Source organism: Urocitellus parryii, chromosome 2 (assembly GCF_045843805.1).
Source record: "Urocitellus parryii isolate mUroPar1 chromosome 2, mUroPar1.hap1, whole genome shotgun sequence".
Taxonomy (NCBI): Eukaryota; Metazoa; Chordata; class Mammalia; order Rodentia; family Sciuridae; genus Urocitellus; species Urocitellus parryii.
Window position 1 is genome coordinate 176,119,636 of NC_135532.1, and position 72,089 is coordinate 176,191,724.

The window sequence follows — 72,089 nt, forward strand, 5'->3', positions numbered from 1 at the left end:
AAACCCACGTCTCCCTGTAATTGCAAACCTTTATTTATTTGGACATTTTGATGACAGCCACATAATGGAGTGATGGCCCCAACCCTACCCACTGCCTCATACTTGCCAGTTGCCAATGTCCCCTCCTTTCCCCACTTGCCCCTCCTGATTACTCTCCTGCTGTACCCTCCATCCCCAATGCCTTTACCCATAATCCCTTCTGCCTGGCCATTCTGTACTTACAGAATACTCAGAATCAGGAGACCTGGACCCCGGACCCAGCTCTGTCCATTACTTACTCTACCACCCTTGAAGTCCCCAGTAGTTTGCTTGCATACTGTAAATACTAAACACTTGTGTATTGCTTAGTTTTCTATTCATTTCCACTCTTTAATCCTGGGGTCTCTTATTTGAAAATTGAATTATTACTCCTACTCTGTTTACCTCACTGGGTGGTTATGAGATCAGGAGAGAAACTGAAAGCATCTTTTAACCCCAGTGGGTGGAGTTGGGGCCATCACTCCATTATGTGGCTGTCATCAAAGATGCCACATAAACTGGAGTGCCAGTATCACAGGCCAGACATGACCTCACAGCATGACAGCCCCAGTGCTTGGGTGGGGACACCCCAGTCCTTGGTCTGACCTTCAGTAATTCAGGTCCTGAGGAAACACTGTGTCTCCATCCTCAAGATGTTTTAGTGGAAGCAGAAATCCCAGAAAGCCATTAACAAAGGATACAGCAGGCTTGGCTGCAATGTACAGGCCAGGGTCCTCTTCTGGAGCTTCCCCACCCTGCCCAGGTGCAACTCAAACTTGGCTTCCAGATTCCTCCAAGACCACAGTGATAAAAAGTTCTCACAACTGGTACCATGATTTTCATAAAAGTGGCTTATATTTGTAAATTCTTTTGAATGGCAAAATGTTATAAGGTAGCATAATTGTCCCTATTTGCAAATGAGGGCACCAAATCTCAGAGAATTGCACCACTTTGCACAATGCCACGTTGCAGCCTTGTTTAATGCGTCCAAGCCCCAGGGCTTCTGAGTGGGAGCCCTGAGATTCTCCTCTGGGTGAAGTCATCTTCTGAAAGAGATGCCACTGGTTCTCTTTGCTCTCATTTTTTTCTTTTTCTCCCTTTTTTTTTGATGGTGTTATATTCATTTCAATCATTTACAGATTTATCACTAAAGTTATCAAGGAATAATAATTATAATAAAGTAGTGATGCATTCCATTAATACCCTCACTAGAAAAATTTCCAGGTATCTTTGTTTGGTACCCACAATCCTTTTTAAAAATGCCATTTTAAATGAAAATATTCCTAAAATGTGTTATACAGTTCTTAGTTTATTTTTAAATTAGATTAGTTTATTTCAAATGTAACATGCTATTGAAAATCCAGCAATAACTATATAGTACAATCACGTGCTGTATAGTACAGTCACAAGCATCATGTAACAATGCTCTACTCAAAAAGCAACCACGCATCAGGGGTGGTCCCACAGGATGAGTCACCTAGTGATGTTGCAGCAGTCTTAGTTTATATAAGTGAACTCTATGATGTTCATACAATGACAAAATTGTACAATAAATCACTTGTCCAAACACGTCCCCATCATTAAGTAGCATATGGCGGTATAAAGTAAAAATCCACTTACCCTCACACACCCCATGCTAGTGTGAAGAAGATCCAACAAGTCAGTAGAGGTGCTTCTGACAGGGGACTCTGAGGCTTCTGTCAGACATCTTGTGGGGCCACAGCAGGGGTGAAATTCATTTAGGGCCTTCCTAGAGCACAAAATGACCACTCACTCTTCTGTTCAGGGCCCTATCTTGTCTAGGGGGTGGAAAAAAAAATCCTTTCCTTTTCTCAGGTGCCTGGGCTCCCTGGAGAGCCAGTTGGCGCCTCCATAGAAGAGAACACCAGTCTCCCCTCAAGGGTCTGGGTCTGATCAAAGAAGTGGAGCAGGAGGGCTGTCCTGGTGAGGCTTCTGTCTGCCCTGCACACTAAGAAGAACCAACCAGCTTGTTCTCTGATCCTTGAAGGGCTGAGGGAAGACCAGTATGACAGATCCCAGGAAGAGAAATCTCATAAGGAATTTCCAGGATGAGGGTTGCCCTTTCAGGATCTGGGCTGTTCCAGGAAGAAGTCTGCTTGCAAGGGCTGCAGGGTTTGAGGGATCCCCCTACTAGAGATAATCCACTTGGAATATTCCTTCTAGTCTTGAGCTAATTTTTCAGCATCTTTTTTCTGAGAAGTAACTTGGACTGTTTTCCTGACCTATTCAAAATTGCCTTTAGGACCAAGTGCAAACTAGGTGAGGAATGCTTTCACAAACTCTTATAAACAACTAATTTCCATGATCTTCCCAAAGTCTTAGCTCGTAGAATGCTGGACCAGTGGTCATGAAATGAAGAGAGGACTAAAGAGTGGTTATTTTTATGTTGGGCTGATTCAAGTTGTAGCTTTCGAGATCTGCATGTCCAGTGTATAAACTGGATTGGAATGACCAGGTAAGTCTCCTCCACCATGTTGCAGACCCTGTGTACCTCTTCTTCAAGCCTATTTCCCTTTCCTTCTGAGAGCCTGGCTAGACTACATTTCCCAGCTTCCCTTGCAGTGACGCGTATCTATGAACTGAGTGGCCAAGAGAATGTGGGCAGAAATTATGTGAAGCACTTCCAGACCTTGCCCAGTAAAGCCCTTGAAATGGTCGTGCATACCCTTTCTCTGTCCATAGGAGGTCATTTCTTTGGCATGATGCAGGGAGGAAATTCTGGGATCTTAGAATAGGGGTCAGGAAATGTTTTTTAAAAGGTCAGATAGTAAATATTTCAGGCTTTGGGCTGTACATTTGTGTTAGACAGCTTTCTGTCACTGTAATGAAAATTCTGAAATAACTAATTTATAAGGAGAAAAGGTAGGCTGGGGATGTGGCTCAGTGGTAGAGTGATTGCTTAGAATGTGTGAGGCTCAGGGTTCAATACTCAATACCACAAAGGGCAGGGACAGGGTTAGAGAAAAGATTTATTTTGATTCACAGTTTTGCAGGTTCTAGAACATGATCAATTAGCCCTATCACTCTGGGCCTGTGGTGAGGCAGCACATTATGTAAGAGCCATACTGGAACAAGGCAAAGAGAAGAGGAGGAGGCTGGATCCATGATCCTCTTGGAGAGCATGTTCCCAGTGACCTGAGGGCTTGTCACTAGGATCTGCATCCCAAAGGTTCACCAGCTCCCAATAGCTCCCCACTCAGGGGACCAAGGCTTTATACATAGGCCTTTGGATGACATTTATCCAAAGCATAGCAATAGTCTTTGTTGCAACTACAGTTGGCCCTCCATATCCTCAGTCTTTGCACCCAGCTGGGGATCAAAAATGTTTGGGAAAAAAATCAAGCAATAATTATAATAATGCAACAATTAAAAATACAAATAAAACAACACAGCACAACAACTATTTATATAGCATATATATTGTATTAGGTTTTATTAGTAACTAGAGATGATTTAAAGTGTTGCTGGAGGATGTGTGTAAGTTACATTGCAAAAACTACATCATTTATATAAGGGACTTGAGCATCCTCAAATTTTGGTATCTATGGGCAGGGAGGGTCCCCTGGAAACAATTTCCCTTGGATACCAAAGGACAAGGACAACTGTATTAAGCACTGCTGTTGTAGGGCATAAGCAGCTGTAGTCAATATGTAAATGAATGGGTGTGACTGTTCTAATAAAACTTCAATAAAACAGCTGGAAGGCCCAATTTGGTTGAGGACTCTTGCCCTATGAGTTGGTGGAACCACAATATAAAAGGAGACTGAGAGAACAAATTTAAAAATTTAGGAAAAAAAAAAGAGAGAGAGAGCCTGAGTCCCTGACAGAACTGAGAGTATTCACATTTAATATTGCATGGGGAAAAACAAACCCTCATTATGTCAAGCTAGTTAGAATATGGGATTTGTTAAAGCAACTATTATTCTTAACCATATTTAATTAAATACACCATACTCTATTCTTCTGGTTGCCAAGTTTTTGGATCAGGAAATGGACTGAGAAAGAAAACTTGAATGTTCTCATGAAATGGACTTGAGGAGTACAGGACTAGAGAAAAGTTAGAGGTAGGAGATTTTCAAAATGCCCTCTCTCACCCCCTGCAAAATAAATAAATAAATAAATAAATAAATACTTCTGGAGAACTATGCTTCCTCTGGAACATGGTCAGGCAGTTTTATGACTCTCCTTGGAGCCTTGTGAGAAGACCCATATTAATGGTCAAAAAGGATGACCATCTTCTTTGTGAAGAACTCTTTGACTACCCAGCCCTCTCTCCCATGGGAGAGGTGGCTGCCCTTCCTCTATGTTCCCTCAATACTTTATGCACTAACTGATTATACTTGTTTTTTTTTTTTCAATGCTGGGAATGAAACTCAGGGCCTAATACATGCTAAGCAAGCGCTCTACCATTGAGCTACACCAGCATCCCTTGATTATACCTCTTTTTATGTTGGATGGGTATTATATGTTTTGGCCTTTTTCACTGTATTATCATGTGAACAGGCTCTGCTTGTCTCCCTAGGTTCATCCTTCCCCAACATACTCTCCCATCTCCTCTGACAATCAGAACAGTGCTTGTCCCACAGCAGATACATTATAAACGTGCCTTCATTCTAAAAGAATAAAGGCTTGTACAGGCAAAGGTCAAAACTACAGGTGGACAACTATATCAGTTATCATCCACACTGGAGAACCTCAAAGTGGCTCTAATGTAATTATTTGAGGACATCAGACTTACCTACGACTGTCTTGACCAACCTGGAACCCATGATCATCCTAGCCATAGACTCTTTGAGTCAGGGTCTTCAGCATTCCCAGAGGAAAATGGTGGTTTTAATTAGTTTAAGGACCCTTTAAAATTAAAAACAAAGAAAACTCAGAGCACAATGGGAAAGAAAGAGTGATGCAATTTGAAGTTTTTCTTGGCAGAAATCTGGGAAGATCAGCATAGCTCTCTTACCACAGAGTTTTCACTGATCACTTGATGCTAATGCCAATCACAACAGCCTGAGTTTACAATACAGCTCATATTCATCCCTAGCCCTGTCCCAGGCCTACCCAAGGGACACACACACACACATTTCATCAGCACAAGAGGATCCTCAGTGAACTACACATAACATCTCCAAGAAAAGTGCACAGAACCTCCACATTTCTAGAAAAAAAATCAATCTAGAGATTTACATTAAGATCTGTTTCCTTTTCATGGACATCTATTTAACAGGTAAATGAAATCACAATTGCAAATATTTGTGGAAGGTTTTGGGGTGTGTGTGTGTGTGTGTGCAGAGCATTAATCACACAAGTAATGCTAATCTAAGCTGATAAACAAATGCTGACATAATGAATCCGTTACGTGGAACAAATAAAATTTCAGCCAGAGAGCACAAGACAGTGGCCATGCTCCTCTGCCACAGTGATGGACAAGATTGGTCTGGAGATCACCACAGAGCTCATGTGGATACCTTTTTTTTTTTTTTTTTTTTTTTGGTACCAGGGGATTGAACTCAGGGATGCTTAACCACTAAGCCACATCCCCAGCCCTTTTTAGTTTTTATTTTGAGACAGGTTCTCGTTAAGTTCCTACCAAGGGCCTCGTTAAATTGCTGAGGCTGACTTTGAACTTGTGATCTTCCTGCCTCAGCCTCCCAAGCAGCTGGGATTACAGGCGTGCACCACTGCACCCAGCAATACCTAACATTTCAGTCAGAAAGCTAGACCATAATCTTTCCACATAAAGCATGCCATTTTAAACACCCACCTATAGCTTCCTACTCTTATTTGATTATTTCCTTGTTTTTCTATGTTGGGCTCTAGAATATGTTTCATGGAAAATGTTCCTGCCCAGGGACACATTAGAGCTGCAGGGGAGCCCCACTGAACCCATTGAGCCCCCTATGTTACTTCGGTCTGGATGTTCCAGCAGCAGCCTCTCCTTTCCTATGCTGCATTTTGTACACCACTCATTCATCCAGTAGTGTTTAGATTTTGATCCTCAAAACAATAGAGAGATAGTTTAATCAGGCATTAGGGTCTCTATTTGACAGAATAAAAAAACTGACCCCAAAAAGAAACATATTCAAAAGCAAAGAGTTATTATGAGGGGAAACCAGTACAGGACTAGAAATGGGTCTCAAGTTCATTTCTCCTTCAGTTGGACCTTACACCCTTACACCCTCACCCACAGCTTCACCTTACAGCCTCACCCACTGACCCTCACCCCACATCTTTTGACTAACATTGGACATATGCCAGGACCTGGGTAAGAGGAATGGAGTAGCCAATTTAAGGCACACAACTGCCAAGTCTAGTGTCACATGCCTTTAATGGCAGAAATTAGGGAGGCTGAGGCAGGAGGATCTCAAACTCAAAGCCAGCCTCAGCAACTTATGAGACCCTATCTCAAAATAAAAAATGATAGGAAGATCTAGGGATGTAGCTCCCTGGTAAAGTGTACTTGGGTTCAATCCCTAGTACAAGAAAACAAGAGCACTATTAAGTATATGGACTGAAATCTGCTTTAATCTCATTGATACAAATGCCTCCAAAAGGATCTGAGCAACCATGAACTCTGAAAGCTTCTTTCATTACACTAGCTGCTGAAGATGTGAAAGACACACTTTCCATGATGTACATCTCTTTCAGACAGGCAGTGTGGTTTGATACAAATAACAGCACCTTTTAAAGAGAAGATCTCCTCTACTGGACACCAGTGAACATTTATCCCTGGGATGCAGGACCATGGGGACAAGTTGGCACAAAGGCTGGGACAAATTTCTCGGCAGAGGAAGCCTTGGGGGAGGACAGGCAGCAACAGCAGATAAGAAACTAATGGTGTTTTTGTAGATCTGTAGGTGTTTTTTTTTTTTTTTTTTTTTTTTTTGTGTGTGTGTGTAGTTTGCTTTTTTTATTTTTTTTTTAATTTTTATTGTTGGTTGTTCAAAACATTACATAGTTCTTGATATATCATATTTCACACTTTGATTCAAGTGGGTTATGAACTCCCATTTTTACCCCGTATACAGATTGCAGAATCATATCGGTTACACATCCATTGATTTACATATTGCCATACTAGTGTCTGTTGTATTCTGCTGCCTTTCCTATCCTCTACTATCCCCCCTCCCCTCCCCTCTTCTCTCTCTGTGCCTGGGAGTCATTCACAAACCCTGAACTGGAACTCGAAGCTGAGAGTCTGCTGATGCAAGACCTAGTGGCCTTACCCATCCTCCCTCCTGGAACTCTTTTGACTTTGAGAACATTGCTTTCTCTCCAAGCAGGAGTTCAACTGCAAGATTAGAACCTTTAGGAATGTGATTTATGGTGCTAGGAAAATATCTGTAATGTTATGAGAAGTACTCTCCAAACTAAAATGTATTTTACTGCCTATGTTAGCTTCTTCTCACCATGGTGTCTGAAATACCCTTTTTATTTGGCTTTTTTATCTCAGAGGCTTCTAATCTTCAAGAGTCCCTTATTAAAATGTCAATTCCCTGGTCATTTAGATAAGAATCTTACATATCCACTATAAACTTGGGACAAAAAGGGGATTTCACCAGTTGTGGGAGGGAGGAGAACCCTGACCTTTGTACACAATTGACTCATGTCCCATGAGGCAGTGGGACTCTCTGCATTACTGTGAAGGGAATTCTGGAAGATGTCAGCGGGCATCTTGGAAAGAGACTAGGGAGAATTAGACATAACTTTCCTATGTTCATATATGAACACACCACAGTGAATCTCACCATCAGTGCCTCCATAAGAATGGGATCATAATTAGAATAAGCTATACTCCATGTATGTATAATATGTCAAAATACACTCTACTGTCATGCATGTCTAGAAGAACAAATAAAAAACAACAACAAATAAGCAAACGAAAAGATAGGAGAGATTATTCAAAGAGAGAGACAGACAGACAGAAATTTTACACCTGAGTTCAGCCAGATATGGTGGCACATAACTGTAATCCCAGCCACTCAGAAGACTGAAGCAGGAGGATTGCAAGTTTGAGAACAAGCTAGACATCTTAGTATGACCCTGTCTCAAAATAAAATAAAAAAGAACATTATGTTGAGTGAAATAAACCAAACCTAGAAGGTCCAGGGTTACATGGCTTCTCTCATATATGGAAGCTAGAGAGGAAAAAGGAGAAGAAAGGCGGGGGTGGGGGTGGGGCAGGGGAGTGATCTCATGAAAACTGAAGGGACATCAGTAGAGTAGAGACAAGGAACCAGAGGGAGGGAGGAAGGGAAGGAAAGGCTAAATAGTGAAGAATGATATTGGCCAAATTATATTGTTATATTGAATGCATATTTGAATATGTAACAACGAATCCCAACATTGTGTACAAATACAATGTACCAATAAAAATATGGAAAAAAAGAACTAAGCATAAAAATATAATAAAATAAAATAAAAAGGGCTGGGGAGGTAGCCCAGTAGTAGAGTGCTTGCTTGCTACCTCCAAGTCCTGAGTTTCATCCCCAATTCTGAAAATTTTTTAAATGTGAGTGCTAACATGAGTTCTGCTATAAACTTCCTATGGCAATGTTCCTAAACCCTTCTCCTGGCAGTTTTCCTAAGTATAAAATAAAGGAACTGACCTGAGGAGCCCCAAGGTTCTGTCTGGTTCCCAAATTCTGAGAACACATAAGTAGAAGACCTTGGAGTAAACTAGGACCTCTTAAGCCATGATTGACTAATGATGAAACAGAGAAAGGGAAAATCCCGACCCAGAATTAAAAACAAATTGTTCTATAGGAAGGATCCAGGATGGAGATGGGTCCTGGAGAGGGTCCTGTTGCAAGGGGCTGAGGAAATGTTCCCCAAAATAGCAGCTCCTTCTTCGCCCACACTTGCCTCAGGCAGGTCTTGGTCTCTGTTGTCAAGAGACCAAAATACACCACAGCCAGATGCTCCATGGCCTTCGATCATACACTTGGTCTCTGCCAAGTTTCCTTGGACAGAGATTGGGCTACATCCCAAATAACATATATTCAACCCAAAGTATACAGGGGAAAGAGTGTGGGACCTGGAGTCAGGAGACACAAGATCTCTCTGAGTGGTCCTAGGCAAATAATTTCACTTCTCTGGACCCTAGCATGGCCCATAGGTTCAGTGATAGTCCCCATTTCAGGACACATCATGGCCTCCAAGTGAAAAAGTTATGTAACAGAGGTCTTCTGCTCTGGCTTGACCAAGGGAATATTACTTCCAAACCAGGTCTTTGTGAGGGTTCGGGTGTAATTGGTCATAAAGATAAGCTTTGTTCTCTAGAAAATCTCTAGCCCACAGTCAGAGTTTCTTCTGTTCTGTCCTACTAGAGGCTAGGGGAAGATAAACACACTTGACTTTAACTTTTGCTTCACTGAAAGTATTCACTGAAAGTCAGCCCACCCATTATACCTATGGGAGCCTAAGGCTGAAAAGGGGAAGGAACTTGACTGTCTCACATACTGAGAGAGTTCTGAACATTTTAGGGCCTAAAATCAAATCCCTTCCCCTGGCAAACTTTCTGCCATACCACATTGCTTAGGTCACTGGCACAAATGGGCTGGATTTGAGCAATAACCTAGGGGCTGAAATGAGTAGAAATTAAAATTCTGAATTCACTCAAAGCCAATTCCAAATAAACAATATGTCTCCAAACCAGGACTACTACTCCTCCCCAGGTCAGATAAATTCCAAGGAAAATGTTGGGAATTAAATCTACTTCATGTAGAGGAGTCAAATGGATCCCTATCATTCCTCCTCACCAGCCACACGTTCTTAAGACCTGCTGGTAATGACCTTGACTTGTATCATGACCTTGACATGTATCAGGCCTGTTCTCCTAGCCTGAATGGAAATCATTTCTTGACTCCTTCCATAGCATTTTCTGAGTACTTACTAAGTGTCAAACTGTGTGTTAAGTGGAGTGAATCTGCAATGCCTAAGACACATGCCTGTCCTTGAAGAAGGCAGCCAAGCAGGAAGGTTACAGATGACTAATAACCATGAGGCAATGGCAAGAGCTCCCCCACCCTCGACCTAGACCTGCTCTTCTAGGGCAGAGTCTGGCTAGACCAGATCTCAAAGGTGGAAGCAACAGGAGATCAAGTTCCTCTAGGGGCTACCACCCCACCCACCAGCAGCGTTTTCCCCTAGGAAGAAAGACACCTGACCTCTCTATCCCCAGCATCACACATCCAGTACATACTCATTTATACATGGTGAGGGAAAGGCACACTGACAGCATCATAAATACTTACCATCAAGCTTCTACTGTGTATAAAGCATGGAAATATGAAAAAATTGGGGGAAACAAAGAACAATTCAACAGCCAGTTCCTGCTATCCCAAAGTTTAAAAACTGAATTATAATTCCTAAAAATCAGAGGCATGTAAAAAAAGAAAGAAAGAAAGAAAAAGAATTAGTTTAAGAATTAGACCCCTGGATCTTGGTCCTTCCTATGTTACCTTGGGCAGGATATCACCTCTTGTCAGTTTCTTCATCTCTAGGTGGTGGGACAGGTTTAAAGCATGCATTACAGAATTGGTGCTGGCTAATGTCAATGTACTTGATTTTTTTTTTCCTTGAAAGTTTGGGCTTTCAGCCAAGCGCAGTGGTACATGTCTATAATCCCAGCTATTGGGGAGGCTGGGGCAGGAGGATCATGAGTTCAAGGTCAACCTTAGTAACTTACAGAGACCCTAAGCAACTCAGAGAGACTCTGTCTCTAAATAAAATATTAAAAAGGATAGGGATGTGGTTCAGTGGATAAGATCCTCTGGGTTCAATCCCAGGTATCAAAAATAAAAAATAAGTTTGGGCTTTCAGAGGTTAGAGGGTGTAGCTCAGTGGTAGAATACTTAACTAGCATGTGTAAGGAGGCCCTGGTTCAATCCTCAACTCCTAAAATAATAATAATAATAATAATAATAATAATAGTTGGGCTTTCAGGTGATTTAAGATCTGAACAAGTTTTTTGGAAAGGAGAAGAAATGATAGGAGAAGCAAGAGAGAAAAGATGAGTTAACAGAAGGAAATGGATGGAAGAGACATGAGGAGAGAGACAGAAAAGAAGGCTATCAGAAGGGCCACTGTTTATGGGACTTAGAAATAAGAACCTTTGCTGGTACGACTGAACATTCCAAGAGAGAAGAGGGAACAAGTGCCAAACTCCAGGGACACCTAGTAATTCAAATCACCAAAATGGTGGTTAGTCAAAGTTGCTCAAACTGGGTCACTTCTGAGCTGGCAGTAGGGATTCGGTCCCAGGAACCCAGGGTTCTAAACAGGGGAGCCAGCAGGAATCAAAAAGGCCCTGGCTAACAATAAAGCCCATCCAGATGTGGCTGTATGCAAAAAACCTCCTGCATGCCTGGGGCCCTGCGTAGTTTCCATGTGTCTGATTCGGCCCCTGGCCTCAGCTCCTGGCCCCAGCAGTCCACGCACATTTCTTGCTCTGTCATGCATCACTTAGCAGCAGATGCTGAGGTTACTGATGCCTGCCACACAGAGGAAACAGGTCTGCTTATTAAATTACTAAATCCTGTTAGAAAAGAGGGCAACTTACTCCTAATAGAATTTTTATGTTTCTCCTGATCCTCAATGACTCTAATGAGATGTTTAAATCTCCATTGTGTAGCCAAGGATAGATTCTCCAGCCAGTTCACATTCCTTTCACCAGCAGAACCCTCAAACATAGCTGTGTCCCCCTGGGAAAGAATTTTGCTTTCTTAGTATAACAGAGCCCTTCTAATTTGTTTAAAATCTTCTGGGCTGCTGAGTGTGGGGCAACAAGAGGCACATTTACTTTAAAGAAGAGGATGTGTGTGCGTGGAGAGGTTGTTCTCTGAAGCAATCATCGTCCATAGGGTCTGCCGTACTAGAGTTCATACCATCCTACTCCTCCCTCCTTCCTCTCCACATACATAACAAATTGTAGAGACTAATTTGTCTGTGCAAAGAGGCTGACAAACTCCTGCTCCGTGGCCTCATGCTGCCACCTCTGCAACAATCTCTCCTGCTGCTGGAAGTCCCTCCCTCGTTCACCACCAGGCAGTCAATGCTGCACTGTTGGACATGGAGGATTAGTTAGGCTGGGAAAGAATGTGCAAAGTGTCTCACTGCATTTAAAGTACCAGCAGGTCATGTAAATGAGAAACTCGGGAAGTAAGAGCTAAATTGGATGAGTACACCAAACTGCAGGTGCTTTCTGGAATATATATTTCATCGACTACTTAGCTTTGCTTTTGTCACACTACTCTTATTCTTTGGAGTGCCGAAGCAAATTAGTTTATAGGTTTTTTTTTTTTTTCTTTTAGTTCGAAGCATCTCTTCTTACTCAGGTACAGTCCCTGGCAGACTGAGATGCAACAAGAGGTGAATCGTGTATCACCTTCACATCTCTTCTAGAATTACATCTGTCAAGAGCCCCAGTGTGCAGTAGAGATAGGAACCAAAAAGCAGAGGGCAGAAGAGGAGAGAGGGAGAGTACTAGGGGTCAGGGAAGAAGAGAGCTGGTTAGTTTGCAGTCTGTTTTCCTTCTTCTTCCTCCTCCTTGAATCCCTCCTTTCTATTTATAAATCGTATCAGAGGAAAAATCAGACTTTAAAGACAGTTGACTTATATTTATTGAAGGTGTTGATTTAAATGCAATTTGTCTGAGCTTTTTGACCAATTACCATACCCCCATTCACTACAAATGAAAGCCAACCTTGGCATTCTCACCAGACACATAAATTGGATAAGAATGAAGCAGACACACCCTGCTTGGCTCCCAAGCATCAGCCATATTATATCCACTGTTTGTGGTCTTCACAAGTTTTGAACAGCAGTGGAGTTGGCAATGTGTGGAAATGATTGGAAATGTGAGATATAGTCCTACAAGATGATGATGGCCCACACAGCTATCTGCTGATGTGGAAGGCCACATCAATGTGGGTATGCAGGTAGACTTGGCTTTGACCTTCCTGATCTCTACTAGGCATTTAGAAGTATGGTCCAAGTTGGGCATGGTGGCATAACCTGTAATCCCAGCCACTCAGGAGACTGAGGCAGGCAATACAAATTGGAGGCCAGCCTCAGCACTTAGCAAGACCCTGTTTCAAAATAAAATAAAATAAAAAGGGCCAGGGATGTAGCTCCGTGGTAGAGCACCTCTGGATTTAATCTCCAGTACCACAAATAAATAAATAAATTAAATTAAATAAATCGCCATTCAACGATATGTATCTCAGGTATTCAGGGAGAGGAATAGGAACTCTTCCAAAACAAATAAAACAGATTCAAAGGCCTGGCCCATATCCCAATGTCCTTAAGAAGACACTAAATATTTTTTAATAAAATCAGCATATTATAGTAATGCAGCCATGTCAATGTTTATAGCAGCTCAATTCACAATAGCTAAACTATGGAACCAACCTAAGTGTCCCTCAATAGATGAATTAATAAAGAAAATGTGGTAGATATACTCAATGGGATATTACTCAGCTTTAAAGAAGAGTGAAATTATGGCATTTGCAGTAAATGGATGGAGTTGGAGAATATCATGCTAAGCAAAATAAGCCAATCCCACAAAACCTGAATGCTTTCTCTAATATGTGGATGCTAATTCACAGTAAGGTGGGGGGCACTAGGGAAGAATAGCATTACCTTAGATTAGGTAGAGGGAAGTGATGGGAGAGGAGAGAGGGGATGTGGGAATAGGAAAGTCAGTAGAATGAAATAGACATTATTACTGTATGTATATATGTAACTACATGACCAATATGATTCTGCAACATGTACACTCAGAAAAATGAGAAATTATATCCCATCTATGAATGATATATCAAAGTGCATAAATGCATTCTACTGTCATGTATAACTAATTAAAACAAATAAAAAATTAAAAAAAATTTTTCCCACCCATCCCCTTGGTGTTTTTCTTCTTCCAAAGACAGTCTTATTCTTGAACCACTCCCACTAATTAGGGGGAAAAAAATCTTTCACCCTCCCTTCCTCTCTGTTTTCTGTGAATTCCAGACTCCTTGGGATCTCTGGTTCTAACTGCTCAGAACACATTTATGACAAAAACAAAGCAAAACATCAGGGAAGGTGGGGGGGGGGAGATCCATTTCTATAACAAAGGAGGCCCAAAAGGGCAAAGGGGAAAAATAAATTGCAGAAGGCACAGTTGTGGCAGCATCTTATTACAACTTCCAGCTGATCGGGTGTAGCCCAACTAGAGACATCTGTTGGGAGTTTACAACAGAAACAAGCGCACAGGAAAAAATGAAAACCCTACAACACACACCCAGACCAAGCTCTGTAACAGCCCCTCTGCCTTGCCCTCCATACCATTCCCACTGGGCCAGGCTGGATTGTAGAGGGGAAGGAAACGGGCTCTGCAAGCCGCTACCCACCCCCACCCCACCTGCACATGACTCATTCACACATGATTGGAACTTACAACTTTTCTCTCTACTTGGTTTTCCTCTCAGGAAAAGCAGAGACTGCCCCACTCCTCAGAGAGCCCGTGGCAACTTCCTTTAGGTTTGGAATTCATCTCTAAAACTCCTTGACTGTAAGGGAATAGATCAGGCAGTATCCTTATTCTTGATCATTAAGGCAACCCACAGAAGAGGTGGCAAAACCTTAGCAGACCTCAATGTCACTCCTCCACACATAACCTCTCAGGTCTGAAAGTGGGAAATGGAGCTCACCCTGACCTCTCCGAAAATTAGCTCAAAAAGGTGAGGGAAAGCCCATGCTCAAACAATTTAAATGAAGAATATGGAACACTGTTGGGTCCCAGACACAGCACTGAGAGTTGTGTCGTCCAGAAAGGCCCAAGACCATGCACAACTTGGATCTGAGCACCTCCTGTAGCAGTTCCAGATGCTCACCTGTTCTGTTAAATTTTCCTATTTATTCTCTTCCCCATGGCATGCCAACAGAACCAGAGCAGTGCTACTCAAAAAATAACAAAATGTTTTATACACATTTCCATATATACAACTGAACAACATTTTACATGTTTCTTTTGCACAGCAAAAGATATAAACATTCAGCTCTGAGAACACAGTTATGTACAAAAAATGTCAAAAATACTTCACAACAGTGCAAAAATATTTTACACAGCATCATGGAGTGAGATATTTGGGGCAGGAGGAAGGTGTATGTGACTCTAAAGGAGAACTCTTTTTTTAGATATTAGATGTCTTTAACTGTAAACAAAATGCCGCTTTCTTTCATAACACCCCCCCCCCAATAGTTATTTGAGGAATTTGGCAGAATTTCAAGAGTCTGAGTCTGAGGTAAACAGCCCAAGCTCTCTCACCAAAAAGAACTGGGTGCAAAAGGGTGGTATTTAAACCTTAAACATTGTGAGAGAGATTTTTTTTTTTTAATGATATCTCAATGACAGGGCAAGGCCTCGCCCAGTGAGGGGTTGAGGGAGGAAGTTAACCCCTCCTCCTCAGGCCCCAGCTGCTTAGCAAACAGGAAACTGGCGGACAGGCACCTCACACTGCCCTCCTGGACTTTTTGAACTTCAGCGGCCCTTCTCTTCACCACCACCAAGAAGACTACCCCTTTCTCCTCCGTAGGGTTTTCTTCTCTTTCACATCTCCCACATCCCCACTCGCAACCAGAGCCGCCTCCAAAAGAGCAAAAAGTGTTAGGGCGCGGGGTGGATGGGGAGGACCAGAGGGAACCCAGGAACAGGGCCCCACGTGCCCGATTTCCCTTGGATGCAGGCGAGGAATTGGGAGACTGCTAGAACAACGGTTGGGGAGCCACTGTGGGGTGCCAGGGGAGCACCGAGGAGTCTGCTGGGAGCTCAACCCGAGTGGGGCTCGTCGGGGCTGGAGCTGTCTGCGGAGCCAGACTTGTTCCCAGCAGTGGTGGAGGTTGCGTCCGGGCCTCCGCCCTCGATGGAGCTCTCACTGCCAGTGCTCTCGCCAGACAGCAGGCGCGTCACCCTCAAGTCTGCCTGCAGGGTGCGCACATCGTTGCCGAAACTGAGCTCTCCCAGGTCGTTAATAATCTGCGACAGCTGAGCCTTCACGTCTGAGGCGCTGCACGACAGCGGAGGTGGAGTCCCCAGCCCAGGGCCCAGCGAGACGACGCCGCCCCCCAGCATCTCCTCGCGCCCATTCTCCATGGTGTCTAGCAAGTCCCCACATTCGAAGTGCATGGCCACCACCAGTGCCCTCTGTGCCTCGGTCTCCTCTTCTGCTGGGCCCTCCACCCCCACACGATTCTCCTCCTCCTCCTCCTCTTCCTCTTCCTCCTCTTCCTCCAGGCAGCCCTCAGGGTGCTCCTCTTCCTCTTCCTCCTGTAGTTCCTGCTCCTGCTGTTCGCCCAGCAGGTCCTCGGTGATGGAGCCGAGCTTGGGCGCGCTGCGGCTCCGCTCCACCGGCGGCTTATAGCAGCAAGATCCGTGCAGGAGCAGTTTGCGCAGGGGCACTAGCGGGATAGTGTGCGCACCCACCAGCTCCTGCTGCTGGTGACGCGCGTCGTCCCGCCGCTTGAGGCGTTTAAATTCCGCCAAAGCGTTGGCCGAAGTCTGGTAGAGCAGCAGGGCCATGGCCTGCGCCTTCTCCGGCTTAGACACCAGAACGGCATGGCAGCGCAGCATTACCGCCTTGTGCTTCAGCTCATGCCGGTACACCCAGGCGAAGACCTTGGGTAGCCTCGCGTCTGCCACGCAGTAGGTGACGCGGTGCAGCAGGTAGAGGTGGCCCGGGCGGCGCAGCGCGCGCTCTTCAGCGTGCACCATACGGATACCTTGCGCACTCACCGTGAGCTTCATCTTGGTACCCTGACGGCCCGCCTCGCTTTTACTCCAGATCTTACCCACGGCTAGGTCGGTGCAGCCGTCTCCGCGCGCCTGAATGGTGGTGGCATTGCCCAGGTAGAGCACGGTGTATGTGGGGTCCTCGCTGGTGATGTGCAGCTTCTTGCGCTTGGAGCGGAACATGCTGCCCACCCGACTGAGCGCGCCTTCGGGGCACGCTCTCGCTAGCGAGCTGAGCGCTGAGTAGTGCAGGCTCACAGCGTAGCCTTTGGGTTTGGACGCCTGCCGCGGCGGCGCTTCGGCCAGCAGCTCGAACTTGTGCTTCTTCCAGGGCAGCATCTCTGGAGGGCACCCGGGCGCAGCTGGGTGGCGGCGGCCGAGCCCCGGGTCTGAACCCAGCTGAGCCACCAGCCCCGGCCGGGCTTGGCCCGGGCAAGACCGAAAGATAAAACTGCTGGGAGCCGGCCAGTGGTAGGAAGAGGGGGGCAGGGAAGAACGGATAGTGCTTGGGATCCCCGCAGGGGGTGGGGAAGAATTGTTTAAGGAAAATAGTCAGCTTCGAGTTTGTAAGGGGTGGAGGCACACACACACAGAATTACCCCAGCCTGGTCAAGGACGAGGGCAAAAAGTCTCAGGCAAGCAACACAACGAGAGAAAAGGGAAGGAGAGTGGTGCGGAAAATGTCAGAAGAAAAGCGAGATGCGCGCATACAAATAAATAGAGGGAGCCTCGGCAAAAGCAACGGGGTGGTGCGGGAATCTGCAGGAACTCCGGCCAACGTGAACAGGGCCCCCTGCCACACACACACACAAACCCCGGGCCTGGAGCCAGAAGCCGCGGAAACTCTTCAGCAGTTTGCCCAGGGTCCAGGGCTCCCCACCTACTAGGGGTGCTGGAGACCGAGAACCCCTCAGCTGAGCAAGTCCTGGAATCAGTAGCAAGCCCAAAGTGTGGTTAGATGATAGGTCCGGCTGGCCGCGGCGGGCCCCGCGCAGCAGTCCCGCGGTGGCTCACTGCATCTTCGCTCCAGCGGGATGCCGGGGACTCAGGCTCCGCCAGCTCACTGTCCAGACCAGCTCCACCACCGCAGCATTGGGCTCCAAGGTCGGCGCGCACGCATGGTCGGCTTCGGGGATCGCCGCTACCTCATTTCTTCTCTCCGAGGACTGTCCAACTCCACTCCCGGGCTCTCCACGGTAGGCTGCCGGTCTTTGCAGCGCGCCCTCTTCAGTCCTGCAAGCGGTAGCAGGCTGCCCTCACATCATTGCCGTCAGGGAAGGAAGATTTCGGGTAAATATAGGCCGGCACGAACCATTCGCCGCGCAGGGACAGGGGAGGAGCAGAGAAGAGGATCAGTTTCGAGCTGCGACGCCCGACGGTTTTCTGGTCTCTTAAAGGGACAAGGTTGCACGCATTGGTCGAGAGAAAGAGAAGACAGATCCATTCTGGCAACTATGCCTCAAATTTAGCAGTATCTCATTTATATAGAGAAACCACGAATTACTGGGGTTACCCCGCAGCAAAAGGAACTTGATCTCTCACACTCCACCCCCAGGGTGAATTGCAACTCACTGAATAAATGTATGTCTAGATCGAAACTTCTGGGGGAGGTAGTGGAAGTGGAAATTGTGAACTATAATTTCCTGTGGAAATGGCTGGGAAAATAGTCCCCTTCCCCTTGTGAGACAGCACTCTCAGAATCTCAGGGTGCCATTTAATATTATTTTCAGAATTAATAATTAATTAATAATACAACAGAGAGGCAAAGACTTGTTTTTTTACTTTCTTGGAGCCAGTTATTTACAGGTAAACAGCTGGTAGTGAAGTGAGTGGTAAGATGACTAGAGCGAACAATATTGTATATAGTTAATAAATTAGGTGCTTCCTAACACCCTCCTCCAGCAATAACCCTTCCTGCCCTCAAAGTAGAGCAATTTTCTGAGATAGGTACAATTTTAAGTAATGCTGTATATGGTTAGACCTCAGTTTACTTTGGCAGGCCTGTCATTCAGTTTTATTACAGCATTGACACATTATGAATGTGTGATAAATGTCCAGATGGTCCTGCAACAAACTCCCTGGCTCTTCGTGGAGGCTGACAGTGGTCGCTCTTCTTAGGCCCAGGCCACTGGGGATCTTGGATCTTCATTTAAGAACCACTGTGGCTCCTGGAAATTCTCTGGCCCTACATTTGCTATCTTTTAACCTTTCTTTGAATTCTAACACAGGTTTATCAGAGTCATGGGTACTGAATTACCTTTTGATGACAGGTCCTGAGCTAAGAGTAGACCCAAATCCCATTCCCAAGAAGCTCCTGGCCCAAAGAAGGATGTAAATGCCACTAAACTCTGTCTGAGCTTCCCCTGCAAGGTAGGTTTTATGAAAGTACCCTGTGTCCTCTGTGACTGGTACAAAGAGACAATAAATGTTTGTTGTTTTTATGAATGAGACATGCATGTGAATAAGAAGACAGAGTGGTCTAAATGCTTGCAGAAAGACTGACATGCTCAGAGAAGCTATGATAAGAAAAGGTTCATTATGACAAGGAAAATCAGAAAAGACTCCATGGAGGTGGTGATGTTTGAAAGATGAACAGGATTTCTCAAAACAACAAAGGATTGAAGGTCTTTCTGGGTATACAAGATGGCAAAATTATAGAAGTATGAAAAAGCATGTACATGTGCAGAGTAGGATGGAATTCAATGACTGTAACAATGAAAGAAAAACTTTCCTCATAATACTTTTTGGGCCCTCTTACTCTCTGTACTTTTGGAAGGAAGAAATGGCCCTCTCACACCGGCTGGCCCTATGACCTTCTACCAGAGCCATCATGCCTTACTCCTCAGCTGCCCTGATGGGTTAATGGAAGGATGCCAGACATGGCACCAGAATGAGGTGGGATTGTTATACACCATTAAACCAACATTAATTTCTCTTCTCTCGGATTTCTGAAATATCTTGCAGTGTCAGTGAAGTAGACAGTAACTTTTCCAAAGCGAAAAAAATTTCTGAAAGAAACACATCAAATTAACCTGTGCTAAGTGATCTTTAGCTGGTCTATAATCTTGAAATCAAAACTCCACAAAAGCAGACATTGTACTTAAGTGGTTAGCACTTCTAACTGTCTCAGAGGACCAAGGGCCAGAAGGTTCTGGAAGGGGAAAAGAGGAGCAGTAGTGAAATTTAAGGCTGATTTCATTCTCTGCAGGAGGCACCACTGTGGGATTTATATGATAAAAAAGACACAGCAGGGAATTACAGTGGCAGGGAGGCATCCACGGGCCAACTGGGCCAGTCCCAGATGTACAGGTCCACAGAGATGTTCCTGGTGACTAGATCATGTCCTGCCTCAACTGCCTTTTTAATACAAGAGAGATTATTAACCTCAGAAGAACAGAAAGGTTCTAGGCAAATGTGTGAGTTATGCCTTCTACCTGTGCTCCAAGACCCAGGAGGGAAACAGGACAGCTTCCTCCTGGCCTGAGCCTGGACCAACCAACCTCTCGAGCCCACCTTATCTTGTGAAGAAGCTGGCCACCCCCATTCAACTGAAGACACAAGTCACAACTGAAGCTGTGTTTCCTCAGCCGGGAAAGCTGAGGGCACTGTTTGAGATCTGAGACACAGGGCTCTTCCAGAACTGAACCACAGCAAAGTCAGGTGAGAAATGGGTCAGACTGCAGACTTTACTTTTTGTGAAACTGCCCCATCTACTGGTGACAGGCAGAAGTACCAGTTGGTGGGAAAGTTTCTCATAAAACTGTACAAGCCAGTGGTTGAATCAATGCACCTACCGCCAAGTCACAGCTGGAAGGAAATGCTGCCACAAGGAGTCCCAGACCACAGTTTGGCATTGAAGAGTCAGCTTTTTATCTCATAAAAGGCTTTTGGACCCGCTTTCTGCCACTTTAAGTGATGCTGAATGCTCCTCCCCCAACATCCTATAGAATGGACATTGACTTCAGAGCTGACAAATGACAAATCTGGAAATTTCAAAGTCGTTCAACAAATATTTGTTGAGAATCTACAGGGAATGTTGATGTCGTTTCTGAGAATAGAACTGTAAAGAAGACAGAGATGTTTGCCTTCATGGGATTTATAGCCCATAGGGAGGCAGAGAATCAACAAACAACTAATAAAATATCAGATGGTGATAAGGTGAAAGGAAACAGTGCTAAGGATGCAAGGCGGCTGGTTTAGAAGTGTAGTCTGGAAGGTGTCTCTCTGGGCAGAGCTCTAGAAGAGCCTGAGCCAGGCGCACAGAGACAGGGGAAAGTGCTCTGGCCTGTGCTGGCCAGCGGGGTCCTCACAGTGATGATGACAGATAAACTTCACTCTAAGTATTCCAGAGTCTCAGAAGGAAAAAGAAGGTCTAGCAAACAGTGAGATCCCTTTGTGGCAGGATGTACTTCATGCTAAGCACTGAAAGCTGGAGTGGGGGGGGGGGCAGATTGCTGTTGCTGGGAGAAAGAAGCCCAGAGAGAGAAAACTGCTCCTGCAGAAAGTAGTTCATATGGAACACTAAATAACAGGACAAAAGCAGGAAACTCAAGAGTACTAAGCACCTGCATATGTCACTGTGCCAAGTGAGGTGTGCGCCAATCTCTTCCTTTTACAGAGAGAAAGGAGTAGGCATGGGGGAGTTGAATAACTTACCCAAGGTCCCCAAAGCACCATTCTTTTTTGTGCTTCGGTCTGGCAGAGGCCTGCCTCCCTAGTACCTTGAGTGGCAGGTGAAGGCTTTTTCCACACTGGGGGGCACTAGAGCAGCTGGAGCAAGGAAGCACTGGGATCAGAGGCAAAGCTCTAAGCAGCCCTAACACACTGGGGGTCCCAGAACAGACTGCTGCCCCCTCTCAGGGCATTTGCTTCCCTGTGAGCTGTGCAAATTCCTTTTAGTTCTAAAGATTGCAGGAAGCTTTGCTCATTTCCTGGGACTTCCATAACTAATTACCTTGAAGAGGGGGGCTTAAAACCACAGAACTGTGTCCTCTCACAGGAAGAACCTCCCTGCTTCTTCCCAGAGCCCGGTGATTGCCTGTAGTTCTGGACATTCTTGGCTTATAGACATTTCCCCATGGGCTCTGCCTCCATGTTCATGTGGTGTTCTCCCTATGTTCTGTTTTTTTCAAATTTGCCTCTTCTAAGGACAGGGTCTTGGCATGAGGCACCACTCTAATCACAGTAATCTCTTCTTTCCTTGATTACATCTACAACACTAATTCAAATAAGATCACACCAACAGCCCTGGGGGTTAGGACTTCTCTTTTTGAGGGATACCACTCAACACAAAACAGGGGCTATGGCAGGAAACTGCAGGAGTCAAGGAGGAACAATAGAGGACCAAGGTTAGAAGTCCACAAACTCCTATCCTTACTCCTATCCTTGGTATGCACCCCTGAAATGCGCTTGCTGTGCCCCCTGCGGTGGAGCCTCTCCTTTCCTGGGCTGCTTGCTCAGAATGTTTGCCACGAGGACAAAGGCAAAATGCAGAAATGCAAAGGTACGGAAGGAAACCAAAAGAAGGGAAGCCACAAGCCTATGAAAGCCCTCTCATCACTGCCACCAAAGGGGCCAGGAAAGAACTAGAAGAGCTTGTCCCCTCTGAAGGTAGAGGGAGGAAAAATCATTACCCCTGCATGGTTAGCTTTAAAGCAGAAACTCTGTTGCTTTTATTTATAAAGTGTTTATTTTTGACATTTCCATTTGTGACAATGGTAACTGATGATGAATGCATCTTCTACATGGTGGTTCACAGAACCCTCAACCCTCTTATGACAGAAAGGGCAAGGTGTAGTCTTCTCCTTGAGTTGCATGATAAAGGCACTGGCCTGCTCTTGCCAACCTAGGCACCCTTTGTGAGGCTGTCAGTATTATCCCTACTGTTTCAGATACCTGGGTGAAAGGCAGGGTAGCATGAAGAAGAAGGGGAGGTAACAGGGTCAAGGGTCTGGCAGAGCACCTCAATGGTCATCCATCCAACACCCACTCTCTTGCATTAACCTCCCTTAGAACATCCCGACACCTGGTTAGGTAGCCTTCTCTTCAACACCCCGGACTAGCAGATGGAATGTCCAAAGCTGCCCGTTCCATCTTGAACCACCCTAATTCTAAGAAGTTTCAGACCAATTAAACCTAAAATTGCAACTCTGTGGCTTCTCCCATGTGTTCTGGTTCTGCTTGCCCTGTGTCTGCTCAATCTTCTCTCCCTTCCCTGTGACAGTCCTGCACATAAAATGGAAATAGTCCTCACACAGCCCTGGTGTTCTCCCCAAACCAGTCATACTTCCATCACCTTTGTCTCATAGGACATGTTTCTGCATTCCATCCTCATTCAGATTGATATGCTAATTCCTATTAATGACTTAAGGGGAAGTGTCACACTTAAGGACAAAAAGCAAAACCTGGGTCCTGAGAAGGCCTGGTGGAGAAGGGTCAACTGTGGGTAAAAAGTTCATTGCTCTACTGCTGATTTGAGCTGCTAAACCCTGTCTGATCACCACTAGAAATGTAAATTCATCAGGGCAGGAATTTGTCCATACTGAATCTCCAGTGCCTAGTACAAGGAAGGAAGGAAGGAAGGAAGGAAACACTTTCTAGGTACAGATTGTAGAGTTGGTGATTATTAATCCTCCTTCTAGCCTCCTTTACTTTGTTTTACTTTCTTTCATTTTATTGGGTCTCAATTCCTACAACTCAAAGTGCCGAAAATACCCTTTCTCACTTGACTGTTGTGAAGGACAAAACTAGTTACAAAGTCATTGTGAATAAAAGACCCTATACATTCCACATATAAGAGTTAAGAAAAACTCATGGGCATAAATCTAGTGCACATAGGATCCTGCAACCTGAGTCACCAAAGCCACATGCTTTTGACATTGTTCCTGCATGTACATCTTGCACAAGCAGGCAATTGATGTTTGAGTCCAGTGACTCAATCACTTAAAATACCCACCAATAAAGAGTCTGCTGAATTACTGAATCTCACTTGTGTGTGAGAATCCACCCATTTCCAACAGGGATAAACTGAGAATGGCAGAAAATTCAAGGAAGTTTCCCTGCTGAGCCAAGGACACTCAACAGAGACAGCCAGACTTCTATTTTCACAACTCCCACCTATGCAAATTGCAGAAGGAGGTGGTGTAGAAAATAAGAGTGAAGGGAAACAGGGCTACTACATACTTGTCTTGGAACAATTTTTCTGCCACTGACACACTTTTAGCTTAGGAGTGAAAGGCAAACCAAAACAGAAACCATCCACTCTTCTCTCTCCCTCCTCAGGCAAATGTGGAGGCCAGAGCTCAGTAGTTCTGTAGAGTTGGATTGGCAAAGAGTGCTCCAAGGTTTATTTCTGGGCGTGAGTTTCGGGGTTTGAATATTGTTCAGATGAGGTAAATCAAGCATTATGCAACACCATGAATGAGGAACACCCGCTGTCACTGTTTGAAGCCAGATACAAGACTTCTAATCCCCAAATCAATGCAACTTCCTCCAGGAGGCAGCTGTTCAGAGAATTCCGGCTCCAATGGAAGGACCTCATTATATGGGGGATTGGGTGACTCTAACCAATCCTTCAGACATAAGTCCAACAGATGAGTATTTCCATTGGTGTGACAAAAAGACCAGGGGCATTTGGCTGGCACTGGCATTTGTGTTGTTCCTGAAGTTTATGAGTGGACTCACTTCTGTAGTTAGAAGTCAGAGACCTGGGCTCATTCATCTTTGCAACCCCCTCACTACAGCTTCAGCCAGAGTCTTACTCAACCCTTCACCACAATCATCACTCTCCTCCTCAATCATGTACTTTATTCCTTGATCTGGGTCCTGTGATTTTTGTCTCATCAGCACCCTCCATTTCTTTCCTCTTTGCCCTTCTCACTTAACAATTAATTATCCAGCAGGGTTCTTACCTGCATTGCTCAGTTGGTGGGAAAAAATCGTACACTCGACCCACTAATGAATGGACTGCAATCTTGCAGCATTATCTCATTGGCTATCTCTGCTGGACAGGAGTTATGATTATCATTATTATCCCTATTAACCAGATAAGAAAACTGAGACTCAGTTCTTTGAGTAATGCCTCAGGGAAAATATTAAGCTATGCTTCACACTTATTTGTCAACTGGGAATCAGTTCTGCTAGTTAATATTACATTTGACTCCTCACCAGTCCTACTTAAATTATCACAGATTTATTTGGTCAAGATATTTCAGAGCCCTTAAATGAATGACAATAGAAACCCAAAGTGTTTATTTTCTCAAAATCCTGGATGACAAGATCTAGAAAAGGAAATTAAGGTAAAGCCTCAAGTTAGTGATTGACCTATAGGAAGAGATGGCATGTTTCTCTAAACCATACGTTGTTGTTGTTGTGTTGTAACATGTAAAATCTATTTAATCTTATTTCTTTTTTTTTTTAAAGAGAGAGTGAGAGAGAGAGAGGGAGAGAGAGAGAGAGAGAGAATTTTAACATTTATTTATTTTTTTTCTTAGTTCTCGGCGGACACAACATCTTCGTTTGTATGTGGTGCTGAGGATTGAACCCGGGCCGTACGCATGCTAGGCGAGTGCGCTACCACTTGAGCCACATCCCCAGCCCTAATCTTATTTCTTGAGTTAGTGGTATCTTTAACCACTCAGCTTTGGCAAGAATTTCAGGAGCTGTCTCTAATTCTATTTTATGTGTCTTCTCCTCATCTTCCTTCTCAGATATTTTAAAGACATATAGCTTCTAAGTTGGCAAATGGGAGAAATCATGTTCTGGTGCATTCCTTTACCCGTCTGTAAGCACTACATTCCCAAAGGCTTACCAAGCACCACAGGGCTTGTCAGCAATTCCTTGGGAGTTCCCCAAAGTTCCCAAATGAGGTGCAGCACACAGAGAGCTTGGGAGATTCCAGAAATGGGTAAGCAGTAGTGTTCCAACTCTGTTAACTTGCTGTGATTGAGCTCTAGCCAGATCCACTTCAATGACTTTGCCTGCACTAGAAAGGAGTGGACTACCCTTGCAACTCAAAGTATTACCCATAGCATCTGTATTACCTGGGAATTTTTTAGAAACAGAGACCCAGATCTTATTCATCAAAATCTTTGTTAAAGAAATTTCCAGGGGGGTTGGAGTTGTGGCTCTGTGGCAGAGTGCTCATCTAGCACATGTGAGGCACGGGGTTCTAAACTCAGCACCACATAAAATACGTAAAATAAAGATATTGTGTCCCACTACAGCTAAAAAACTTAAAAGAAATTTCCAGGGGATTCATATATACATTAAATTTTGAGAGGTACTAGATGAGATGGTTTCTTTTTGTGGGGGGGGGGAGATGTGTACCAGGGACTGAACTCAGGGGCACTGGACCATTAAGCTACATCCTCAGCCCAATTTTGTATTTTATTCAGAGGCAGGGTCTTACTGGGTTGCTTAGCGTCTCCCTGTTGTAGAGGCTGACTTTGAACTCATGATCCTCCTGCCTCAGCCTCCCTAGCTGCTGAGATTATAAGCGTGCACCACTGTGCAAGTGGAGATGGCTCCTTGATCCAGTGATTTTTTTTTTAAGTCTTAACTGACAGATCAAAATGTGTATATGTATGATGTACATCATGTTTTAATGTGCTATAGGTAGTGGAAAGTTAAATACAGCTAGTTAACATATACATTAACTTGATCCTATTATTTTTTTGAATACATGCTAACAATCCTCATTCCCCAGTCCTCCCAGGAATCTATACAATAGTGATAAGAGATGGGTTTGATTCCTGACGCTGCATATATTTCATCTATGGCCCGGGAAAACTACTCTCTTCTCTGAGCATCACAATAGTGAAGCGGTTTTCTGGATCAATGAGAATGTCTTTTACACACGTCACTCTAAATTGACTTCATATTTGCGTTATAGATAAAATTAATAATAAAGTGAGAAACAAAAGCACAGGCTTTGAAGAGTGGAACCAACTCTCAGTTTTCTCTTTAACTATTGAAAAAAAAGTTAATGAAATTTTAACTGGAACTTCTAAGCATTATTATTATTATTATTATTATTATTATTATTATTATTATTATTATTAGAAATAAAGCAGACATCAGACCCTAACTGAATTTCCTTTAAACCTTACCAAACTCTGGAAATATTCAACTTCTCGTTCCGAACTCCCATTCAGGCAGCTAGGGAATCGTAGGTAAACAAAAAATGTATTTAGTTTCTGGGTTGAACCTCCGGAACTCCACACTTGGTTGAAAACTAAGCGTGGGAGTCGCTTCCACCACGCGCCGCAGAAACACCCTTCTTTGGAGTCTCCGCCTACTCCCGAAGAAACCAGCTAGGAGGCGGGTTCGTACCTTGAATGTGAACGGCCATATTTTCCAGTTGTCTTCGTTTCTAGCCGGACGCTAAAAAATAAAGAACAAATCTGGGATGTACCATTCTCTTGACTGAATCACTCTATACAAATTGAGATATTTACAGGGACATTCATAGGAAAAACCCAGAAGTAATCTTTAAATTTCTTTTATATAATACTGTAAAGCATCGTGGAGCAAGTCATTTCTCTTTTCCTTCTCATCTTTGGGCCTGAACTATTTGGACTCGCCCAAACGTAACTTCCTGAAGTAGAGTTGAATTCCGGAAGCGGCACGCGCTGGGAGGTTCGTACCACGACTGGATTGCTATGGGCCGGAGGAGAGCGCTGGGCAATGGGTCTCTGGGCCGGGCCCTTATCCGCCATCAGACTCAGAAGAGCCGGAGCCATCGTCACCCTGACTCGTGGGTAAGTTAGACACTGTCATCTTACTTACTCTGAGTAGTTTCGAGAGCCTGAGTGCTACAAAATTGGGGGTCAGAAGTCACAGAAATTTTGCACAGTGATGCCTAAGCAGTTTTCAAGTTGTCGTTTTTGCCAGACCTAGAAGCAGGCCCTAGCCAGCCATAGGGCCCAGAGGGAAAGGCCTGAAAGCTGACCTGGTATGACCGTGAGGCTGGAGTGAGAGTGCGAAGTCCCGGATACCACACTGTCTTAAATGCGTTTGATTTTCGCTCTAGAGACAAGCCATAGAAGAAATGCTTGGAAGTTTCTGAGCAGGAAAGAAAACTTATTTTAAAACTGATTGGTTTAAAGAATTGAGCCTCCAAAACTATTGGGTTACCATGAGTACTACAAAATAACCTAGATCTGTGCTTTTCTCTCTCTCTCTCTCTCTCTCTCTCTCTCTCTCTCTCTCTCTCTCTCTCTCCCTCTCCCTCTCCCTCTCCCTCTCCCTCTCCCCTCCCTGGGGGTTTAATGAGCCATTTATTTCCAAGATGTGACAGGTCTAATTTTTCTCTAGGCCTCTGGAAGACCCTTAAAAAAGTGAATATGGTTTGGTTTCTGTTTCTCATTCTAGTCATTTATTCTCCAAGGTATTTGAGAACATCACTGAGTGATCAGTAAGATTCTCTGCTAAAGTTATTTTTTTCCCACGTGCTGAATTTGACTATCCTGGTGCCACTATCATGCCATCCTACTTACAACCATATAGGCTGTAAAGTAATCTGCATTCAGTACATATCAGGTGTGACTTACTCTGGACATTAGAATACTAGTAATTTTAATTGATTTTGAAGGAACTCATTATTAATGTATTAGTGCAGCCTTTAGAAAGTAGAAATTGAATGTAGATTCTAATCTTTATTCAAATATTTACTGATCCTGTGACCCAGAGCATCAGTAAAGTTAAGGGCCCTTAAGTTTGGACCCTTAACTCTTTTATTTTATTTATTTGTAGCTGTACTAAGGACGTAGCTGATGTTTTTATTAGACTATGGGTTCCCTCTGGAAATCAGTTGAATAGTAACATTGGTACCCGAGAATAAGAAATATTAGTATTGTATGTGATAACTTTTGTTTCTAGATTTTTTAATTTACATTTTACAGTAATTAATAGTACTTATACACTTACCTCCGTGTGTGTCACACACCTTTGGGTCACTGTGTAAAATGTATTTCTTATTGTGGTCTATCAAAAAATGGTGACTAGCAGAGTTGGACAGTCTGGGTTCAAATTCTATATATACCACTTAGTTTGAAACTAAATGCAAATTATTTTGTCTTTAAATCTCACTTTTCTAATCAGAAAATGAGATAAAATAAAATTCACTTCAGAAAACTCTGAAAATTAAATAAATGATGAAGTACTTACCATGAGATTAAAAAGTGCTTATTTAAGTGTTGGTTGTTAGTTTTGAAAGGGGCTAAAGTACCCTCAAGATCACAGAACATTGTGATCTTGAACACAGAACAAATGCAAAGACATTTAGAGCCTGTTTGGATGTCAAGAGCAGAAGAGAGCAGCTTTATTTCTTACCCTGTGTTTTATTCATAGTTGCACACAAGTGAACTCAATGATGGCTATGATTGGGGTCGTCTTAATCTTCAGTCTGTGACTGAACAGAGCTCTCTTGATGACTTTCTTGCGACTGCAGAACTTGCAGGAACAGAGTTCATAGCTGGTAAGTTGTTTATTCCTGAGTGTATGTAACACTAGTCACATATCACCTTGCTAACTAGATACAAATATGTTTTACTGGGAAGTGTTTGAGACTCTGCTAAACTCATAACTTTAAACTTCTTATACTTGGTATATCAAGTTCAAAAAATTCAACCTCTCATAGTAAAAATGACCAGTCAACAATATGGCATTCTCCAGAAATTGTTTTCTGACATCATTATTAAAAAATAAAATTCCATCCTTGCTATTGTTAGGCAGTTTGACTGTGGGTTTTGATTTGTTTGTTTGGTTTTTGGGTTTTGTTTTCCTTATTTTAGTGCTGGGAACTAAATCCAGTGGTGCTTAACTACTGAACCACATCCCCAGCCCATTTTTTAAATTTTTTCTTTTGAGACAGGATTTTCTTCAGGCCTTGCTAAGTTATAGAGGCTGACCTTAAACTTGTCATCTCCTACCTCAGGTTCCTGAGTTGCTGGTATTACAAAGGTGTGTCACCATGCCAGTCTTGACTGTTTTTTAAAGCACCAGCCAATGCATTTTGGTCAATTTTTGCATGCACATAATTTTATTCACTACTTTCCTTTTTTTTTTTTTTTAACTTAGGAGAGTACCTGGCACTCTTATAAAATAGTATTATAAACTATTATTTCTAGTCCTCTTCTTGTTAGTATAAATGTCTTTTAAATGTTATTATGTTGTTTAGCAAATCATTCTTCATTTGTTCAAATGGATTTTTTGTTTGTTTGTTTTGTTTTTCGTGGAGGAGTACTAGGGATTGAACTCAGGGGCACTCAACCACTGAGTCATATTCCCAGCCCTGTTTAGTATTTTATTTAGAACAGGGTCTCACTGAGTTGCTTAGTGCTTCCCCATTGCTGAGGCTGGCTTTGAATGCAAAATCCTACTATCAGCCTCCCTAGCTGCTGGGATTACAGTTGCTTTGTGCTTCCCCATTGCTGAGGCTGGCTTTGAATTCAAAATCCTACTATCAGCCTCCCTGGCTGCTGGGATTACAGGTGTGTGCCACCGCACCCGGCTCAAATGCTTTTTTGAACATTGACTCTCAGGTGTACTGACTACTAGGTATTGACTACTCAGAGTATAGTGTTAAAAGATAAATTTTGTTTTAGCAAGATTTTGTTTTGGTACTGGGAAATGAGATTGACCAGATTATGTTATATGCATGTATAACTATGGCATAATGAATGCCACTGTTATGTAAAATTATAATATAGCAATTTAAAAAAAAGACTTTATGAACCAAAAAATAATTTAAAAGATTTTGTTTTGGGTGCTATGAAACAAGTCTATAGAAGACAATAGGGTCATAAAAGATTGAGTTAATAATCATTTCTATCTGAAGGAAGACAGTCCAATCAAGGAAACTCTAACCTTGGAGCTGAGTCTTGTATATTGAGTAGATACTAAAAGGACAGAGGAGATAACACAGGTATCTATACACAGGCAGGCAGAGGACTCAAGGCAAGATGGGAAGCACCAGCCTGTTTTACTCCGGAAAAGATTAGAAGTTTGACTTTACAGACACAAAGAGGCGGGCTGTAATGAACACAGACACTGAAGAGGTGGACAAGGGGCAGATTTTGAGGAGAATAAAGACTTAAGGGGCAGATTTTGAGGAGAATAAAGACTTAAGGGAGCCTTAAAGGTTTTAAGCAAGTGAACAACATGGTTTCAGATTTCATTGTCTAGTGGTTTTGATTAATTTGTTGTTTGGGGTCCCCCCGACTTTATTTAGTTATGGTGTTACAGCAAGTTTGTTGTTGTTGTTGTTATGTGTATATATGATATATGTGTATATCTGCTATTTAGCAGATCCATCACCTCACTAGTTTTGTGTATATGCAGTGAGATCATTTAAGATCTACTTTTTTTTTAGCAAATTTCAAGTATATGGTACAATATTGCTAATTTTAGTCACCATGAGAAACATTAGATCTCCAGAATTTATTTACTAATTGAAATTGTATACCCTTGGACCAGCATCTTCCTATTTCCTCCACCCACAACTCCTGATAACCAACATTCTCTCTGCTTGTGTGAGCTCACCTTTTTCATATTCCACATATTAGTGAGCTCATGCAGTATTTTTTTTTTCTGTGCCTCCTTTATTTCACTTAACATAATGTTCTTCCAGTTTGCTATTATTTCAAGTGTCAGGGTTTTCTTCTCTTTTTTTTTAAGGCTAAATAATGTTCGTTTGTGTATGTATACTGTTGTCCTTGATATCTGTAGGGATTGGTTTCAGGACTCTCCCCCCACACACACACCATAGATACTCCAGTTCTTTTTTTAAAATGTATTTGCCTATAATCTCTGCACATCCTCCTGCATACTTTAAGTCATTAGTAAATTATTTGTAATACCCAAAACTATATAAGTAGTTATTACACTGTAAGAAAAAAAGTCTGTGTGTAAAACAGATGTGATATTAGCTTTTCTTGGAATGTGTTCAGGTTTGGGGGTTTGGTTTGTTTGCATTTTTGGGATTCAAACCCAGGGCTTCTTGCATGCACCCTGTGACTGAACTACACCCCAGCCCTCATATATTTTCAACCTGTAATTGGTTAAATTCATACAGAACTGACTGTATACCAGATTTTCCTTATCTGTCCATTCATTGATAATCACAGGTTGATTTCATATCTTGGATATTGTGAATTTTCATTTATTTTGCATATAGAATTTCTGTATCATACAGTAGTTCTAGTTTAAACCTTTTGAGGAACTCCCATACTAGTTTCCATAATGGCTGCACCAAATTTTATTTTTTAAAAGATCAGTGATGGATTTCTAAGGAAGAAAGATGCATTGGGAGACTTGCTTTAGTCAATAAGAGAAGCAAGTCAGAACTGAAGTAGAATAGTAAAGAACAAAACAGGAACAAGAACATTAGAAGCCAAAATAAACCAGACTTGATGGAAGGGATGGAGTAAGTGAAGAAGAGTAGAGTCAAGAATAAAGCACTGAAGTCTCCTTAAATTAATGTATGATTAAACAAAATGTGGTTCACCTATATAATGGGATATTATTTGGCCATAGAAGGAAGAAGGTTCTGATACATGATGCAGCATGCAGGAGCCTTGAAATGCTCAGTGAAAGAAGCCAGACACAAAAATCACATATTATATGATCCCATATATATGAAAAGTCTGGAGTAAGCATACCTACAGAGACTTAATAGATTAGTGGTTACCTGAGAGGGAATGAGAAGTATCAATAGGTAAAATTTTCTCTTTGGGGTGATGAAAATGTTTAAAATTGATTGTGGTAACAGTTGCATGACTACATATTGTATATTAGAAATCATTGAATTGTGTGCTTTTAACAGATGATTTGTATGGTTCGTGAATTATATCTTGATAAAGTTGTTTTTTAAAAAGTCTTTAGTGATCTTTGCCAGAACCATTTTAGTTTTTTTATTAGAGGAGGGAGGGAGGGAGGGGGAGAGAGAGAGAATGTGTGTGTGTGTGTGTGTGTGTGTGTGTAGAGTCAAACTTAATATTAGTATGCCCATAGGTTATGGTGGAGGTGAAAAGACAACATTTAATTTGACAGGAGCTATTAGGAACTTGAAGTACAAATCCTGTAATTTAACATGTCCACTTTTCAGTATATATTATAGAGCAGTAGTTCTCAAACATTAATGAGCAGCAGAGTTACTCAGAACTTGTTAATGAACAAATTCCTGGGTTCTTTCTCTAGAGATTTTGATTCAGCGAGTGTGGGCTAGAACATAATAATTTCCATTTTTAACAAAATCCCAAAAGATGCTGTATTTTGACTATGAAAACTTGGAAGCTAAATGTTCCAGTACAGCAAAAATGGCCAGATATACTGTGGTACACACAGACTATGAAATTGAGATTCTGTGTGGCTATTAAAAACAGTGAATTATCTCTCTGGATACTAATTTGAAGGATCTCTAAGACCTATTGTTACATGAAAAGATCAAATTGCAGAGTGATACATGTAGTTTAATACTATTTGTATTTCTTTTAAAACTGGCCAATCTATATATGTATGTGAATATTAGAAAAATGATTGGAAAGTTATACATGTAGTTGATAACCTTAAAGAAGGGAAGTGGAATTGCAGAGATAAAGAGGTAATTTGAGTTAAGTTAGAGAGAATGTTTACCTTACAAATATTGATTTATTTTTTAACAAAGAATTTTATATGATGTGATTTTGTAATTAAAATGTTAATTTTTAAAAACAGAGATTAATGAGATGGAGCAAAGTTTGAGTCTGGAAGGAGATGGAAATAAAATAGGATCAAAAGTGAAGTTGGACAGATGAGCTTATGTAGGAAGGGAACACAGATTCTTCTGAGGCTGGAGGACAGAAGCCAGAGGTGGGTGCATACATGAAGTGTATAGGTAAGAGAGTGCTACTGGACACGATCTGTAATCCCAGTGACTTGGGAGACTGAAGCAGGAGGATTGCAAGTTCAAGTCCACCCTGGGCAACATAGTAAGACCCTGTCTCAAAATGAAAAGGACTAGAGATGTAGCTCAGTAATATAGTACCCTTGGGTTCAATCCCCAGTATCAAAAAAAGAGGATGCATATCCAATAGCTTCAGTTTTTCTCTTCATTGATGTCAAGGCTATCTTTTGGGAAAGGAATCGAGCGGAGGAGGCGTAGGGGCTTTAAAGAGAATAGTTTTGGGCTGGGGATATGGCTCAAGTGGTAGCGCGCTCGCCTGGCGTGCGTGCGGCCCGGGTTCGGTCCTCAGCACCACATACAAACAAAGATGTTGTGTCCGCCGAGAACTAAGAAAAAATAAATAAATATTAAAATTCTCTCTCTCTCTCTCTCTCTCTCTCTCTCTCTCTCTCTCCCCCCCCCCTCCCTCTCTCTCTCTCTCACTCTCAAAAAAAAAAAAAAGAGAGAATAGTTTCCATTTAGAGAATGGAAGAAATAAGCCAAAAATATAGGATTTCTTTCTTCTATGGGAAGTCCCAAAGACTTAGCTGCTTCTGGGGCCTGTACATTTGCAATAGCAGGTAGCTGCATTATTGTATCATTTCCTACAGCAGTTCACATAGCATTGCTACTGAAATGAGAAAGGTAATGCATAGTTGGAGTTTTGGTGTGTGGGTGCAGTGGAGTGAAGAACTTTACAGTTTGGTTAGAGAATGGTTGAAGGGCTATACCATGCAGTTTTAGCCAAATAGGAAAAGAAGTGAATTTACAAAGTGGGTGATGGTCTGGGATAAAGAACATGAATCAAAGGGCCAAAGTGTTTACAGAGGGTGGACAGAGCCAAGTCAGATGGGGCAGACCACCATGAAGAAGTTAATGTTAAAAAAAGGCATCGAGAGCATGGGGCAGAAGAGTTGTGTTTTGACTGTCATTGAGGATGACATAGATAAGAATTGTGGTTGGGTTGACTGTAAACCAGGTTAGTGGGCTGTGCAAGGGCCTACATGGCATTATGGTGGTCTGATAAGGGAAGTAGACTGCAGGAGGTTTTTGGTTATCTTTGAAATAGGACCTTCCCTTGCCATTTCAGAAAAAAGCTTGCTAGCTTCCCAGGTACCAGTCTCCAGTGCAGTCACTACTGCCTATGGAAGCTGAGTAGGTATTAGCTGTGTTGGGGAAAATAAGAGAGAGACATAGAGCAGCTCCGAGAGCAGAGAGAGGTAGAGCCCTAGAGTAGAGGTCTCTGTAGTTCATACATAGGTTTGGCTTTTTTCTTTCTTTTTTTTTTTTTTTTTAAATGATATAGCCACTAATGGTGAGTGCTGATCATAAATATCTTGTTTAGGGGTTGGGGTTGTGGCTTAGTGGTAGAGCACTTGCCTGGCACGTGTGAAGCACTGGGTTCAATCCTCAGCACCACATAAAAATAAATAAAATCAAGGTATTGTGTTTGTCTCCAACTTAAAATATATCTTGTATAAATTATAGCAGTATAGTAGTTTAGCAATTCTAACTGGAGCGAGTCTTTTCCCCTGAATCTTTGCCTACTCACCAACTCCCAGTGACTAAAATTATTCTCCATATATAAAGGGAGGAAAATGGTGGTGCTGAATCTTTACAGTCCTTCCCCATTCTTTTTTGTTTCAGTGAAATATTTACCATATGTAGTTTTATAAAATTAGTACTTTTAGAAATGGTCCTTTTATGAAGAATTCTTAATTTCTCTCTTGGTATAAAACTTCATTTGGAAATTATAACTTATTCAGGGCTAGAAGAATACGGTTTAAATTCTGATGTAGGCTCCATATCGTTAGTTTCCCAAGTTTATAAAATGACCTACCCTCAGTAATTTAGAGTGCATCTTAAATAATAGTACTTTTCTTTTGTGTGAACAGAAAAGCTTAATATTAAGTTTGTGCTCCCTGAGGCTAGAACTGGACTGCTGTCTTTTGAAGAAAGCCAGAGAATTAAGAAACTCCATGAAGAAAACAGACAGTTCTTGTGTATACCAAGGAGGTAAGTTGAGCAAAAACTTAGATCACTACACTCCATACAGGGCAGCTGAGTGTAAAATTTTTAGTTATTCACATTTTTCATGCTTTTTTTCCTCAGCTGTCATTATTTTCAAATTCCCTGTTTTATTTTGATAACTTCTATATGGAATTTTTTTCTCTCTGTTTCAGACCACACTGGGACAAAAAAACTAGCCCAGAAGAACTTAAACAAGCAGAGAAAGATAACTTCCTAAAATGGAGACGTCAGCTTGTCCGGTGAGTGTTATTAGACTCTTTTTGTGTGTAAAATTGGCTTGCAATTTTTTATTGGTTCTTTTTAGCTATAGTTGACAACAGAATTTATTTAGACATAATTATTATTTTTTTAAAATTTTTATTGTTGGTTGTTCAAAACATTACATAGTTCTTGATATATCATATTTCACACTTTGATTCAAGTGGGTTATGAACTCCCATTTTTACCCCGTACATCGGTTACACATCCATTGATTTACATATTGCCATACTAGTGTCTATTGTATTCTGCTGCCTTTCCTATCCTCTACTATCCCCCCTCCCCTCCCCTCCTCTCCCCTCCCCTCTTCTCTCTCTACCCCCTCTAGTGTAATGCATTTCTCCCCCTTGTATTTTTTTCCCTTTCCCCTCACTTCCTCTTGTATGTAATTTTGTATAACCCTGAGGGTCTCCTTCCATTTTCATGCAGTTTCCCTTCTCTCTCCCTTTCCCTCCCACCTCTCATCCCTGTTTAATGTTAATCTTCTTCTCATGCTCTTCGTCCCTACTCTGTTCTTAGTTACTCTCCTTATATCAAAGAAGACATTTGGCATTTGCTTTTTTAGGCATTGGCTAGCTTCACTTAGCATAATCTGCTCTAATGCCATCCATTTCCCTGCAAATTCTATGATTTTGTCATTTTTTAATACAGAGTAATACTCCATTGTGTATAAATGCCACATTTTTTTTATCCATTCGTCTATTGAAGGGCATCTAGGTTGGTTCCACAGTCTTGCTATTGTGAATTCTGCTGCTGTGAACTGTGATGTAGCAGTGTCCCTGTAGTATGCTCTTTTTAGGTCTTTAGGAAATAGACCGAGAAGGGGAATAGCTGGGTCAAATGGTGGTTCCATTCCCAGCTTTCCAAGAAATCTCCATACTGCTTTCCAAATTGGCCGCACCAATTTGTAGTCCCACCAGCAATGTACAAGAGTACCCTTTTCCCCACATCCTCGCCAGCACTTGTTGTTGTTTGACTTCCTAATGGCTGCCAATCTTACTGGAGTGAGATGGTATCTTAGGGTGGTTTTGATTTGCATTTCTCTGACTGCTAGAGATGGTGAGCATTTTTTCATGTATTTGTTGATTGATTGTATGTCCTCCTCTGAGAAGTGTCTGTTCAGGTCCTTGGCCCATTTGTTGATTGGGTTATTTATTATCTTATTGTCTAATTTTTTGAGTTCTTTGTATACTCTGGATATTGGGGCTCTATCTGAAGTGTGAGGAGTAAAGATTTGTTCCCAGGATGTAGGCTCCCTATTTACTTCTCTTATTGTTTCTTTTGCTGAGAAAAAACTTTTTAGTTTGAGTAAGTCCCATTTGTTGATTCTAGTTATTAACTCTTGTGCTATGGGTGTCCTATTGAGGAATTTGGAGCCCGACCCCACAGTATGTAGATCATAGCCAACTTTTTCTTCTATCAGACGCAGAGTCTCTGATTTGATATCAAGCTCCTTGATCCATTTTGAGTTAACTTTTGTGCATGGCAAGAGAAAGGGATTCAGTTTCATTTTGTTGCATATGGATTTCCAGTTTTCCCAGCACCATTTGTTGAAGATGCTATCCTTCCTCCATTGCATGCTTTTAGCCCCTTTATCAAATATAAGATAGTTGTAGTTTTGTGGATTGGTTTCTGTGTCCTCTATTCTGTACCATTGGTCCACCCACCTGTTTTGGTACCAGTAACATGCTGTTTTTGTTACTATTGCTCTGTAGTATAGTTTGAAGTCTGGTATCGCTATACCACCTGATTCACACTTCCTGCTTAGCATTGTTTTTGCTATTCTGGGTCTTTTATTTTTCCATATGAATTTCATGATTGCTTTCTCTATTTCTACAAGAAATGCCATTGGGATTTTGATTGGCATTGCATTAAACCTATAGAGAACTTTTGGTAATATTGCCATTTTGATGATGTTAGTTCTGAGTATCCATGAAGAGGGTATATTTTTCCATCTTCTAAGATCTTCTATTTCTCTCTTTAGGGTTCTGTAGTTTTCATTGTATAAGTCTTTCACAACTCTTGTTAGGTTGATTCCCAAGTATTTTATTTTATTTTTTGAGGATATTGTGAATGGAGTGGTTGTCCTCATTTCCATTTCAGAGGATTTGTCGCTGATATACAGGAATGCCTTTGATTTATGCGTGTTGATTTTATATCCTGCCACTTTGCTGAATTCATTTATTAGCTCTAATAGTTTCTTTGTAGACCCTTTTGGGTCTGCTAGGTATAGAATCATGTCATCTGCAAATAGTGATAATTTAAGTTCTTCTTTTCCTATTTTTATGCCTTTAATTTCTTTCGTCTGTCTAATTGCTCTGGCCAGTGTTTCGAGAACTATGTTGAACAGAAGTGGTGAGAGAGGGCATCCCTGTCTTGTTCCAGATTTTAGAGGGAATGCCTTCAATTTTTCTCCATTCAGAATGATGCTAGCCTGAGGCTTATCATAGATTGCTTTTACAATATTGAGGTATGTTCCTGTTATCCCTAGTTTTTCTAGAGTTTTGAACATAAAGGGATGCTGTACTTTGTCGAATGCTTTTTCTGCATCTATCGAGATGATCATATGGTTCTTATTTTTAAATCTATTGATGTGGTGAATAACATTTATTGATTTCCGTATATTGAACCAGCCTTGCATCCCAGGGATGAATCCTACTTGATCATGGTGCACAATTTTTTTGATATGTTTTTGTATCCGATTCGCCAGGATTTTATTGAGGATTTTTGCATCTAGGTTCATTAGAGATATTGGTCTGTAGTTTTCTTTCTTTGAAGTGTCTTTGTCTGGTTTAGGAATCAGGGTGATGTTGGCCTCGTAGAATGAATTTGGAAGTTCTCCCTCTTTTTCTATTTCCTGAAATAGCTTGAAAAGTATTGATATTAGTTCCTCTTTAAAGGTTTTGTAAAACTCTGCTGTATACCCATCCAGTCCTGGGCTTTTCTTAGTTGGTAGTCTTTTGATGGTTTCTTCTATTTCCTCAATTGATATTGGTCTGTTTAGGTTGTCTCTATCCTCCTGACTCAATCTGGGCAGATCATATGACTTAAGAAATTTATCGATGCCTTCACTATCTTCTATTTTATTGGAGTATAAGGATTCAAAATAATTTCTGATTATCTTCTGTATTTCTGAAGTGTCTGTTGTGATATTGCCTTTTTCATCCCGTATGCTAATAATTTGAGTTCTCTCTCTTCTTCTCTTCGTTAGCATGGCTAAGGGTCTGTCGATTTTATTTATTTTTTCAAAGAACCAACTTTTAGTTTTGTCAATTTTTTCAATTGTTTCTTTTGTTTCGATTTCATTAATTTCAGCTCTGATTTTAATTATTTCTTGCCTTCTATTTCTTTTGCTGTTGTTTTGCTCTTCTTTTTCTAGGATTTTGAGATGAAGTATGAGATCATTTATTTGTTGGCTTTTTCTTTTTTAAAGGAATGAACTCCAAGCAATGAGTTTTCCTCTTAGAACTGCTTTCAGTGTGTCCCATAGATTCCGATATGTTGTGTCTGTGTTTTCATTTATCTCTAAGAATTTTTTAATTTCCTCCTTGATGTCTTCTATAACCCATTGATCATTCAGTAACCTATTGTTCATTCTCCAAGTGATGCATGATTTTTTTTGTTTTGTTTTGTTTTTTGTGGTGCTGGGGATTGAACCCATGGCCTTGTGCATGTGAGGGAAGCACTCTACCAACTGAGCTATATCCCCAGCCCCTATGCATGATTTTTCCTTCCTTCTTTTATCGTTGATTTTCATTTCATTCCATTATGATCAGATAAGATGCATGGTATTATCTCTATATTTATATTTATATTGTCTAAGAGTTACCCTGTGACATAATATATGATCTATTTTTGAGAAGGATCCATGTGCTGCTGAGAAAAAAGTGTAACTGTTTGATGTTGGGTGGAATATTCTATGTATGTCAATTAAGTCTAGGTTATTAATTGTGTTATTGAGTTCTATAGTTTTCTTATTCAACTTTTGTTTGGAAGATCTGTCCAGTGGTGAGAGAGGTGTGTTGAAGTCTCTCATGATTATTGTATGGTGGTCTATTAGACTCTTGAACTTGAGAAGAGTTTGTTTGATGAACATAGCTGCACCATTGTTTGGGGCATATATATTTATGATTGTTATGTCTTGTTGGTGATTGGTTCCCTTGAGCAGTATGTAGTGTCCCTCTTTATCCCTTTTGATTAACTTTGGCTTGAAATCTATTTTATTTGATATGAGTATGGACACTCCTGCTTGTTTCCGAAGTCCATATGAGTGATATGATTTTTCCCAACCTTTCACCTTCAGTCTATGTATGTCTTTTCCTATCAAATGCGTCTTCTGTAGGCAGCATATTGTTGGGTCTTGTTTTGAGATCCATTCTACTGGCCTGTGTCTCTTAATTGGTGAATTTAAGCCATTAACATTTAGGGTTATTATTGAGATATGGGTTGTTCTTCCAGCCATATTTGTTTATTTATGTTACTAAACATGGTTTGTTTTCCTCTTTGATTATTTTTCCCCCCTTTACTGTACTACCTCCCACGTTATTAGACTCTTAAGGATTTATTTTGAAACCCTGAGTTCAGGCATTTGGTGTGCTTGTATTACTCTTTGCCTTTTGAAGTCTTGATTTCTTTAAAAGGGAAATGGTTGGTGCAGGGGATGTGGCTCAAGCGGTATCGCGCTCACCTGGCATGCGTGCGGCCTGGGTTCGATCCTCAGCACCACATACAAACAAAGATGTTGTGTCTGCCGAGAACTGAAAAATAAATATTTAAAAAAAAAATTCTCTCCCCCTCTCCTCTTTCTTTATAAAAAGAAGGGGGGGGGAATGGTAGTGTTCTACTTGGAAGTCTATTCTATAACATATGGAAGTAGAGCATTACTAGTTGCCTGTGCATCTTTGCACAAAGATGGGTTGGTGGCTTTGTTCACTTCCTAGCCTGGTTTTCTTTCATTCCCCTATGCAACTATCAGGTTCCCTGCAGTTGATCGCTGCTCTCCTAAGCATTCTTCCAATAAGAATTGTGTGAGAAATGTGTGATTTTGTGTGAGAGAGAAACTTTCAGGATTTAAATAGCTTACAGATAACATTTGAATTTGGTGAAGTATGATATGAATAAATTTTTATCTATATTGATTCAGGGGCTGGGGATGTGGCTCAAGCAGTAGCGCGCTTGCCTGGCATGCGTGCAGCCTGGGTTCGATCCTCAGCACCACATACAAAACAAAGATGTTGTGTCCGCCAAAAACTAAAAAATAAATATATAAAAAAAATATATTGATTCAGCAAGTGGCATATAATAATACTGGTATCATATTTGTGTACTTACATTTTAATGTAATGAATTTGAACCTTTATACTGCCTAAGACAGTTCTATGATAATCTGGCAAAGATATAAACTTCTCATTCTAAAGCCAGGCTAGAAGAGGAACAAAAGTTAATATTGACTCCATTTGAACGAAATTTGGACTTTTGGCGCCAACTCTGGAGGGTCATTGAGAGAAGGTGAGTAGCCATTTTCTTTTGTGTAATAAAATGTGGTAGTTGCGTTAGATTTGAATATTGATATATACCCATGCTCTGGGTTGGGGGAGTGGGATTAAATTATACAAAGAGCTATAGAGAATTATAATAAACTGAAAACATGATACTATATGTTTTTTAAAATACAGTGGGTTTTTGTTGCTTTTATAGGAGTACGTTAACTGGTATATAAGAACAGTGAATGTTTTCTGTTAAGGTGAATTCTGAATTCTTCTGGTATTTGGAAAATATGGGCATAAAAAAGAGTAGTTCCTTGCCTATAAAGAGTGTGCATGTTATGGGAAGAGCCAAGTGAGAGCTCATTTCAGCAATCTTATGGAATTCAATGTAACGCCAAGCAAAGTGTCAGGCACCAGGGGCATGCAGATGAACACAGTGTGGTCCTTGAACTCAGAACTCAGTACCTAGTAAAATACAAAAGGAGCAAGAATCCTGCTATGTTACAGATAGAAAGGCCATGGGCTGTGCCAAAGCAGAGAAAGGAGCAGATGTGAATCCAGGGAAATCAAGAGGCGTGGGGTTTGTTTTGTTTTGTTTTGTTTTTGTTTTTGTTTTTTTGTTTTTAATTGGGGTTTTTAAAAAAGAGGGGTTTGATAAGTTTATGGGAAATTTTCATTCTTTTCCATGTACTCTTGAGAATTCCTAATTGTTAAAAGTTAATAAAATTACATTCCTCTAACATCACCTCTTAGTATAGTTAGGTCTCTGTTTTACTAAAAAGAGTTTTTTAGTTATTTTCAAGGACTCCATAAATGAATTTAATACTTGATATAGTGAACCTTCTGTCTCTATTTTTTTTTAACCCATGAAATAGGATGCTTTAATTGGTTCATTCTCAGGAAAAAATATTCCCACATTTAGCATTGTTACCAAGAAAATGAGACTTGAATAAAACTTGTAAAAAAATCACTTGTTTTTTTTTTAAGGATGATGAAAATATGCTGAAATTAGTGGTGATGGTTACAGATATGTATGGATAAAATCACTGAATTGTACATTTAAAAGGGTGAATTTTTATGATGACATGAATTATGTCTCAATTTTTTAGGTCCCCACCTCCTGCTTTCCAGGGGCAGATAGAGGGCTGATGGGCTGGGATATGAAGAAGTCGGAATAGTAATGTGTAAAAAGGAGAAGCTTGCTGTGGGTGGCAGCTCCACACAGGCCCCTTTTACTCAGTTAGGCTTGAGTGGAGCTTGGGAAGTCTAGTATTGTTCTAGGGAACTTGTGCAGAGCAGAATGGATTCATATCTCCTTCAGTGCTTCACTAGCAGTTGAGGGTGTGTGCTGTGAGAATGCCTGTTTTCTTTTTTAAAGAAAGAATTGTTAACATGCTCTTCAATGCTGCACCCTCAACCTCCTCCCACATACTTACAGTATTTATTTTAGATTTTCTCTTACTTTTATATTTCCTGTCTTCTCTGTTTCTTTTATTCTGTTTATTCTGGTTTCTGATGTTCACATACAAGGCCTTTCCCATATGTCTAGTGATGTTTTTTGTCCATTCTTATTTATTTGCAGCACTGGGGATTGAACTCAGAGCCTTTTGCATACTACACAAGCACTCAATCACTGAGCTATATCCTCAGCTCCATCCCTTCATATTTAAGGGTGAAGCATTACAAAGCTGATTGACCTACCTATTTGGGTAGAGTTTGCCAAGTGGTGAACCTCTCTGAGGTGACTTGGCAGGGATCAATTATATTTGGTTGGAATATCCCAAGATGTTACTGTTGGCCTTTTTTCTTTAAGACCATTTTCTTAATGTGAAGAATAATCTTTTTCTGAGAATGGGGCCAAACAGAGTGGTATGATGCCAGGAGGCTGGGCATCCTCACAGTTGCAGTATGTAGGCTTATGTTTCATTTTCCTTTTTATGTATGACACCTCTTTCTCACCATCTCCTGTGCCTAAAGTCCTAGTCTGAGAGCCTCTTAGATTCTTTTCTCCATGGTAAATGCTAACCCTCTACTGTTGGGGTGGAGGAATGGGAGCTATGGGCTGGATTGCAGTTGCCTGGCTGAATGGTACAGTGGCGCCAACCAAGGAGCTAAGTGGGAAGGTGATTCTGGTCCCATACCTCATTCTCTATCCTAAAGAGAGCTGATGCTTCTAATCTGAGCTTTCTCACTGTTTAGTATTTTTTAGTTGCTGCTATTCTTTCTTTCTCCTTGTTCTAATGAGTTTCATCATTTGCTTTTAGATTTTACATTTTGAGAGGAAGCAGAGGCAGCTATATGTATTCAGTTATCCATGTTCAACAGGAAGGCTCTTGACATACTTTGTATGCCCTAAAATAGCAGTTGGTTTCTCCAGAGTATGTCCACACTTGTTCAAACCCCTAGCTTTAGTTGAACTACAGAATTACTTGCTCTGATATTTTTATTGATTTATCTCTTTCTTTTTAATAACAGTGTATTTCTAACTCAGGGAATATAGTTATATCACATGAAAATAGAGCTGAGCTACACAGATATGTTATTAATAAAGTGACTACTACCACATCTTGAACAGGAAATATTTATTGATGACTTCTCTACAGCAGATGTCTCCTGTTTGCTAACAGGCTGGCTAAGCCATCTGCCTCTTTAATTTCAACAGTAGTTATCAGAAAAGATTTGATGTATAACATGCCATTGAAATGCAGGAAACTGCTGAGGCACTGGGGGCAGCACACTGTATTCCAGTAAGATAAGGCGTTTCCACTGTGTTCACAAATGTTTCCTGCTACACAGTTGGCACTTGGTATCCTAATCAGCGCATGAAATAAAGCTAGCTTAAAATGTCTTCTTTTCCTTCTGGTGTTTTGAAACCATTTATCCTGTCTGCATGTTTAGTAGGTAGATGTAATGTTTATAGACCCTGTGGTTTTACCTTATTAGGCTTTGTCCCTTTTTTTTTTTTTTTTCAGACATTCAGCTTAATTCAGTTTGCAAGTGATATGTTACCTTAGAAAGGAAATTCTGGGGCCAGCTAAGACAACTTAAAAACAATTTGTCAAAAATTAGGAATTCTTTGAATTTGAATCACAAGGTTATGCTAAAATTTTAACTATTCTGTGGGAGGGGGCGATGCACTTTCACTTGTCAAAGCCCTCCCCTAAATGATAACCTTGATTCCTTGGTATTTAGTATGGTTGTGGAGAGTTACCTTAGAAAAGGTTGATCTTCCAAATTAGGATTTGGGGAGAGTGCTGTAAGATGGTGATAGCTCTGCAGCTTCTCTTTCCATTGGCAGTGACAGCTGGCCCTTAGAACATCTTGCTAGCCACAGAAACTGGAGTGAGGGAGAGTAGGAGGGAGGCACTTCCCAGAGAAGCAGAGGATCTTTTCTGAGGAGAAAAATGTTGCAGTGTTGCAGTGCCATGGAAGGCACCTGCAATCCCCTCCAATTTGTGAGGGATTCAAGGACTACAGAGAGTTTTTTTATTGCTCCATATTCTTTTCTGTATGATGGAAGAAGTTGAACTCATGATTCCTGCTCAGTATGGCAACTTAAATTGATATTTTACTGTTTTGTTATTGAAGCATGTTCTTAGAACTGTTGAGTGATTGTTGGCTTTGTGGTAGTCCTGGGTTTAAATAAGATTTTGGCTTTTATAGAGGTAGCTGTCAGCAAGTGATTTATTAGCTTTCTTTTGAAGCTTTAATATGAATGAAAATTAGGAACTGAATATTTAGACTTCAACTTGGAGTGGACTATGTGGAATACTCTTTTATCTTACCAGGAGAGTTTAATAGAAATTATAGTGGAAGTTTTAGCAATGAAATGCCGCTTTAGTCTCTCTAAGCCATTGTTAGAATGGTAGAATGTTATGGTTAAGAGCATAACCCCTGGTCCAAACTGCCTGGATTCCTGTTTTGGCTCAGTTGCTTATAGCTGGTCCTAGGCTATAGGTCTTAACTATAAGCCTCAGTTTCCTCACACAAACTGGGAATAATAGTGCTTTTAAAAATATGTGTCAAGTGCTTAATATACGGAAAGTGTTTGCTACTCTCCCCTCGATATATGGGCAGCAACCCCTTTCACTTCACAATGATTAGATTCTCTCACTTATTTTTTTTTTCCTAGTGATATTGTGGTCCAGATAGTAGATGCTCGAAACCCACTGCTGTTTAGATGCGAAGATTTGGTAAGTAAAGAATAAGTTATCTGTAATATGTCAAAATACACTGTACTGTCATGTATATCTAAAAAGAACAAAAAATAAATAAATAAAAGTTTAATTCAACACCTTTGGGGTAGCAAAGAAAGACAGCATCACTCACAGCAATCCCTGTAGGCAAGCATTCTGTACTCATTAGCTTTGTTTGTTTAGGCCTCTCCTCCCAAGGTCAGGAGCTTGCATAATGCCACTGTTTAGACAGATGTTTTCTCTTCTGAAACAATTGTTCCATTTATAGGAAGGCACAAACACTTGCATGAGTTTTCTAGCTTTTAGTTCAGAAGCTACTTTATTAATAGACATTTGCCAGTTTCCCATTTTTCAAGAGACACCAATGGAAATAACATTTTACTTATTTTTTCATATTCCATTCACTTCACTTTTAAATCCATGTTAAGTTTTCCCTTCTTACACTTCACTTATTATTTCCTGTAGTATTTTACAAGTAAATTATGTTTATAAAATTTCACAGGGTATAGTAACTAAGGTATAAAGATTACATGAAATGATATACTACAGATTTAAACTAATAAAACACTATATTCTGTGAGGTGTTCATATTTCAATTGAGAACCATAGTTATACAGATTTTTTTAAACTTACAAAAATCAGTTACAAAAATCTTAATTGTGAAACTTCTTTTCAAAGCTTAATGAAAGATTAATTAATAGAATGTACCAAGATTTAAAATCTTTAAACTAGCAAGTGATTTACTGTGGAGGGGGTGCAATTTTTAAAAACACTTTTATTGGGTATCTTTAAAATAACTAATATTTTACTTGTTTGAAGAGATATTTCTGAGTGTTCTTGTCTCACCTAGGAATGTTATGTGAAAGAGACAGATGCTGAAAAGGAGAATGTTATTCTGATAAACAAGGCTGACTTGTTGACTGCTGAGCAACGGAGTGCCTGGGCCTCGTACTTTGAAAAAGAAGATGTGAAGGTTATTTTCTGGTCAGCTTTGGCTGAACCTGCTCAGTTGAATGAGGACTCTAAGGTAATCTGGAGCACTTTTTCAGGGTGTTTGCAGGGAGAATTTTGGTGTTTTGTTTTTCCCATTGGAGATTTGTGGGAACTGGTTTTGTTTTTTCAGGGTTTTTCCCCCTAAATACTAATAGTAGGATGACCAATAGAAAAGTGAATCACAAAATTACTTTTTTTGTAGTTTTAAAATATTCTAACATCCCTATTGTTGCACGCTGATATTTTAAATTTTTTTCTTTTTAAATAAGACATTTTATAGGAAGTCTCATAATGACCTTGTAATTACTTCTAAGGAAATTAGAACAGAAAGATGTAGTAACATTTCAGGGTTTGATCAGAATCCCTTGACTTTGTTTTGAAAACAAAGAAATTAACCCTAAACTTAGATATACCCTCTTATTTCCTTAATCTTTTAACCCAAATTTTACAAAAATAGGGCTTTTTTCCTAATAAGATAATAACTATGAGAAGAAATTAATAGACTCATGTTTTATATTAATAGACATTTACAAGTAAATGTTTTTTTCCCTATCATCCTTTCCTTTTCTCCTGTCGGTCACACATCCATTTAGTGGGTATGCAGCTAGGTTCTGTGAATACAGCACCCTCCTCTGGGTGTACTCACAATTTAGCAAGCTCTAACCTCCAGTTCACCATCCTGTTAGTCATGTTACCTCTATGTGACTGCTTTCAATGACAAGGTCCCAAAACCAGGTAGCTCATTCCTTTTCAGTCCCTAAATTCAGAAAGTTCTTCCCTTAGTGAAGCTGTGTTAGCCCCCTTAATCTTTGATCTGAGCACTTGTCCTATGTCCTCTTGGTTCCCTTGACTACACATTGTAATATCTGCTATTAAATTCTTTATAGACACCCTCTTTGGAGCCCCCATTCTGAATGCCTATCTGCTTGTGTCAGGATTATGATTAAAATTGGCAGTATTACTCCAGAAGTATATACAGAAGTATATTGCCCAGAGCATATACAGAAAGGTGCACATTTTTTGACATCAGGATACTTTTATTAATTCAAACTTTCTGTTAATTTCATCTGCTTCCAGGAGTTAAATTATGCTGTTTACTTATATTAACCTGTGGTCAACTGAATTTCTCAAATAGTTTTTTAAAAGGAGAATTTAGCAAACTATTTTTACATGTGGAAAAAGTTTACTTTTACCTCAACTTGGGATAGTAACATTAATGGTTTGGGATCAAGGTAGAGTTTATTTTTTAAAGGGCAGTTTTTCTTTTCTCTCATTCTGGCTTTGAATCATCTGCAGACTTTGTGTGTTTACACTTCTATATAGTCTGTATATTCTTCTAAGTCATTGATAACATTTTTAAACATAATCAAACCAGAGATAGGAGTTCTGTGACCTTTTCTTGACATAATCACTCTCTACCAAGCTTTTTTTTTTTTGTACCAGGGATTGAACCCAGGAGTACTCTACCACTGAGCTATATCTCCAGTACTTTTATTTTTTGAGACAGGGTCTTACCAATTTGCTAAGGCTAGCCTCCATTTGCAGACCTCCTGCCTAGCTTCCAGAGTTATTGTACCTTCAGCATTTTTATGTGGTGAAGATAAGCACACTCACAAGAATAAATAAAAACTGACCCATAAAAGTGATATTAATAGAATCTTACTCCCTACCAGGCTTGTTATTCTGAACACATTACATATTTTGTTCATTAAGTCTTCTCAGCAGCATGCAGGTACTTCCTACTCTCTGGCAATTGGGCTCCGTCTTTTGCCTACGTGCCCACTATTTCTATTGTTTCAAATCTGTCCTGGAAACAAGTGTCATGAAGAAGTGTTTAATTAAATATTTATCACTTTATGGTTCTGTCCTGATAAAACAAGTTAATAACCCTATCAGAAATGGAAAAAAAATATCAGTTTCTATGTCTTTAACATTCTTCTAAGTAATAGATTCTAGAGAGAAATGAAATTGTTTACATGATGTGTTCTCAGGAAACCATGGGAGCTTCCTATTGATGTCTGTCTTATTTTTAAGGCTCATCAGCTAATTTGTGGGTTTTTTCAGTTATTAGCCTATGCATTAACAGTGCTTGACTTATGGATATTTTTTTCTGATTTTTAAAGTGATGTGCCATTTGCTCCTCCCAAGTCTTTTAAAATCTCTTCTCCATGATTTCTCAGGTTGTGTTTTCATATCAGTAGCCATATCTAATTGGGTATTGAATATAAAACTTATTAAAAATGGCTTGACGTTCACTGCTTATTTGCCTTTCTGAAGAGTGTGGTTCTTCCTCTAATTGTTCAACCCCTTATTTAAATATATATAATTCTTTTTAGTTGAATACAATTCTCTGGGTCATCTATTAATAATTACATTGTCCAAAGGCTTGACTTTCTCATTCTTTCAATTTTTAACGTAATTATTACAAAGTCCTTTTGTTGTCTTTAGCATTTTTTCTAAAGCTGAACTGCTTCTAGCCAGATTTTCTACCACACATTTCTTGATTTGTAGTTCACGTTCTTGTTTTTATATTTCTTTCATATTTTAAAATGATTCAGAAAAGATCACAGTGAGGACACACTGACTTCTCTAGATTCATTGCTTATTTATCATAAAAATTATTTCTAATTTTAGGATTCTCTTACAGGCCAGATTTCTTTTTGAGTGGCCATTGTGAAATCATATCTATTTTTCCTCAAATGTTGTTGTTCTTTCTTCTTTCCTAACTTTTAGGATACCTGTTTGACTGTGTCCTCCTTGGTGGCTGTTACTCATTCTAGTATTAAATCAACTTAGAAATGATACAAAACATGTGTCACTTTCAAGTCTAACCACTTCACACTTGTAGGTAAGAATTAGTGCTACGGTAGAACTTCCTATCTGCTATGTTGTTCAAGAGGGATTCAGAAGAATTAACTCACCCATGAGTAGTGATTTTTATCTTTCTCTTTTCCAAAGGAAATCTTTCATTGATAATGAATCATCAACTTCTGGATTGAAGTTTTGCTACTCTGCATTTCACACTCAGGGGTCTGTGCTCCATGGTACTTTTTGACTAATTAAAGGCACTTAAAGAGTAGCAGGGCTGGGAGTGTCCCAGTGAGAGCAGTTGCCTAGCATGGGCACAGCCTTGGGCTCCATCCCTAGCACCACAGACACAAAAGAATAGCCATTTCCTTAAACATTAAGAAATGTAAATGAAGCTCAAAAGTTTCTTGCTTTGTTCAAAAAGGAGAATGTTAAAATGTTTTATTGTTAATGAAAAATGCTTTTATTCTACAGCCCACTGCAAAATTATGTACTGCCAAAGAATTCATCTTAACATAGGGTTTTCCAGTTGCTTTAAGATTTATTTTAAATTAGAAAAGTAATTCATAACATTTGTACAAAGTTCAAATTATGCAGAAATGCATATGGTAAAAAGTGAAGATCTGCTACTCCTGCCCTCCCAGAGGGCACCACTATTGGTGACTGGCTGCATGCACATCCTTGCATAGAAAGGCTTACTTTCCCTCCTCCTTGTGTTTGCCTTTTCCAGTCTCCAGCATAATTTTCTTGTCCTCTGTTCATCTTACTTACATAACCTGCTCATTGAGTATCTTCACCAAAGTGTAAAGTGCAGCTATACACTTCTGAACTTTTGTGATTTTTTTTTTTTTTTTCCAGCAGGAGCAAGTGAACCAAGATGCTGGAGAAGCCAACACATCTGAATCCGAAAACTCCAGTTTTGAGGAGAATGAAATTCCACACAGAGAGACCGACCATCTCTCAGACAGGGATTCTTTCTCATTTAATGATTCCTCTAGTGATGAAGATGATAGTGAATATGAGGACTGTCAGGAGGAAGAGGAAGAAGATTGGCAGACATGCTCAGAAGATAGCTGCCCTGATGAGGAAGCCCATGCTGAGGGCTGGAAGAAAAGCTGCACTGTGGATTCTGAGGTTCAGGGAAGGAAAACCCCACAGAGGAGGCAGATACACAATTTTAGCCACCTGGTGTCAAAGCAGGAATTACTGGAGCTCTTTAAGCAGCTACACACTGGGAAGAAGGTGAAAGATGGACAACTTACTGTTGGACTGGTAAGATGAAATACATCATTAAATTATTACTACCTAAGTGTCTATTCCCCATCCTTTGTTAGCTACACAAGGACCCCAAAGAGCAGTTAGTCTTCTGGCATCATAAGGAGCATATCACCATCTTATTGCCCACTGGCATCATGGAATGAAGCAGTGTGTTGGCCAGAGCCCAGCTTGAGGGGTGAACTCCCTCAAGGCTTATATGTTACACACTTGTTATGCTAAATATATTATCCAATCTCCTTCCAGTTCAACTCTTAATGACTTGCAAATTACCAACAGAAACTAAAATGAAAGCATTTAATATCTAGTTCGGTATTCTTTTGGCATCTTGAGGTCCTTGCCAACTTATACTGTAAATGTTCCAGATGCATATTTGGGAGAATTCCAACATCTTGGCCAGGCAAAACATGACAGATGCTTTCGTTATGTAACCACTGCATAGCACAAAGGAGAAAATAGATCACATCCCAGCATATATATATCCTAATTCCAGAGGCTGTGAAAGTCCCTATACCCCAAAGGGAAAAAGCATGGCTCTAAATGGCCCCAGCCTTAGCTAAAGAAATGTAAGATGTTAGAGAAGGTGTTTATTATAAAGATCTTCTATCCAGGAGAACAAAGAGTAGAAGAAGGGAGGTCATGGCGGGTTTGGAGTCTTGGGGCTCTTAAGTTGCATGCCTGCATGTCAAGTAAAGCTAATCCTAATTATGTTTGAACCTTCTATAGCTCCACTCAACTTGCTTCCCTGGCCCTGCAACAACAACAACAATAGAAACTTGCTTAAAATGACTAAAGCAATTGACATTTTTCCCAGTCATGCAGTAGAACTTTGGAAAAGTTACTTAATTTCTTAGAGTTTTAAGGCTTCATTCTGTGTTTTATTACTAAAAATTAATTTCTGCATGCATCAGAAAGCTCAGCTTCTCAACAAGTGTTTTTCATTTAATGAAACAAAAAAACAGCCTCTCTCACTTTCTGAATGTGTTACTCTAGAAATACTGAAAATAGGGCTTGGGATATAGCTCAGTTTAACACTTCTTTAGCATGCACAAGATCCTGGGTTCATTTCCTAGTACTGCAAAATAACTAAACAACTTCAACATAATAAAATCCATATGTGAAAATGCCATAGTAGAAATCCCAGAAAAGCAAGTTGGGTTTGTGGCTCAATGGTAGAGTGCTTGCCTAGCACATGTGAGGCACTGGGTTCAATCTTCAGCACCTCATAAAAGTAAATAAATAGGGCTGGGGATGTGGCTCAATCGGTAACATGCTTACCTGGCATGTGCAGGTGCTGGGTTCGATCCTCAACACCACATAAAAATAAAAATATATTGTGTCCACCGAAAACTAAAAAATAAATATTAAAAAATTCTCTCTCGAAAAAAAGTAAATAAATAAAAATAAAGATATTAAAAGAAATACTGAAAAAGGTTAATTTACCCATTCTAAAAACATTTTTTGATCACCTGCTACAGGCCAGGCATTCTGCTGGGCCCAAACTAAAAAGTTATTGAAAATTTGAAATAATCATATTGTGATTTAATGTCTGTCTGGTACTCATCTTCACCTCCTTATGGAAGATGCAATGGGAACAGTGAAATGCCTGTAAATGGGGCAGTGAGATTTACTTAGGTTAACAGCAAAAGCTATAGAAATACAGTTTGTATAAATTAGCTATTCATCATGGAGATGAGACTGGAATAAACCCACCCAAACTGCAGGAGAAATGGGGGTCAAGGAACACACAAAGCATCTATTTCAAACAATCTTCTAAAGTAACCAGATGCTTATGCTAGTCTTGCCGCCATTTATGTGCTATCTTTGGGTCTTTGGTAACTACTGTGCCTTTTCAGTAATTTCTGAGTCTCTTCCAGGTGGGCTACCCTAATGTTGGTAAAAGTTCAACCATCAACACCATCATGGGCAATAAGAAAGTATCTGTGTCTGCCACACCTGGTCACACCAAGCATTTCCAGGTATTTCTACAGCCCCTTGCCATTCACATACCGCTCCTCTTTCCCTTCATCTGCTATATATCCAACATAAACCTCTTGTCTTTCAGACTCTCTATGTGGAGCCTGGCCTATGCTTGTGTGACTGCCCGGGCCTGGTGATGCCATCCTTTGTGTCTACTAAGGCAGAGATGATTTGCAATGGAATTCTCCCAATTGACCAGATGAGAGATCATGTCCCACCTGTATCACTAATATCCTTTCTGCTCCAGAAAAAACTGGTTGTTTGGCACATACTAAAGCTTCAGGGATTGGGGGCAGGGGGGCATTGCCTTTCAATGTCATTTGAAGAATTCAGGTCTGATATTTTAAAGACACTAAATAAAATACTAAGAACCTACACAAGTTTACATCAGGACTTAAGTATTAGAACCTTATCTCCTGATTTCATCAACCTGTAAAAGTGGAAGAACCCCAGCTTTAGATTCTCAGCCCCAAGTTGCAAACCTTTATCATATTGTCATTTGACTATTTGAGTGACCTTAGAAAAACTTGATTAACTATCTGAATTCTTATCCTTTTCTATGAAATGAGAACAATATCTACCTCACAGCTGATGTTAATAATGTTTTCTGATGTTTACTAAGTTAATACTCATAAGTCAGTCCTTGAGGCAGGTATTGCTATTATTCCCATTGGACAGAAACAAGTTAAACCATTTACCCAAGATCTCACAGATGGTAGTAGGTTAGGAACTCCACTGCCTCTCAGCACCATGAGTTAAATGTGAAGCAGCATCAAGGACAGTACCTGGCCATCCTAAGTGAATATAGTACAAATAGCAACCTGCATAAACCTTAGAATACTGCATGTACATATATAGTATGACACCATTTTTGTAAAAACTTTTATCTCACAAAACAGTTTTCTTGTGTTCATAGGTATATGTGTATAAGAAAGTGAAAAGTGGACTGAAGGATGTACCATAAACTGGTCTTACTTGGGGCAGAGTGGGGAACTGGTGTAATGATTTAAAAGCTTAAATTTTTTAATACTTATTGTTTGTTTCTTTGTTTGTTTTTAGTACTAGGGATTGAATGCTGGGATATTTTACTACTCGACTATAGCCCCAGATCTTTTTATTTTTTATTTTGAGACAGTCTCACTAAGTTGAGACTGGCCTCAAACTTGAAGTCCTCCTGCTTGAATCTCGTAAATTGTTGGGATTACAGGCAAGCACTACCATACCATAATTTTAATAGTTGAAATTTTGTTGTTAGTTGGGAACACAGGACTTAATATTTATGTTTTTCTGTATTTTTTTGAGTCTGCTAATTAACAATAGACATGTATGAAGCATTTAAGGAAGATTAGGCTAGTACTGTGGAGGTTAACAGGTATAACTTGGGTGGGTCCTGCCTTTTAAGGATGATCAGTCTGTGGGGATATGAGATGTGTTCATGAATAACTGTATAAGATAGAATTGTAAGTGACCTAAGGAAACTACAGATAAACTGTGGGAGATTAGAAAAGGGAAGAAAAGTCATCTGCATAGTTGCACTAAGAATAAAGACATCCCATGTTTTTATATCTTAATTAGGATTAGCTCACAAATTTATAGTTTATTTATAATCTTGGTTTTGTTTTTTTTTTAATGTCATCTTTAAGGTCTCTTTAGGAAGTGATAATTGGTGAATAAAACTTTGTTTAAAACGAAAAACTGACGGCTAGGGTTGTGTCTCAGCAGTAGACCACTCGCCTAGCACATGCAAGGCCCTGGGTTCAATCCTCAGCACCACATAAAAATAAATAAATAAAGATATTGTGCCCAAGTACAACTAAAAAGTAAATATTCAAAAAAAGAAAAACTGATACTTTAATGAAAAACTGTACTATTTGGAGAGAAGAAAGGGCACTTGTCATAAAAGTTTTGAAGTACTCTGTTTTTAGCAGTATGTTTTAGATGTCATGAGGCAAAGATAGTCAGTTCAAGAAAATGGATTCTTTGACCAGTTTACGTATGCCAGAATATTCCACGACATGTTTTAGAAGCCACCTATGGCATTAATATCATAAAGCCTAGAGAAGATGAAGATCCCTATCGACCTCCAACCTCAGAAGAACTGCTGACAGCTTATGGATGTGAGTTGTTTTCTATATTAAAACATGAACAAAACATAGCAATATGGTTAATTAATAGAAATAGTTAACAGAAGTTTTGTGGAGTTGTGGGGATGTAGGCATTTAAACCCAAGGTAAGCATGTACTCTACCATTGAGCCACATTCCCAGCTATTTTATTTTTTTATATTGTAAATATTATTTTTTATCTAGTACTACTTAACAAAGCCAGTAAAAGAAAAGCCAGGATGTAAAAACAAATGACCACAGACAGTTTCCGAGACCGCTGTCTGCGGGTCCATATAGAATTAAGGATTCTTGCAGTGAATTTTAAAAGGCATTGCCAAATTACTCTAGTTTTGCTTTGTATTTCTTTAGATAATTGTGAAGGTTGAACTTCTTATATGTTTGTTGTCCTTCTATGTTTCTTCTGGAATCACCTTTTTCTACATATTGGTTGTATCTTAAAATGATTTGTAGGAGATCTTTGTTCTGTGTGGGCGTGTGTGTGTGTTTTGTTTTGCGCCCCCGAGTGTTTACTTATTTATGGTTTTCTTTAGCCTTACAGAAGAGGACAGTTTTAATAGACTGTCTTTTCCTCTTTGGATTTGACTCAGCTTGATGTTTTACTTGGGGAAGCTTTCTCTATCCCCCCAAAATAATTGTCTTCCTGTAAAATTTATTTTAACATTCAGATTTTTAATCTATCTAAATTTATTTTTTGTATGATGTGAATTAAGATTCTAAATACTTTCCTGTAAACAGAACAAGCCAGCATCCATCTAGTATGTGAGAGCGCTGAGTTTTTAACACAACCTGTCTGCCACCATCTATTAATTGAATAATATTAAAAGGATCTTTATCATATGTTTGGAAAACTACCAAAAAAAAAAAATAGGAGTATCATGAAATAAAAAAGCTTGCCCTGTTGCTTTTTATTTTGCTAATAATATTCTCAGATAGCTTCCTTAAATAAATATTTAAGGTCCAGGGATTGAAGAAATAACTGGAATATAGAGAAATTTAATGTAACTTTAAGTGAGGTGCTAGAGATTGTTAAGATATCAGATTCAACTACATAGTTTATTCTGCATTAGCAAATATTTGTAATGCTAAACAAAATATATAATGATAATTAATTTTTTAAAACATAGTAATCATGCTTACTTAAACTAAATATACAGTACCTCAATTATCTTTGTGATATTCTGTCTTCTGAGTTCATTCTGTTCATTTCTCCCACAGATATGCGAGGATTCATGACAGCACATGGACAGCCAGACCAACCTCGGTCTGCACGCTATATCCTAAAGGATTATGTCAAAGTAAGTGCATCCTGGATTTTTGTTTTTGTTTGTTCTTACTTTTTTTTAATATTTATTTTTTAGCTTTTAGGTGGACATAATATTTTTATTTTATTTTTGAGTGGTGCTGAGGATCGAACCCAGTGCCTCACACATGCCAGGCGAGCGCACTACTACTTGAGCCATATCCCCAGCCCTGTTCTTACTTTTGAATAAGTGAGTCTTTTCTCACATACTATATTCTTAACTAATGGCAACCTGTTACAAGTTTATGAGATTTTTTTTTCATTGAGATGGAGTAATAACTAGGGTTATATTCATAATCCAGAAGTGACTAATAACATACTGTGAAAGGAAAGATGAAGATCTTTGAACACCTGGAATCACTGAAATTCATTGATTTATGCTTCTGGTGTTTCCATTTCTACAGCCTTTTGGTTGTTCCCATTGTGACTGTTATTACAATCTTCCTTATGGTTTACCTGTTTGCATGCCTTTCTTCCCATGCTTATCTAGTAACAGTAGTAGTAATAGCTAACATTCATATCAAAGATAACTTGCATAGGAGTTGTAGATGTTTTATATGTATCTCATTAAAAATATGTAACAAATCAGGCATGGTGGTGCATGCCGGTAATCCCATTTACTCAGGAATCAGGCACGAGGACTGCAAGATCAAGAACAGGCTGAGCAACTTGTAAGATCCTGTCTTAAAATAAAAAATAAAGGATCTGGGGATATAGCTCAATAGTAGAATATGCCAGGGCTCAGTTAATTCCTAGTACCACCAAAAATAAATAAATAAAAAGAGAGACAGGGGGGTTAGGGGAATGGCTTAGTGGTATAGCACATGCTTAGCATTCTTGGACCCTGGGTCCAACCCTCAGCACCATGAATGAATGAATGATGTCCATTCCTTAGCACCATAAATATAAATGAGTTAACAAGTTTAAGAGGATTAATGCTGTCATGTTACAAATGAGAACAAGCTATTTTGGATTATCTTCATAATTAAAATGGAGATTAATCGTATGTAGCTCATGTAATTCTGGGAGATTATGAAAACAATGCATGTTTTTAACATATGTATGTTACAGATATCATTAAGCTCAGTGCCTGGCACAAGAATTATTTTGGCCTTAAGTGTAATTCTTTACAAAATTAGCATTATGAGGCCCTGGTAGTAACAAGTTGCGAGGCTTTGGCTTTATTCCTTTCTTTCCTCAAGCCCACATCAATGGAGTTCTTGGAGCATAGAAATAAAACTGGGCAGCCATGTTTTATTGACTCCAGTTCAGGAAGAAAGTAGTTAATAGTATTTATATGGATTATTTATTCTCTTACCTTCTTAACTGTGAAGGATGCAAAGATGAGTAAAGTGTAACTTTTAAGTCCTCTAGGGTGGAAAGATGCACATGTGTACCCAGTGAGCAACTACAATCCCACATATAGGAATTGGAACTGTCTTGATTTCAGATTTCTAGCCTAATGTTCCTTTAGTACAGTGACAATTGTCTAGTTGTATCCTGGTTTTTCTTTTGGAAAATATTGACCATAAGTATAATCATAAACGTATACTAAAGAATGCTTAGTAGAAATGCAAACAAAGAAACAGAGAAAAAAGATTTTGTTTCAGTCTTGGGGCCATGGGAGAGCACCATCTCTAGAACACTTTCACCATCAACATTGGTGTAATAAAGTGAGGACTCTTCAGTTGCAGTAGACCTAAACTCAACTCAGCTGAATCAAATGTAGAAAGCTCCCTAAGGAGGTGGCTAGTGGAAATGTCTCTTCTGGGGATTTTTATTTTGGGATAACACATATGACACTTAGGAGACACTGTTATCTTCTCCATGTTCTTTGTAGGGGAAACTACTATACTGCCATCCTCCTCCTGGAAGAGATCCTGTGACATTTCAGCATCAACACCAGCAACTCCTAAGGAATGAAACGAAAAGTGATGAAATAAAAATGCAGCCGGGTGGAAATAAAAAAACAAAACAGATAGAAAATGTAGTCGACAAAACTTTTTTTCATCAAGTAAGTTTTAACTTTCTTTAACTTCTGATCCAACACATTTTTATAACAGTAAAGATTAAGATATTCACATACCATAATTAAAATTTAAGTTCCCACTCATCCTTTTAAAGGGTACAGTAATTTACAGTATATTTACAGAGTTGTACAACCACCACATTAGTCAGTTTTAGAATTTTATTACCCCAAAAAGATCATATGCTCTTGGCAGTCACTCCTCATTCTCATCTCCCCGCAGCCCTTGCCAGCCACCAGTCCTTCTGGTTATATAGATTTGCCTATTCTGTACATTTCACATGAATGGAATCATATGCCATGTGATCTTTTACAACCCACTTTTTTCACTTAGCTATCTATTGGTCAGCTGATGGACATTTTCAACTTTATGACTATTATAAATAATGCTGCTGTGAATGCTTCTATAAAAGTTTTTATATGGATATATATTTCACTTCTCTTGGGGATATACATAGGAGCAGGATTGCTGAGGTTAACATTTGAGATACTGCCAACTTTGCTAAAGTGGCTACTGTTTTACATCCCACCAGCATTGTAGGAGATTTCTAATTTTTTCACATCCTACCAGTACTTAAATTTTCTGACTTTATTTTGCCAGCCTGACAATGGGGCATGTATCTTAGTGTTTTGATCTGCATTCCCCTAATGACTAGTGATGCTGAGTATGTTTTCATGTGCTCATAGGCACATGTATGTTTTCTTTAGAGAAATGTCTATTATTGTTAAATTATAAGAATTCTTCATATATTCTAGATATAAGACCCTTATCCAGTTTCTAATTTGCAAATATTTTCTCTTCCTAGTAGGTCCTTTTTCCTCTGAGTCAACATATCTTATGATTGGGGGGGGGGCTTGTTAAATATATTCAAAATATTCAAAAACTACTGTATCTTTACAATATGAACAACTTTGTCAGGCATGGTGGCATATGCCTGTAATCCCAGCAGTTTGGGAGATTGAGGCAGTAGGATTGCAAGTTCTAGCCCAGCCTCAGCAACTTATTGAGACCTATCTCAAAAAAATAAAAGGGATTGAGGATGTAGCTCAGTGGTAGAATATGCCTGGGTTCAATCCTCAATTTTAAAAAATATATAGTTTTAATTGCTTATATCATATCTACTGGATCTGTAAGTAGTATTTTAAAAGACAGATTTATGTGCAAGAGAGTTAAATCATAGAATTGTACCTAATATATATTTTAAATGCTTTTAAGTGAGTGCTACAGCAAAAAAAGAAATTTTAAAAATCAGCTGTATCCAGATACTAGTTGGGTATTTATCTGGTGGTTTACCTGTGTGTTTCACAAAATGAGCCTGTGAGGCAGGCAGGGTCATGTATAAGAAAGCTGAAAACTTACCATTAATTTTATTCTATAACTAACCTTTAGCCCAATATTTTACTATTACACAAAGATTGTGAGATCTTGATTTCCATATCAGATCATATTGGATTAGTTTTTCATACTACACAAACTTAAAATTTCTTTAAAAGAGTCAGTGTCTAATTTGGGTAGAGGCAGGTTGGATTTTGATAAGACAGAGATTTCCAGAACAGAGCTAATGCTATGAATTTAGTTATAGATGGCATTTAAACCTATGGGACTAAGTAAAGTAGACGAGGGGGAAAATAAAATGAACCAAAGAGAATTCTGGGAAGCTTAACATTTAAGGGGTGGAGAGAGAGAGAAAAAAAAAAACTTCACTCAGTGATATGTTCATGTTTATCTTGAAGTGATCCATAAACAATACTGTGTATGTTCATCAAGGGAGACAGCCATCTGGCACCTTGTATATAATGTCTTTTATTTCCCAGGAGAATGTGAGAGCTTTGACCAAAGGGGTTCAGGCTGTGATGGGTTACAGGCCTGGGAGTGGCCTGGTGACTGCATCTACTCTGACCTCTGAAAATGGAACTGGGAAGCCCTGGAAAAAACATGGCAACAGAAATAAAAAAGAGAAAAGTCGTAGACTCTACAAGCACCTGGATATGTGAACCTGGGCTACAACAGAAGTGGCATCTGCACTGTGCAGATGGAAAAGAACAGAAGCTGCTTGTTGCCTGTGCCTTGCAGCCACATCCAACAATCTTGCTGTCAAGACTAAAGGGCTCCTGGAAATGCCATCTCTGACTCAAGTAGTCTTTGGAGCCCCAGAAATGTACTCCTATAGGAGGCTGGACTTCAGATGAGGGAATGGATGATGTATATTTGTTTGTGTAAACATACACAAAAATGCATATTAATTTGAGTTGGGAAGTTTTTGAAAATATACTAAAATTAATTTGTCACTAATTGATCTTTTCATTTGTTTAAGTAGATTAAATGCCAGCTGAACATTCCATGATCTTTTAGCAGTTGTAATCAATTAAAATATGACTGGAATTTTAGGTGAATTCTATTGAGGACATTATTTGGATTAGTAGTTTAAATTTCACATAAATGCCCAACATATCTTTGATATGGCAGAGGGCTGGAGAGCTGGCATATATCATTTTTAAAAGCCCTGAGGCTGGGGTTGTGGCTCAGCGGTAGAGCGCTTATCTAGCACGTGCAAGGCCCTGGGTTCCATCCTCAGCACCACCTAAAAATAAAATAAAGTTATTGTGTCCAAGTACAACTAAAACATAAATTAAAAAAAAAAAACTGCCCCTGAAGAACTTGACCTTCCAAAATTACCCTTCCCTGAGCCAATCTGACAGAGGGAAGCATGTGTTGTAGCTAACTCATCTGTAGAGAGCCACAGAGAGTGAAAGAATAGTTTACCAGTTTTTATTTCAGGCATAGGGATCCCAGATATCCTTAGGTACTTTCCATTAAGAGTGAGCCAGCACACTGTACTTTTTATAGTCACATTCTGTGTAATGCGCTATGGCTCTTTCAGCTCTTCGCTTCTTTTGGGGGGGGGCGGCAGTTACTGGGGATTGAACTCAGGGACACTTGACCACTGAGCCACATCCCCAGCCCTATTTTGTATTTTATTTAGAAACAGGTCTCACCGAGTTGCTTAACACCTCGCATTTGCTGAGGCTGGCTTTGAACTTGCAATCCTCCTATCTCAGCCTCCTGACTCGAGTAGTCCCGAGCCTATGGGTTACAGGCATGTGCCACTGCACCCAGCGCTCCTCACTTCTTGTGTATCCCTTTTTCTCTGCATCTTGTTATTCCTTTAACTCAGTTGCTTGCTTATTTATTTGTTTTTAGTACTGCGGATTAAACTCAGGGGTACTCTACCACTGAGTTACATCCCCAGCACTTTTAATTTTTTATTTTGATATAGGGTCTTGTTGAGTTACCAAAGCTGGCCTAAACTTCTGGTACACCTGCTTAGCCTCCTAAGCGACTGGGATTATGGATGTGCACCACCACACTGAGCCTTAACCTTGTTTTATTTTATAAATTTTGGAGGAAACTTTCTGTATAAAAATATAAAGTCCTACATACAATTTTGCAAAATATCAGAGGATTTACTAATACCTTTGTTTAATCCTTGAGTTTGTACTTAAGAAGTGACTACAGCTGACTATATAATATTGTTAAATATAGTAATTATTATATATTAATTTTATAGTCAGTGCCACATAATGTTTCAGTCAACAATGGACTGTGTATACTGTGGGACCTTGAAATTATATCATGTACTGACATCATAGCTACTTAATTTTTTGTACCTGTGTCCTGATGTTCACAAATATTTATTGACCAGCCACCTCGTGGCAGGAAGAGCAATCTAGAAAATGACCACAGCTGAGAAGATCCTGAAAGTAAGAGCAAGCACCAGGGGATGGAAGTTAGCAAAAACCAGATCACATGGGGCCATAGGGCCTGTGAGGGGATTCTGGATATTTTCTGAAAAATGGGATAAGCTAACAAGTTTTATACAAGTGAATAATGGAATGTGTTCAAATTCTTAATTAGGGGCAAAAGTTTATTATAGATCAAGGCTGTTCTAGAGGAGGCAAAACTGGAAGTATTCTGTGTGTCCTGTAACATCTATTTCCAGTCATTTTTTTATGTCAGAAAAGAGCATAAAAGGCATGTGATAGAAGAGGAGCAAGCTATTGGAGTATGGGCTGGAATGGAGCTTAGTGGTGGAGCACGTGCTTATTAGCATATGGAAAGCTCTGGACTTGGGGAAAAAATGAGTAGGCTATGATATCACCTCTATCCAGGAACAGGCATATGACAGAACCGCATAATGAATGGGCAAAGCATGTACACTTATTTAGAGTAAGCTTTGACTTTTATAACAGTTTTATTGAGATATAGTTTATATACCATACATACTATTTGCTGTAAAGCTTACAGTTCAGTGGTGTTTAGCTTATTCACAGTTATGCAACCATTACCACAATCAATTTTAGAAATTTTGTTCACCTCAAAGAAAACCTAGGCCCTGCAGTCAATCTTCTTGTTCCCTCAGCCCTAAGCAACCACTAATCTACTTCCATTCTATATAGGTTGCCTATTCTGGACATTTTATATAAATAGAATAATAAAAGGGTGGGGGCTGGTTGATAAATCTCTCAGCTTCCATGTCATCAGTGGGTACATTCCACTTGCTCACAACTAGAACCATCTCTTGAACATGCCCTTCATTGCTTTTTTCCCTTTTATCATTTTCTCTGCCTCATCACTCCAGTTCCTCCCCAGTAAACTAACAGCCTAAGTCCTTGCTTAGTGTGAGGAACCCAAGCTAGGACATCCCTACATGGGGAACTTCTGTTTTCACCTTTGCTTCTGCCCCAAATGCATCTCTGTAAGCATTCCTTGAATTTTTTGTAAGTTTTGCCATCCTCATTGTGGAGGTTTGTACTCTAGACTTACAAATTAGTCATCATTATCATAGTATTTTGAATTTCTCCAGCATTTTATTCCAAGGAATATGGCACCCTTTTAAGCAGAACCTACTGTACATCTGTCATCAATTTACATCAGTTTGTCAAGAAGCCAGTAGCCACGTATGTTTTCTTGGTGAGTAAACTGGAAAATCAGGCAGCAAGCTAGAAATCTACTCAGTGCCATCGTGTTTAATAGCCCTTTCCCTTCTCTGGTCTCTAATGTGAGGGAAATCATTCAGAATTTTCACCCTTAATGTACAGTTACTGTGTGTTGCATTCTGCACATGGTATCCAGTTGATGGGAAAGAAAGATCATGCTTTCTGTATATCAATTTTGCTTTTCAACAATCAGATGGCATTCTGAGTGAAAAGTGCACAGCATCCAGTAGACTGAACTTCTTAACGTATGATTGTAGTGCAATATGTACACAGAAAGCACAACTCCTGTGCTTCCCTTCAGTCACACTCACCCTCCCAGAGTAACCACTGCTGGGACTTGCCCTGACTTTTTACTGCAGATTGAGTCTACAGTGTGAGCTCTTTTATCTCGCTCCTTTAATCCAACATTGTGAGATTTATCCACACCGTTTACATGTAATAAATTGTAGAGCATAAGTTACCACTGCTGTATAGTATTGAATAGTGTGAATATTATCATAGTTTGCCTGTCCTATTGGATGTGTGGGTGGCACAGGTTTTAAAGAGTAGAGCTGTCAAAGGTGTCCATACTACAGAGTATGTCCAATAGAATATTCGTTTTTAATGGAAATGGTCTATGATCTGTGCTGTCCAATAAGTAACTTTAGACATAATGGTTTTAACACTCCAAATGTGCTCAGTGTGATTGAGGAACTGGATTTACTAAATATTTTAAATATAAGTAACCACTTGTGGCTACTACAGTCAGCACAGTTCTAATGCATGCCTTTAAGTGAATTCTGTATGCGTCTCCGAGGGCCATGTTCCCAGAAGTAGAATTGTGAAGTCATTGGGTATGAACATAGTCAGCATTAGAAAACACACAACGAATTTTACTTCCATTCTTTCCTCATCTATATATATTTCTATAGGAAATAAGATGAGATATATACCTCTCTAGTTATCACCAATCAGTTTCCTCCCAGGTATTTGTTTTTCTTGCAGTTCTGGGGATTTAACTCGGGAGCTTTACCACTGAGCTACATCCCCAGCCCTTTGATTTTTGATTTTTTTTTTTTAAATAAACTTTTACTCTTCTGAAATTGTTCTTGTCAGATCTTTTGGTCACAGCAGGGAAACAGCTATCTAAAGCACTTGCCTTGTTTTTTTGTTTTTTTTTTTTTTAGAGAGAGAGAGAATTTTATTATTTATTTTTTAGTTCTCGGCGGACACAACATTTTTGTTTGTATGTGGTGCTGAGGATTGAACCCCGGCCGCACGCATGCCAGGCGAGCACGCTACTGCTTGAGCCACATCCCCAGCCCTGATTTTTGATTTTGAGACAGGGTCTTGCTAAGTTGCTGAGACTGGCCTAGAATTTGCAGTTCTCCTGCCTCAGCTTCCCAAGTTGCTGGGGTTATGAGTGGCATTACCACGTCTAGCTCAAGTATCTCTGATTAAGGGAACTTTGCCCCTGATGCTAATGAATCTGAACTAGCACTTAATTCACAGATCATCATAAATCATAGAGCATCATAGGATCACCTCAGTTTTTTTACCATGTGTTTAGTTAGGGGACAAAGAGTGTGAGGTGCTGACATTAAATCTGAAATATCTGCAAATTGACATTGTATTTTTCTTCTCCCCATAATATCAAAACTATTGCTGGTAGGGTCTAGGGTCCTTCTAGAGTGTCAAAGAGAGCCTGGATCTGAGCATATTTTCTCCTCAAACTGAATCCATTGCCTGGGCAAAGGGATTCTAAGAGATGCTTTGTGTTAATCAACCCCACTCCTGAGCTTTGGAGAAGTGCTGGTTAGGTCTCAGTACCTGAGTCTCTTTGGCAGAGACAACTCAAGAATGCAGTTAGACAGACTTAAAGGTAAATATGGCCTTTGTTCTTTTTCTTTCGTTAATCTCAGCCTCTTATCTTCATTGTACTGTTTTCTGTTCTTTTGTCTAAATTACTGAATGTAATAAGTGACTACCGTCATGTTTTCCAGTGCATAGCTAACAGTTGAGGCCATTCCAGGAAAGAAACAAAACCAACCAATTTGGCTTCTATATTTAAAATACTGTCGTTAAATTGCCATGACTATTGTTGGATTGATTTGGAAGCAGCAGCAACTGAAGGGATAACTATTTTAAACAGTCATTTTGGAAAACACTTTTAAAATGCAAGAGTTTTTAACCCTTGTTTTGGGCACTTGCTGTCATTTCTCTGATTGAGTGGGATTTTGTGTTTTACTTTCTTGGTTGCTTAGCTATTGGGTAATAGAGAAATAGAACAGCCATTTCAGGAAAAAATAGAATCTGATTAGTTTACAGTAGGCAAGATGAAAGACATGTGCTCTGTCTGTTGCTACATAAGTCTACATGTAGCACTTGGCAGCTATTTGTATTTGGGCTATTTTTTTGCTTAAGATTCAGTCTTATGTTGCCAGGCGTGATGGCACATGTCTATAGTCCCAGTGGGTCAGGAGGCTAAGGCAGTAGGATTACAAGTTCAAAGCCAGCCGCAGCAATTTAGCAAAGCCCTCATCAACTCAGTGAGATCCTGTCTCTAAATAAAATACAGAAAAAAAAGAAGGGGATGTGGCTCAGTGGTTAAGTGCCCCTGGGTTCATTTCGCGGTACCTAAAAATAAAAAAAGGTTCAGTCTTATACACTTGAACCCAGCATTCTTAAAGTGTCTAAGATCAATACTTCTTAAACTCAATGTGCATATAATCATCTGGAATTCTTGTTAAAATGTAGATTCTGAATGCTTAGGTCTGGGTGGGGCCCAAGTTTGTATATTTCTAACAAGTTCTCAGAGCATGCAGATTCTGCTGGTCTAGGAATCACATTTTGGTAGCAAGCTTTTAGACATCTTCAGAAGCCCACAGCTAAAGACAATGAGAGCCTGGAACTCCTGCCTGACCCAGCAATCAAAGGCAGATGATGAGATTTGGGGGGATGCTAGAGTAGGTTTCACATTTATAATTTATCTTGACAATTCTAAAATTAGGCATTTGCCAGGTACAGTGGTGCATGCCTGTAATCCCAGTGGCTTAGGAAGCTGAGGCAGGAAGATTCCAAGTTCAAAGCCAGCCTTAGCAACTTAGCAAGACCCTGTCTCAAAAGGGATAGGGATGTAGCTCAGTGTTTAAGCACCCCTGGGTTCAATCCCCATATAAATAAATGAATAAATAGGCAACCAACAATATTAAAACACTTATAATGTTGTATATGAATTAATAAAATGTTGAATTTTTAAATAATTCTTGCACCCACCGTAGTATTTAGAAAGACGAGAGCAGGGGAAAGGAAGCTCTTTTTTGTTTTTTTCTTTTAAATACAAGAACTTGTCAGTAAATGTAGAAGGAATGATACAATCACCACTTTGAAATCACTAAAGAAATCAGTGATTTAGACAAATATCATCAAGGAAAGTGCTTTGTACTGTGCAGAGATCAGACATCAAACAAGAGAGGAAACTGGCACCACAGATAGTGCCCCCCCACCTGGCATGCTGTGCCTCTAACCAGTGCCATACCTCCTTCTACTGTCTTTGTAAAAACACAGAAACTCAACGAATCACAAAGACAAGTAGGTAATTAGAGATCTGGGACATTCTATAAGAGGCCTGGATTAAGGAGACATACAAATTAATTATGAAATCCCAAACTGGAAAATAAACACCATTCTCAGAACAACTGAGCCAGTTTTAATATTAAGAGTTACATATCAGATAACATTGCTATATCAATGTAATAGAAGTATGGTGTGTTAGAAAATGTCCTTGGAAATATAAGTTGATGCATTTGAAGGAAAGTGTCATGATACCTAATTTCAAATAGTTTGGAGCAAGAAACGGAGAACAAATGTGGCAAAAAGTTAACAAATGATGATGCTAGATGGGTATTCTTTCACCTTTGCTATAGGCTTGAAATTTAAAAAAAAAATTGTAGTTGTAAATGGACAGAATGCCTTTATTTGTTCATTTATATGTAGTGCTAGGGATCAAACCCAGTGCCTCACACATGCTAGGCAAGCACTCTGCCACTGAACTACACAGCCCCAGCCACTAGCTTGAAATTTTTCAAAACATTTTTTCAATAAATTGAAGGGACAGGCCAGGCGCAGTGGCTCATGCCTGTAATCCCAGTGGCTCAGGAGGCTGAGGCAGGAGAATGGAAAGTTCAAAGCCAGCCTCAGTAATTTAGAGAGGCCGTAAGCGAGACCTTGTCTCTAAATAAAATGCAAAAAAAAGGTTGGGGATGTGGCTCAGTAGTTAAGTCCCCCTGGGTTCAATCCCTGTTACAAAAAAAAAAAAATGAAGGTACGTAAAAGGAGACAGTGAAATGCTCTAAGGGCTCGGGAGCCCTTAGGAGAAGAATGGATAAAATTGAACCAAGTAGTTATCACAACAAACAAATGGAGTTCTTATCTTCCCTCTCTGCCTTCACCTGTGTCCAGGTTTGGGGAAGTATGTTCATCTGACTCATGTTGGCATAATGAACTTGGTATGAAGCTGGTTTCTTTCTGAATTGTAAGCTACAGTAAAAATTATTATTTTTTTAAAATAATTACTTGGAAAAAAAAATAATTACTTGGATATTTAATTGACTCTCTAAAAACTAAATTGCCTTGCTATTAAACAGCATTCGTTGATATTTACCTCTTTAAAACTATAGGGCTTTCTTTGACGTAGTATTTCAACATCTATCAGTTCCATTAGCCCTTTTTGACCTTCTTGAACATCATAAGGTCAATGAATTTCAGCAATTGCCTGTTACAAATGAGGCTCATTGGGGGGGGGGGGATGTAAAACAACCTTCTGGAGATCATACAATGATTGATCACAGAATTCCAGAAAAGTGTAGGACCCCAACAATCCTACCACCTGTTTTAATAATGACACCCCAACATGTCCACAATGGGATTGATAAGAGATGTAGAAATGCCATTATTTCAAAATGCAATCTTTAAAAAATTATTTTAGAATTGGGTTTCTGGGGCTGGGGTTGTGACTCAAGTGGTAGCGCGCTCGCCTGGCATGCGTGCGGCCTGGGTTCGATCCTCAGCACCAGATACAAACAAAGATGTTGTGTCCGCCGAAAACTAAAAAATAAATATCAAAATAGAATTGGGTTTCTTACTAGGCACCATAGTGCACTAAGAAGGCTGAGGCAGTAGGATTACAAGTTCAAGGCCAGCCTCAGCAGCTAAAGCAAGACCTTTAAAATAAAAAGGACTGGGGATTTAATTCAGTGGTAAAGCACCCCCAATCTCAATCCTCAGTACCAAATAATAATAATAATAATAAAATTGTTTTCTTTATTATAACGAAACCAGACTGATGTTTTATTTTTGTTTTTTTGTCACTACTGTTTGTCCAGTAGCCACAGGCCCTTCCTCTAAATAACATGTTTGGTAAGAACACTGGCAGGAAACAGCCCTCACAGAAGGGAAAGCTCCTGCAGGCTGCCCAGGTTCCTGCACCCTTCCTTCTTCACAAGGACAATGCCCGAGACCGAGCTGCTGCTGCCAACAGGAAATGCCAATGAGCAGTGACGTGGCCCGCTGCCCAAGGGGACAAGTGCTACAGTCCTCTTGTTAGTTTTTCTTCTCAGCAAACTTTGAACAGTGGCCAAAAAACATGTCTTTATCTCCTGGGCAGCTGTGGAACCTCTGAGGAGCCTGGAAAAGGAACAGATTCACCTCTGAGGGCTGACTGTGTGCAGAGCCCTATGGCAGGTACCGGGTGACTTCCGGGAGGGAAGGGTTCAAATATATATAATCCCAAGTGCCCTCCATAGGATGGAGCACTGATTCCCCATGGCTGGGAGCCAGTGACTCCCTGCTTGGGTCCTGTCCTTGCTGTGGTACCCCAGCTATTTGCCTTTCTCTATGGCCATCCTCTTTTGGTCACCAGGAGGCCTTGGCAGGGTGGTGCCAGAAAGCATGAGCTGGGCTGCCCAAACTCCTCCACTCGAAATCTGTGAAACCTAGGCTAATTCAGTGTCCTGAAGGTTTGGGAGGGAAAAATCAAAAGCTTGGTTTTCAACAAATTCAATTAGACATGCCTGTGGAACTCTCCAGTGGGAGGCTACATATGGCTGTAAAATTTGGGAGGTTGGTAACCTAAAGGAAAGAGAGATTCTGAAAAAAGTACGACTTCTATATCAAGGTTGAATCAGAAAGAAACAGAAAACCTGAACAGACCAATAAACAATAAAGAGATTGAGGTCATAATTTAAAACCTCCCAACAGCTGGGTGCAGTGACACAGGCCTATAATCCCAGCAATGTGGGAGGCTGAGGCAGAAGGATTGCAAGCTTGAGGCCAGCCTCAGCAACTTAGAGAGACCCTGTCTCAAAAACTAAAAGTAAAAAAGGACCGGGGATGTAACTTAATGGTAAAGTACCCTGGGTTCAATCCCTAGTAAAAAAAAAAAAAAAAAAAGCAGACTCTCTCAACAACGAAAAGCAGCCCAGAACCAGACAGCTTTTACAGCTGAACTTGACAAAATGTCAAGGAGGAATTAATACCAATATTTCCTAAATTCTTCCAAAAGCCATAATACTTCCTAACACATTTTACAAGGCCAGCATCAGCTTGATACCTATGCCAGACAAAGACAACACAAGAAAATGAAACTACAGGCCAATAATTCTGATGAACATGGAGGCAAAACTCCTTGATAAAATATTAGCAAATCAAATACAACAACACATCAAAAAGATGGCACATCATGATCAAGTGGGATATATCCCTGGCATGCAAAGCTGGTTTGGCATATGCAAATCAATCAATGTGATACATCATATTAACAGGCTGCAAGACAAAAACCACATGATCACATCAATTGATGCAGGAAAATCATTCAACAAAGTTCAATATCCTTTCTTGATTAAAAGAAAAAATTCTGAAAAGTTTAGGTATCAAATATAATAGAGGCCTAGATATAATAGAGGCCATTTATGAAAAACCCATTGCAAACATCAAAATAAGTGGAGAGAAACCAAGCTCTTCCTCTTAAGATCTGGTACAAGGATGTCCACACTCACCACTTCTATTCCCTGAGGAACCAAAAATACTAGTTAGATTGGCCCCTTGTGGTATCGCTCACTTGTAATCCCAACTACTCAGGAGGCTGAAGCAGGGAATTGAATGTTCAAGACCAGCCTAAGCAATTCAGCAATATCTTACCAAAAAAAAAGAAAGAAATTAAAATAGGCTGGAGATATAGTTCAGTGGTAGAGGACCCCTGGGTTTAATCCATGTACCAGAAAAAAAAATTTTTTGAAAAGTTATAAAAAAAGAGTAAAATGCATACAAATCAAAAAGGAAGATGATTATTTGCAGATGGCATGACTCTACACACAGAAAACTCCAAAGACTTTTCTCCAAAGAACAGTGAGATCTAATAAGTGGTATGGTCACAGGACATAAAATCAACATATAAAACTCTGTGATCTCTCTCTTTTTTTTCTCATGGGGGAGTTCTAGGTGTTGTGGGAAACAGACTGGTTGAGAAACAGCAAGCAGCACTCAGAGAGGAGGAGAACTCCAAACTATTTTACTTTATACCGATGGGCCCAGAGGAAAACAAAAACTCCAAATTCTGAGCCCTGATCCACAGTTTCTCACAATATTTATAGTTATCTGATGTCATCTTAGACCTATCCTATCACTGGGGCTTTTTCCTCTTTAAAATTTCCTAATCTGTGTGGCTGAAGGCTTTGTGCAGGATCTCTAACATAAAGCATGCTCACAGTAACAGATAAGAAGAAAGGCTCTTTTCACAGGCATCTATTACATTTCAGAGTCCTAGGGCAGTAATTTACAATCCAAAAGGTAGGGACCTGGGTTAATTAGGCTTCCTGGAGAAAGGCTGAGAGAGGGGAGCAGAACTGACCCTTCCCCAGGCACTCGTCTTTTACCATAATGTTTTTGTAATTTCATTTCACAACCAGGACTGGTTTTGCCATCATATAGGGATTGAACCCAGGAGTGCTCAACCACTGAGTTAATCAAACCAGCTCTTTTCTAAAATTTTCTTTTATTTTAAGACAGGATCTCACTAAGTTGCTGAGGCCAGCCTCAAATTTGCAATCCTCCTGCCACAGCCCCTCAAGAAGGTGGGATTAGAGGCATGGGCCACTGTACCCCACAAAATCCATGGCAGTTCTATGCACAAATAGTGGCCTAGGGGGGAAAAATCAAAATCTCACAATAACATCCAAAAAAATTATAATACTTAGAAATAAATTTATCAAGAAGGTCAGAGATATGTATATGACAACCGTGAAACATTAATGAAAGAAACTGAAGAAAACACAAATGAAAAAAACAGTTCATTCTTATTAGGAAGAATTAATATAATTAAAATAGCCATATTAACTAAAGCAAAATACAGATTAAACTCAATCTCTACCAAAATCCCTTCACAGAAATGAAAAAAAAAAATCTTAAAATCTGTATGGAACCAGAAGAGCCTTTTATCTGAATAGACAAAGGAAAGCAATTCCTTTGCTGATTTTTTTTTTAGAATAGTTTTTTAGTTGTCAATGGATCTTTATTATATTTATTTATATGCAGTGCTAAGAATTGAACTCAGGGCCTCACACATGCTAGACATGCTAGCATGTCTAGCATGTCTACCACTGAGCCCCAGCCCCAGCCCACATTTGCTGATTTTATGTAGTTATTTTTTATTCTTCAGCTAAAATAGCAGAAGAGATCATGTGCCTGTTACACTCAGCTGCAACTGAGAAACAAACTAGTCCAGGATGCCAAAGGTCCCAGGCAAAGGACCAACAGGGGCTGTTATGAGCTGTTATGAGCAAGGTGGTGTTCATGATGGGATGGCCATAGAAGCTCTAGATCCTCCAACACAAATTCTGGACAGT

General features: G+C 40.0%; 2 protein-coding genes across 3 annotated transcripts; one reads left to right on the forward strand and one right to left on the reverse strand.

Annotated features, from left to right (window-relative positions):
- Positions 1 to 14,988: 14,988 nt before the first annotated feature.
- Fam43a (family with sequence similarity 43 member A) lies at positions 14,989 to 18,061 on the reverse strand. The gene has a single exon (XM_026400295.2). It carries the CDS (start codon positions 17,147 to 17,149, stop codon positions 15,851 to 15,853), a length of 1,299 nt encoding a protein of 432 aa, XP_026256080.1. The 5' UTR covers positions 17,150 to 18,061; the 3' UTR covers positions 14,989 to 15,850.
- Positions 18,062 to 27,457: 9,396 nt separating this feature from the next.
- On the forward strand, positions 27,458 to 60,505 carry Lsg1 (large 60S subunit nuclear export GTPase 1). Of its 2 annotated transcripts, none has more exons than XM_026400277.2 (14): positions 27,458 to 27,570; positions 29,162 to 29,288; positions 35,630 to 35,750; positions 35,918 to 36,004; positions 41,445 to 41,531; positions 45,642 to 45,702; positions 46,556 to 46,732; positions 50,365 to 50,778; positions 52,659 to 52,760; positions 52,847 to 52,990; positions 54,755 to 54,878; positions 56,102 to 56,181; positions 58,027 to 58,200; positions 60,028 to 60,505. In XM_026400277.2, exons 1-14 carry the CDS (start codon positions 27,472 to 27,474, stop codon positions 60,205 to 60,207), a joined length of 1,977 nt encoding a protein of 658 aa, XP_026256062.2. In that variant the 5' UTR covers positions 27,458 to 27,471; the 3' UTR covers positions 60,208 to 60,505. The 2 variants fall into 2 exon arrangements, with proteins under 2 accessions (XP_026256062.2, XP_026256063.2); XM_026400278.2 differs by having other exon boundaries at positions 50,368 to 50,778.
- The last annotated feature ends 11,584 nt before the right edge of the window (positions 60,506 to 72,089 follow it).

Excerpts from the sequence above, each read along its gene's own strand:
- Fam43a (XM_026400295.2), bottom strand. The coding sequence starts at position 17,149 with ATGCTGCCCTGGAAGAAGCACAAGTTCGAGCTGCTGGCCGAAGCGCCG.
- Lsg1 (XM_026400277.2), top strand. The coding sequence starts at position 27,472 with ATGGGCCGGAGGAGAGCGCTGGGCAATGGGTCTCTGGGCCGGGCCCTT. Across the intron at positions 29,289-35,629 it reads AGGAACAGAGTTCATAGCTG|AAAAGCTTAATATTAAGTTT; the intron begins GTAAGTTGTTTA and ends TTGTGTGAACAG. Across the intron at positions 50,779-52,658 it reads GACAACTTACTGTTGGACTG|GTGGGCTACCCTAATGTTGG; the intron begins GTAAGATGAAAT and ends AGTCTCTTCCAG.